This window comes from Dipodomys spectabilis, unplaced genomic scaffold, assembly GCF_019054845.1.
Source record: "Dipodomys spectabilis isolate Male_0828 unplaced genomic scaffold, ASM1905484v1 ptg000428l, whole genome shotgun sequence".
Lineage (NCBI taxonomy): Eukaryota > Metazoa > Chordata > Mammalia > Rodentia > Heteromyidae > Dipodomys > Dipodomys spectabilis.
This window is the reverse complement of record NW_024871105.1, coordinates 1,466,418-1,538,506: the sequence shown is the minus strand read 5'-3', so window position 1 is coordinate 1,538,506 and position 72,089 is coordinate 1,466,418. Positions and strand designations below refer to the sequence as shown.

Here is a 72,089-nt window from a genome sequence, read left to right as displayed (position 1 = left end):
GCAAAACAAAGGGAATTGTCACACGTTTCTTGTTGTTGAATGTAATATGAATTGTGAGAATCAGTTTGGCAAAATCATCTGTATTTGAACAAAATGGATAATAGCTATTAAATCCAATTAATCTATTTACCCATATTGTGCATCCTCACACATGAGTGTCAAAATCAAACCACAGTTTCTGCCTTTGTATTTAACTCACCTGTTATAAGTTAGAGGATAGATGAAGTAATCAAATAAAGATTAAAATAATAGTAAGTGAGGCTATGAGTTAGAGCTGAAAATGATTTTAAATATGATAATAGCTAATTAAATTGCATATTTCTTACCTTTACACTATTGTCATGTCCCTCATTCCCACATTAGAAAAGTACATAGAAGTTTCTCACTAAATAATATGTACAATTATGAAAAAAAGTATTGAAAAAATATGGGCACCGTGTGGTTTTAGCTTATTGTGACCTGTAGGGGGTAGTGTGTTTTTGAGGATTTGCAATTCGTTCTAATGGAGATGAAGAGAGGGATGTGCTTATTCTGGAAAACTGGCTAGAAGATTGTTCCCAGAAAGATAGTGATGAATTCTTCCAAAAGGTTACAGTAAAATCACTTTCACGACCATGTTCACTGCTGCACTATTCACCGTAGAAAACTTATGGAAACAGCCCAGATGCCCTTTGGCAGAAGGATGGTTAGAGAAAGTGTGGCACATATACACAATTGTATTGCACCCATCCATTATGAAGATTGTTACATTATTTGCAAAGAAATGGATAGATCTAAAAATATGTTAAGTAAACTAAGTCAGAGACACACACACAAAGGATCCATGCTCTGTCTCATATTTGGAAGATAGAACTTTATACAAGTTTTCACAGCAATATTAACCAAAGCATGCTATTTGCAGAGGAGAATTTAAAAGGTGTATTTTCTTATAAAATTGAATTTTTAATCCAACAAAATGAATACCAGGAAACTATCACTTAAGTTATGAGGAAAATTCAAAGGGAAGGATTAAAAAGAGTTATGGAGTAAGAGAGTGAAGGCACAATATTCAATACAGATAGTATGAAAGTAGAAAAAATTAAACTGGGGTGAGATTTGGAAGGGTGTGGGGAAGTTATGTAAAGATCCATTGTACATAAAAACTGATTTGTGGAATGGAAATTCCCTTGTACAATTATTTAAGATAATAAAAATATAATTAAAAACAATGGAGACACTTTTTCTTAAACTGTGTTCTCTTAAACCATGAGTCAATATAATAGTTTCCTCCTTAGAAATGTTCTTTGCAGGTATTTTCCTCACAGTAACGGAAAAGTGATCAATGCAATGTATATCAATACATAACTTTGCACATCATAAAGAGACACATTATAAATTCTATTTCCATCTCTTTTAAAAATAAAATTGTTTGCTCTATAAATTGATCAGAGGCATGGATATTGTGGCTAGTTAGTGCATTACACATGTCTCTCTCTTCCTCTCTCTCTTTCAAGGTTCTCATAGATAATATGATTGCTCCATAATTATCCTAATTTATTTTACTTTTATATTTTTGGTTGCATCATTTCACTTTCTGCTCTGCCATTTCTCAAATCATTTACATACAAGGTATTATTTCCTATTTTCTCATTCCTAGAATAAGCTGCACATGAAGACACCACTGGTCCTCATTTTCAGTCTGTACCTTTTAATACGGAGGAAAATCTTTCCTCTGCTTTCTATCAATTCTCTACTCTCCAGTTAGAATATTTAGAATAGTAAAAATGGAAAAAGAGAAAACAAATCATGGTGAAAAAAAAGATGCAGAAAATTCACCAGTTTTTTCTGACTAGTTCAACCAATGTGAACTATTGGGGAAATACATGGACACCTCATTCTAACTGGTACTCAAAGTCTCTGGTTAGGCAATTCTGATGAAGACAAGGAACAAGATGAAAAAGTGAGGAATGGTATCATTTGCAAAAAAAAAAAAAAAATGGAGAAGGATCCAAGCAAATTTCTTCTTTGGGCTGCCTAAATTAATCGGCTTGCTACAGTGTGGAGAAATCTTTCCAAAAAGGCCACTCGTGTGAATACTAGGGATGAAGATGAGTATACCGCTCTTCATCAGGAAGCCTACAGTTGACACTGAGACATTGTCCATGAGTTGGTGGCTCGAGGCAGATATTCATGCAATAACTGTGAATGGCTGCACAGTGCTTATACGTGGAATAATACCAGTGTGGCTTCTTTATTACTTCATCATGATGCAGATACCAGTGCCTAAACTAAAAGCCTCTTGACCCCCTTGCATCTTGCTGCTGGGAATAGAAACAGCAAAGATACGTTTGATCTCCTTCTGTTGAACCATTATATTAAACCAGGTCTGAAGAACAGCTTGGAAGAAACTGCATTTGATACTGCCAAAAGATAAGTATGTATGACTACCTCTTTGAAGTTGTGAAAGGCTGTACAAATTGTTCTCCTACGTCTTAATGATTTGGTTAAGTTACTTAAATTTCAAAAATGCCAGTCCATCTTTTGTCTCTGTACAAAATATTTTCACAATACAAAGCAACAGCAATATCTTACTTTAAAAATTCATGGATTCCATGGTATTCTTCCAAATGAATTGCCTGACTTTGATTTCAAAATATATTCAAGAGTTGTTTGTGTACATCTATAATGATTTCTGTAGAGCTTGTGATTTTTTAAATCAGAAATAATTTTAACGTATCTGTTGAAATGAGTAGTACAGAAACTAAAGATATTTCTGGTGCTTGTCTGAAGAAAGTATATTTTAACATATTCTGTATTTTGTTTGTAAGATGTCCATAATCTATTTCATTCTTTCCTAGATATAATACTTTGAATACTACATTGTTATATATTATATATATTCATTAATAAATGTGTCCTTACAGATTGCATTCCATATAAAAACAGTTTAAGATTCCTTTTTCTCCTAGGTCCTTATAGTATTTTATTTCTTTGGGATAAAATTAAAATGTTATCTAATTTCAAAGTTTTGTAAAGTTATGCTATGTAAAGACCTTTCTAAGGTGAAGATGTAATACACTGATGCCAAACTAACTTTTAATTATATGAATCACATGTGTTGTTACACTTGTATTTTTGTAATCAACTTTTTAATAACTGTTTTTCATTTCTTGCATCTGAAGAATGAAAAATATGGAATACTTCGCATATTTTCAGATCATCCCTGTCCAAGTGGCATGTTAATCTCTATATTGTTGTAATTTATGTATATGTGCTGCCGAAGCATGTAGTATCCTGTGAATTTAAGTAGTTATGATGCAATCTTAATACAGGCATATATCCTTGGTTGCCTATTTGTAACAAGGAAACCTTATTGTTACTAACAATGCTATTGATCTTATTTCTCTGAAATTCTGTGTATAGTGGAAAAAATATATTGTTCGGTAGATTGCTCACACTTGCAATTATTTTGCCAATGACTATTTTAAGTCTTTTTCATTTTAAATTTCATCATACTTTGAAGCCTTTATAGCTAGATTCAAAGATATGGCTTTTCAAGTACTTATTTATCAACTGAGTTAGCTTTGTGGAGCTAATGGATTCAAAGTAAGCCTTGCTGAAGAGCTACTTCTAAAATTTTGCAGCTTAAAATTTCCCAAATGAGGTCTTACTGGCACAAATGTCTACTGGCCCTTTACCCTTCTTCCATGTAGTAACAGACCAACCAGAATATCTTACTCTGACAGCAAAGATTATCTTACTGGAAAAAAAAACTAATCTTAGTTACAAGGGATCATGGAGAAATAAACAGTTCTGACTAGAAAGTATTTTATCAAAATATAATTGTTTATTATACCTACCATTTCAAAAGTAGCTAAAGCCAAAAAGGTGAAAAAATTGCTCTTATGCATGATTACCTAATGTCCTGACCTGTCTACCATCCAACCAGGCAGGAACTTACACTACTGAATTTCTATCACCAAATATTTCCATAGCTCCAGGAGAAGTCCATATTTTTTCCTTGATATTAGGCCTTAAATTGGTAATGTTTTAATCTCAGTGTTTCCTCTTGCCTCTAGGCTGTAAATCTACAAATGGTAAAACTTTAGGTCTAACTCTACCAAACTCTGAGGTAGAGATAATGGAATAATACTGTAAAACAGAGTTGCCTTTGATACCCTAACCACAACAGAACAATGAAAAACATTCCTTATATTACATATAGTTATATATTTTATATTTATATGTGCTAATTTTATGTTTCACACAATGAAACTTACTAGAATTAATCGATAATTTGACAAATAAATTGATATTTATTACAATAAATAGATAGGAATATAAATAATTAAGTTTAGAATATATATTAGAATATAAGAAGTATCAATGCAATGTCTTCGATATAAACTTGTGATACCTTCTAAGTGTTCTTAGACTCCTGAATTCACATGGCAAAAAAAAATGTTGTTTTCCTTTAATATGTTTTCCTTTAATACTCTGCTGCTCTGTATATTGTTTTAACTCGCTGGACCCAGAATGGTTTTCTCCATATTTCTGATCATACCCAAATTTTGCTGATATGATGTCCAAAAGGTATTATTCTTCTACAGGACCCACGTGTCCTAGGATCCCAGGTCCCAGTTATTTGTATCATCAGATAACAAGGGCAAGTCCTCATACCTAGGCCCATGCCACATGCCAACAGAAAGTAATTGAAGACTCATCTCAACTTCTCATTTCCTATAATAATGCAGGGCCCCAATTACATAGGATTTAGCAGTAAGCAATTGTGAAATGCAAGGCAACTTAAAATGAAAGATGAGATCACAAAATCTGAGAGAAACTTCTGTAATTCACACTTTCAATTTACAGATGACCAGCCCATATTAGTGAACAAGATCACAAATGTCATAAGAATATTTTTAATACCCCTCTCCTAATGATTAATGAAAGATTTCAGTCCAGTATAAGTAGGCCAAAAAATAGTTCCTGGAAGGATAGATCCATAATTTTTCTACCAAGGCTAGGAAAACTTGACTTAGAAGTCAAATATAATTCAGAAAAACATTAATTGAGAAGATCCTTAGTGCTTCAAAACACTGGTACTTCAGTAAAACTTGGTTATGTAGTATAAAAAGGTTGTCATTCTCAAACCAATGGTAACCTATATTTAATCTCCTGAAAATATATTCCTATTCAAATAATTTTTTAGGGGGTCCAGGCGTGGGGCCTGATCTCTGAGCCTGGGTGCTGTCCCTCAGCTCTTCAGCTTAAGACTAGCACTCTACCACTTGAGCCACAGCACACTTCCAGATTTTTTTCTTTTTGGTCATGTGATGCTGGGGAATTGAACACAGGACCTCATGCATGCAAGCAAGTGCTTTACCACAGAGCCACGTTCCCAGCGCCTCAAATAAACTTTTTAAAGGCACATTCGCCAAAATAACATTTGACGATTAGATGATACTTAGTAACATTACAAGTTTTTCAAGTGGAAGGAGCAAGTTAAAATAGAGTTGATTTATTATCCAGCACTAACACCAAACAGGTTCAACTATTCCTTAAATTATAGAAATAGTAGCCCCCACCATTTGTGTTGTTCAGTAGATGCCTTCCAGAAATGTGTTATATAGATCAGCCTTCCATATTTCAAGCCTAAACTTTAGCTAATAAAGTAAATTTCATCAAATAATAAGGTACATTTTAAAAGATCACGAATAGTTGCCTTATCATGTTGTTTGATGTTTTCCTTAAGAAATATGACTTTAAGTCTTGAATATGGGTACTCATCAGAGATGTGACAAACATAAAATCTGTCTTCTATTTCTATCATATTCCTCCACAGTAATAAATTTTAGTTTTCTTCTATTCCCAAAAGTTATACATAGTAGAGAATATTATCTCATGTAAAATAAAATAAACACAAACCATTGTACAAAGCCATTTATAAAAACTGGTAGTTAGGAAAACATTCTAAGCCATTTTTAAACTTTCTTGTTGACTAAATATTAATCTTCCAAATGGATGAGAATAAAATCATGTATAGGTGCTTCACGACTTCAGTCTTGCAAATTGTTATTGCAGATGAATTAATTATGGAAATATAAGCTGATATCAGTTCAAGTATATGCAGGATAGAAATGCCATAGAATGTATATAAACCTGTCAAAGTATGAACAGACAGTTAAACAGAATGACTATCAAAAAGTTGATACCAGAGAATATTAGTAAAAACATAGAATGAATGAAAACTGAAAAAGTGGCAAGTACAACTAGAATACTCAATGTACACATGTGATAAAGGAAGTGGTAAATCTGAAATAAATCTTGGAGAAGGGATTGGTTGAGAATGATAGAAGGAGTGACTCTGATCCAGGAGCATTGGACAATTACATGGACATATTTAATTGTAACACAATTGCACAACCTTTTGAAATTTAGTTAAAAACACAACAAAAACCAAACACACAAAAATCACAACCAAACAGCAACCTCTAGAGAGTATGAATATGACCTCTCAAAATTTTAAATAGTTAATCAAGGGCAGTATGGGAAAAGCAAACCAACTGTTCAAAGAGGGCAGTTTGGGGTAGGGGAGAATTTTGAACAGATTTAAATAGATTGTCTAAGGTTATAAATCACTTACATCTGCAGCAAATATTTTCTAATGGGAGATCTCTTTGTCTGAACTGGATATTCCAGTCCTGAGATACATTTGATAGCTGGTGAATATAGAATGGAAGAAACAAGATCAAAACTCATTACTCCGTTGGAGAGAAAACAGTCCTCTATGTTTTCTCTCTTCTCTCTTTACTACTCTTTTTCAAACTTTTCAGTCAAGTGATTTTGAATTATATCTTTCCTTCTTTGCTCTGGCAAAGTAATCGGTCAAAGTAATTCACTAAAGATTATTTGCCATTTTTTCTATTACGTTGTTTACTTGTCCAAGCGAATCCATTAAACTTCCCTCTTGCATTTGGTTGCCACGAAAACCCAACATCTATGATAATGAGGACAAACTCTCATGTAAAACGTTGTCTCCAAAGAACCAGTCCAAGAAGCTGTGATCACAAATATTTAGCTATACTTTTTTTTCTTTTATCTTGAAAGTCTTCTTATGTCTAAAGTGCCCACAAAAATAAGTACTCCACCACTTTTTGTTTCAATTACTTCTAACCTCAAAGATATAGTTTGCTAACAAGATGCTTAGAGGAAACCGAAGAATACTCCACTTTTATCTTCTCACTTAAGACTCTCGTTAGATACCATATCAGGAACAGTGAAGTTATTCTTTGCAAATTTACTTCAATAGATTATTTTTCTCTTGGTCTTGCATTTGCTTAACAAGATGTATGGAGAAGAATAGAGTTAAATCACCGATACCTTGGATGACAGTGTCTGTTACAAAGGACAATACTTCTATGTCCTATTTCTATGTCCTCCTCTTAGCTCTTACCTGATTTCCAATTAATCACAGATTCTTGGGTTAAAGTCTAGTGAAGTGGAAGGACTATAAGGCCTCCCCCACTGCTACGTCTTCATGGTTTCTCTTTTAAAACTATTTTATTTAGATGTGGAACTTATTTTTATGTCTTCATTCGATCTAGTGTGCATTGAAGTGAGCCACATAGGCTCTGTAAAACCACTTTATGTAGCAAAAATATTAGGACAATCTATTTTAAAAAGTTTTGGCCTCCCTCCACTGCTGAAGCTAATATGCTTAGCTAGGGCTTCTAAGAACACTGTTTTCTTACGTTTTCCATTTGCTCTTCTTTTCTGATCCCAAAACTTTTTGGCTTATGTAATAAGAGAAGTCTTCACAGTCTCTTGTTAATAATGATATTATATTTTTGAGCCACTTAGAAATGTGAAATCATTCGTTTGAAGTATCCAATCACATTTTTTCTGTGTTTCAGTGCTTTACGTGCAAAGACATTGTGGAAAGTATTATAAGCAGAAAAGTTTAAATCCAATATCTTCTTTCATTGTGGAGGGCACTTTCGCCCTAAATAGTTTGATCCCAATTATCTTTTTCAGAGAATTACTGTTTAGTAAGTAAAGGTCAAATCACAATTTTGATATGTTTTTTTTTTTAAAGAACTTTGAATTTAAATTCCACTACAACTTTGTTTCACACAGTAAGAGTATATTTTTTGGGTAAGGACAATTCTCAAGGTAACCTACAGGATTTATAGCAAGGTTTGTGAGGTTTGTTTTTTTTAGTGTGAAAAAGAGCCATCTTCACCCACATTGCTCCCTCTAAGCTAAGTCTCCATGGATTTCTTTGCATGAAAGCCTATTCTCCCAGGCAATTTAAAATTTTTTTAAATAGGCTAAGTTTTTAAAAAGATTGAACAATTAAAATTTACCTGTCATAACTTTAAAACTCTTTTGAAATTCCTTTAACAGAATCACGAATTCACCAATCCTAATTCCATCTTTACCATATTAAACAGTTAACATGTTGTTTTCATGATATCGTGTCCATGCAACTATTATTTTCCAGGGCCTTTGTTATGTTATATATATGACCATATATGCTGATGCTAAGCAAAATGAAATCCAAGATATGGAAACAGAGATTTTTATTTGCGGTTGTTGTTTTTAATGTACTATGTGATTTCTTTTTTCTTTTGACATTTTTCCCTATGGTTTATTCCCTGCTGTATTTGATTTTGATACCCTGTGTATTGGTATACATTTACCTTAATTAGGGAAGGGAATAGGAAGAACAAAATGGTGAGAAACAGGACAAAGGGCAAACCAATGCAATAGCAATGCTCACAAGACAATATGATGAAAATGTACATTACAACTTGCGAGGGGTATTGTGGTGAAGGAAAACTGTGAGAAAAATAAGAAAGGGGATAACAAGTTTGAAACATTATGTATTCACTACCTTTCAATTACTGTAACTCCACTGTACATAGCTTTGACAAGAAAATTAAATTAAATAAATAAGCTACATGAAATAAAATTTCACTGTATTGGCATAGTAAATACTATTATTTTTTAGTAACTTCTAAAAATCAATACTATTTGGCATTCAATTTGAATTAATTACCCCTTTTTAATCAGAGAGCCATCAACTTGAATGTTATCCAACTAGACAATATTTTCACAATATACTTGCCAATATTTTGAAAAAAGAATAAATTTAAACTTTCTCATACTAAAACAGTAAACAGTTTCATTCAATGGAAACCCATAACTTTTAAAAGTAAATAAGTTGTTAAGAGGACAGAATATATGTGTTCTTCAAAATTCCTATGACTAATAACTACTCATTTTCAAATTCTGAACATTCCTACCTGAGAGCTTCAAAAGAATACCTGTTTGCATATTATGTAATTCTGCAATAGATTCATATTCCAATGGGTTGCTACAGATTGAGAAGTAAACAGAAAAGTAGCCACATTCCGGTAAAGCATAAAACTATGAAGCATCTGTAATAATTAATTCTTCAAGAGTAAGCAATTATTTATCAGAGTAAGGTATTATTTCTGTGACCATCAATCCGAAGACTTATGCCGTAAAGTCATCCTAGCCCAACAGTTTCCAAGGTGTAAGGTGCACCTCAAAGTTCCCTTAATTAACAACACGAATAGCTTATCTTTATTGTGAAAAAAATACTACACCTCTGCTAATGTGATGCCCTCCATGTTCTGGAAAGAACACCACAATAAACTGGGTTGCATCATTTCCCCCCCCTAGTATTCTTGAGATCAGACCATTTGCAAATATTACTTATATTAATACTTTTTTAACTATCATAGATACTCAGGATGCTAAGAGCGAAATGTTACAGTTCAAAGCAAGCCCAGGCAGGAAGGTTCCTTAGATGTTTATCTCCAATAAACTTCTCAGCAAAAGCCAGACACAAGTGGCACTGAGATTGAAGTGGTAGGGAACAAGCCTTGAGCATAAACAAGCTCAGAGACAGTGTCCAGACACAGAGTTCAAGCACTAGGACAAACCAATAAAACAAAAACAAAAATGAAAACAAACCCCCAACCTAGCATTTTTCTCGTTGTATAGAGAGGCACATAATTAAGGGAATTGTTTCCTGTGTTACATAGGTAGAAGAAAGATGTCACACAATTATTCTCCTCATAATATGTTATACCAAAGCCTCAAAAAATTGTTTTTGATAAATTTATAAATTAATATCATGCATTTCTTGGCAACTCTGTCTACATTATTCACATTAACATTTTATACATGAATTGTGGGAATTATCTATTAACTAATTTCTAATTATATCTCTCTTGAAAGAAAATTCTAGGCAAGTAGACTGCAAGAATCATTTGTGAATTTGTCTATTAAACCGTCTACTTAAAAATAATTTTGGGGCTGGGAAGGTGGCTCAGTGCTTGCCTTACAGGCATGAGGCCCTGGGTTCGATTGCTCCGCACCACATAAGTGTAAAAACCCGGAAGTGGTGCTGTGGCTCAAGTGGTAGAGCACTAGCTTTGAGCTGAAGAGCTGAGGGACAGTGTGCAGCCCCAGAGTTCAGGCCACACGACTGACAAAAAAAGAAAGAATTTTGTAGTATCCAATAGAATATGAAATTACAAACAAAACCAAAATATTTATTTTAAATCTCAATTCTAATTTAGCAACATTTACAAAGTCCTACATTAGACAAACTTTGCTATTTCTCCAGTCTTAAGCGTTTGTAATCCTTCATCATTTCTTTGGAATCCAACAGAATGATGTTTACTTACTTTCTCAAATTTTGGAAGGTAATCATGTGTCATTTTGCATCTAGGAATGTTCTGTAATGGAGAGAGAATTTAAAACACAAGTGAGGATTATATATGGGTTGCATTTCAATAAGAAACTTGACTTCTCAAAAAATGACAAAATTAGCCCAGCCTTCCAACTGTGTATTCCTTTCTTGTTTGGTTTGTTTTATTATGACAAAATTATACTACCTGCTCCAGGGAAGGTATCACTATGTAATTCCACTCTCTAATCTTCTGTTTTAATCTGAGTGCTAGAATTCTAGGCTTATATCACATTGCCCTGCCATAGTTTCTTATTTTATTTAATCTAGATACAGATTAGCAATTCTGAATTTCTCCAGTGATATTACCCACTAAACTGCTCAGACTGTTCCTGTACTATTTTCAAACATTTTCTAACATTTGACACAGGATATGAACATTTTCAGATGCACCTGCGGGGTTTCTGATTCATTCCTCAATGGATATGATACCTTTAATAATGATTACTTGACTCTCTTACTATCTCTGGTCCCTACCTATGTAATATTCTCAAACACTTTTGACAAAAGTAACTTTAGGACTTTCTAATATTAAAAATTATCACATGATTCTAGTCTTACTCAGGACATATTTTCTATTGTTTTGAATTTTTCTACATATTATGAGAGTCGTTTCATTTGTGTATTTGTGTGTGCACATATAAGTGCCTCTGTGTGTATGTGTATGTTTGTATATATGTACGTAAAAGCCTCAAGCTCTTATTCATCAATCTTGCTCATGACTGGTATTCCATCACCTGAGCCATTCTTCCAACCCAGCTTTTGGCTCCTCAATTATAGGTACTGTTGCAAAGACTGTTCTACCCTAGCTGGTTGCAAACTGAACTTCCCAGACTCCTTTACATTCTTAGGTTTTATTTCTCCAGGAGTATCAACTTTTAAGCTATAAACATTTTTGTGAGTGTAAAGTCTATGCTGTAGCCCAGGTTTTTAACTTAAGAATTCAAATAAAGACAGATTAATATACCCATTACATATCCTGAATGTACACTGTTAGAAATGTGATCGTAAGCTGAGTGGTGGTGAGATCTGAGGATTGGGGTTCAAAGCCAGCCAGGGTAAGAAAGTTCCGGAGACACTTTTCTGCAATTAACTACAAGAAAACTGGAAGTGGCACTGTGGATCAAGTGGTAGAGCATTAGCCTTGAGCTGAATAGCAGAGGAACAGTGCCCAGGCCCAGAGTTCAAGTGCCAAGACCACCACCAACAACAATAAATATATAAGGAAAGAAAAAGAAATATCATCTTAGCCAGCAGTTCATTGTTAGTATAAGCCCTGTTCTCTCAAGATGGATTTTTTTCCAGTTAAGTCCATGCTCTTATATCTGACGTGCATTGGAACCAGAATTATACTTCCATTCTACTTTCTACAGAGTTGTGTCATTAGCAAGTGTGATTAGAAGAGGAGTGGCCTCATACTCGTGTTCCACCTAGGAGTAATGCTTTCTCTATATCACTCCCATAAATCTACACACTGGACTTGGCTTTATTGTTTCAATGCTGTCTTATTTGTAGAGTCTTCTATAGTGTACTGAACCCATATACTTTAACACAGAACGTCTCTTTCTCCTATTATTGCTATAGTTTCCCTTACTGTTAACTCATATACACTTGGGAAATAATGTGCTGTACATACACTCACAAAAAGAATGATCTGAGAACCTTCTTCCCATTTACAATTCATTTTAATTTACAGAGACCATAAAAAGTTTGAACTCAATATACTCATGGATAATATATTTATAAGCAATATAAATTTCATATTTTCTCTTTACTAAGTTTTTTCTGAAACACGTGTTACCTCATGTCCAAAGGTGTCCTTGTGTTATTTCAGTGAAGCCAGAAAACATTTATTATACCTCAAACAACACCATCGATTGTTACTGGAAGTAACGGTAACTGGATGTGAAAACTGATCCCAGGAGAGGAATGGAAAATAGAAGAATGACAAAGTTCAAGTTAACTTGTGCTTTCGTTTTTACTGTACAAGAAAAGAATCCCAAGGCTTGAAGAAAACTCTGTCTTGGACTTTTTCGAGTATGTTCTTTACTCATATAAAACTTTTCTGTAAAGTTCTAGTTGAGAGTATTACAAAAAGAAATAATGTGCCATTTGAAAGCCATCATAGAACAAAAGGAAATAACGTTGTTTTAAAAGTGTTCTACTGCAAAGAAACAAAGACACGGAGGTTTAAAGTGCCTTATGGATGGTTATTTCACCCCTGAGAGGAATCTCTATTTGCAGGAGTCAGTTATCAATTCCTTTAGTCTGGTCCTGAGTTCTCCAGAGCAATACAGATTCCAAAAAAGCAGGATCCAGTGAGTATGATCACCAAAAGGAACCTCTTGTCAAATGAGTACTCCTTTAAGGAGAGTCCCAAAGAAATATCTGGGTTATTTTGTTTGCTTGTTTGTTTAGTTTGTGCTGGTTCTGGGGCTTGAACCCAGATGCTGGACCCTGTCCCTGAACAATTTTCTTTCCTGCCCACCTGTCCCCAAAGCTAGTACTCAACTGCTTGAGCCAAAACTCTACTTGTGCTTTTTTGGTGTTTAATTAGAAATGAGTTTGACAGACTAACCTGCCTGGGTTAGCTTTGAACTAAGATAGTAAGAAAGCTAAGTGACATCAACTGAATAGACTTCTCTTTTGAAACAACTAATATTTGATGAAATTTTTTGTAAAGGTAATATTTGACTATTTTTAAAAGTAGAGAATATGTCCAGCAAAGAAGCCATAAAGTAAATAATTCAGCAAAAGTAGGTGCACTGAATCATTTTGGAATTTATTTTAATGCTTAGGAAGATTATTAATCTTGTCATTCCTTTGGGGGAAACAAAGTAATATTTCACTTTATTTGTTTATCATGGGGCTTGAACTCTGATCCTGGGTGCTGTCCCTCAGCTCTTCAGGTCAAGTTGAGTGCTCTACTACTTTTTCTGCAGCACCACTTCCGGGTTTCCTGTGCTTAATTGAAGATAAGGGTCTCATAGGCTTTCCTGACCAGGCTGGCTTTCAACCACAATCCTCTGGTCTCAACATCCTGAGTAGCTAGTATTACAGGCGTGAACCACCAGCACCTGGCTCATATTTGCATTTATGTGCTCTGAATGACACTATGTAGACAAGCAATGGAAATTTGAACCAAATGATGCCATTGCAGCTTTTCAGAAAATTTGAGGTAGCAATAATATGTCCTCATAATATGACTCATTAGCTATGGGATCCCTCCATTAGCATCCTCTACCGTCTGTATAGGTGTATTTAGTATCAGGAAATGTTCATAGGAAAATATAGAAAGACAGATTTTTAGAAAGCAAAGGATATCGAGTATGAAAGAACAGCATAGAGAGAGATACATTTATCACACAAAGATTAAGAACTAGCCTAAGAGATTTAGAATGCTAAAGGCAATGAGGAATAACCCTAGTTGAAAACTAGTTCTTCAATAACCAAAATAGTTTTCTAGAACAATTTCTGGTATACCCTAGTTACTATCATTTATTCCTTCCATCTGGAGTTATTTTTTCTCTTGTGTCACAACTGTTAATTAGCCTCTGCCTTTTTGTTGCAGTCATTGACCATAAAGGTTTCCAAATGTCACTTAGATTACCCTTCTCTTTGTGATTAGCAGTGACCACACAAAATCCTGGAATCTTTGAATTTCCAGAATTAATCTTCACCTGACATCTAAGCACATTACTGGCATTAATTGCTGTGACCTAATGACCAAAACTTTTTTTTCAGCACAGTATTATAAGTAAAATACATGAATTAGGGACTATTGTCAGGTTTCAGTTTGGAAGGAGCAATTATATATTCAAAGTAGGGATTCTTTATTTTACATTTACTAATTTTTTCTTTTTATATTGTGAAAATACTGTACAGAATGGTTACAATTACAGGGGCAAGATGAGTACATTTCTTATCAAGCATTGTATCCTCCTCCTTTGGTTCCCCTTCTGACCCCCTCCCATCCTCCACCTGCCCCCAGACCCAATCCTCCTTCCCAACCCCCCCACCAAAGTTGTAAAGTTCGTTTTTGACATAACGACTTGCATATCTCATTGATGCAATGGGTCCACTTCTATCCCTATTTAAATGACGTGTTTTTTCCCTTCCCCTCCACAAATTATAACATTATCAATTACAGTGAAAGCAAGGGTTATACTCTGGGTGAGGGGCATACAAAACAACAAAGAAATAATTTTATAAATGTTAGAAAGAATCACAGGAAAAAAAAAAACATTTAAATACATATCTTAGGGTTCATTTCCCTAACAGCAACTTATCTGATCTTTTCTGCTTGACTCAGACATACACTATTGCAAATAAGGGAAACCCAGGGCTTTCTTCCTTCCTTCCTTCCTTCCTTTCTTCCTTCCTTCCTTCCTTCCTTTCTTTCTTTCTTTCTCTCTTTTTCTTTCTTTCTTTCTCCCTTTTTCTTTCTTTCTTTCTTTCTTTCTTTCTTTCTTTCTTTCTTTCTTTCTTTCTTTCTTTCTTTCTTTCTTTCTTTCTTTCTTTCTTTCTTTCTTTCTTTCTGTCTTTCTGTGTTTCTTTCTGTCTTTCTTTTTTTGCTCAAGGCTAGCATTCTACAACTTGAGGCACAGCACCACTTCCAGTGTCTTTTTGTTTATGTGGTAATGGGGAATTGAACCAAGGGTTTCATGCATGCTAGGCAATCACCTAACCATGAAGCCACATTCACAAAGCCCTAAATGACTTTCTTAAGATGGCATTATATTTTCATTCCATAACTATATCATAATTTTGGACAGGTGCTAGAAATGATGTAAAAACAATACAATACAATAAGTTCAGGAAGGTTGGATGGAAAATGAATAACCGTCATGGTCTACCCAGGGCACAGAGGGGCTTACGTCATGGAACTGTTTCAATAGTCTGAGCTAGACAGCTCCTGACCCACAGTCCACCTCCTGAATGAGAAGGCTACCTTGGGTTCCAGGCACATAGGGACACTGGGCCACCTCATCCAGAAAACATTCAACCAGTTACTATGCGAGAGACGAAGAAAGAAAATCAGAATTATGCTTAAGTTGGGTGCCAGTGGCTCAGAACTCTAATTCTAGCTACACAGGAGGCTGAGATATGAGGATCACGGTTCATAGCCAGTCCGGGCAGAAACGTCTGTGAGACTCTTATCTTCAAACAACCACCAGAAAACCGGAAGTGCGCTCAAGTGGTAGAGCACTAGCCTTGAGCTGAAGAGCTCAGGAACGGCGCCCAGGCCTAGAGTTCAAGACCCACAACTGACAAGAAGTGGATTCTCACATGAAGTGGACTGAATAGCACCCATTGTCCCAAGGAGCATGGTAGAGAAGTTAGGCTGAGCTTCCTGTGACCTTGAGGTCATAAGTAGGTCACCCAGCTTCTCCATGCATCTGTTTCTCAGCTGCAAAAGTCAACAGAGTGAAGGATCCCCTTCCTCATGGGGATAGGGTAATGATGAGAGCCATGTTTTGTTTCATAATCCCACACCTGTTGCACAATTAATAACAGACCCCACCTGAGCCCTTTCCGGGTATCTTCCTGTCATATGCTCACAGAATTGCCGATAACCTTATCTGAGGTATGCTCCCTCTCTGCCTAGCCATGCTCCACAGAACCCTCTGTATAAATCCCTTGTTTCCTCACAACTGCCCTCTGAGGAGACTGAGGTCTGATGGTTTCGGCACTATCCAGAACTTCAACTGTGGTCAAGAATCTGCTGGCATGGACTAAAAGTTTGGGATAATCTATCTAAACCAATAACTGAGCATGGCACTACATGTCTACCATCCCAACTAGAGAGGACCATGCTTGGTGGAGCATACCTGTCCCAGATAGGAGGATCCCGATCCAGCACAGCCTGAGTATTGAGTCTCTTTCTCAGAAATGTCCAAGACAGAAAGGTGGTTCCTCAGAGCCAGGGAGAGGAAACAAGCAGGGGGTCATGGGGACCCCAGCAGAGTGTCTGACCAGCGGCAGGGGTAGTGTTGGGTCAGCCACTCACCTGTGCTGCTCATAGAAGCTGTTGGCAGCTGTTTCAGGTGGGAAGAGCAGTGATGGAGGTGGCATTGTGGACACATGGGCACAGAGCAGAAGACCAGGGGCAGAGACCTGGTTGGGGCCTTATGACTGCTGGCAGTGCTCCATTGCCTGAGGTTTGAATCCCAGCACCGCAAGAAGCGGGGAGGGAGCTGGGGCGCTGGTGGGAGCATCAATTTCCTACTATACTCCAAACTCTCCTCGAGTCTCTTGCTGATCACTCAACCACCTCTACCTTCCTCAACTTCTGGTAGTGTTGTAAACAAACAGAGGGAATCTTGGTGCTCCCCAGCATCATGGAATGTGGGCGTGGTCACCATTCTTGTATCCCATTGGTCAGAAAGGAACATGAAAGAATGGGGGTGTGGCTGGAATCCAGTGATGCAAGCAGTATGGGCAGAGCAAGATGACAGCGGCTCCCCTAGCCTTTTCCCCAGGGAACTCTGTCCAATGCAGTTGGGGACAAAAGGGTAACATGCTTTAGCTGGATGGCTGCACAGATTGTTGTGTATGCCTGTTTGTTGCCAGTCCTGGACCATGAACTCAAGATCTGGACACAGTCTGTGAGCTGCTTTTGCTCAAGGCTGGCCTCCACACTTGATATGTTGGCACTGAAGTTGGAAAGGGGTCTCAAGGACTTTCTTGGCTTGGGTGACTTTGACCATGATCCTCCTTTCACAGTCTTGTAAGTATCAAGGAGGACTGCTGAGAGCCACTGGTGCCTGCCTAATCATTGGTCTTGCTGATGTTCTTGGACAGACTGGTGAGTACCCTATTCTCGTGGTGAAGTGGTGGGAGCTGGGGCCCACAGTTTGAATCCTGATCCTGCCACCTCCAAATGGCAGGAGATCCTAAGAAACTTGTTCCTATCTATATGATACCCAATGGAATATTATGTATGTCATGATTGAATGGGCAGTTCTTGAATGCTTCTATGATAAAATTATACACAATTATATTATAGGACACTAATCAATTTTAGTTAATACTTTATTAAGCATTTAAACAATCAAATTCATAAAATGGTGACATAATGAAATACCTAAGAATTGGGCCACACATACTATAAAGGTTCCATTATTTTTCTGCCAGGACTGGGATTTGAACTCATGGTCTGGTAACTATATTGCACTGTGTGGGAAGTGGAAGTTTGCCTCCTTGAAATTCAAGTCAAGAAATTCAAGTCTGTTCCTTAGACCTGATATCGATCCTCAGCACTAGAAAACATTCTATTCATGTACAATTTACATATATGATTTATATTTACATACATATGTTGACTATATTGCACTCAGTGGAGTTATTTTATTTTTTTGTTTTGTTCATGTATTGACCATTTATTTTATTGACTATTATGGCACATAGAACATTGATTACATAAGGATATAGGTCTGCATATATATTCCACTTCATACCTGACACCCAGGACATTCACAGAAAAAGAAAACATGTGTTACCATCAGCTTCTTACTGGCATCTGAACTCATGGCCTACAAGGCCAAATTCATGAATGGGTGAGTGTCAGCATGCCCTCCTGGGGCAAATTGAGCTGACAGACTGTTCACAGGACTTGAGATTGAGCCCAGGAGTTAACAAAATAGGAACAGATTGACATGCAGATGGCAGTAAGCTAATAAATATATATCTTTATAGAGTGCCAGAGATGTCTATATATTATTTAGTTATATAGACTACATTGCTACCAATTCTTCGGTATTTATTATGTGTCCATGTAAGTAATGTAATTGTTTTCTTTCTTAAAAGAAATCAGTGTCCTGAAATTATTGTGTTCCTGTAAGTAATAATAATCTTTTAATGCTTCATATATATTAAATAAAATCAATCAGCCTTCTGAAATCATGCTGTCTAATTTTATAGGAGCACTATTCACGAACAACTCATTCTGTGACACTGACAACATTCCATTGTTATTCCTATGGTTGGAAACCTATTTCTTAGTATCTCCTGACATTGGATGGTCAGGGCCTATATTGCCACGTGGGCCTAAAGCTTCCCCAATAGTCTGCCAGCCTTCAGCAATGCAAGGTGAAGTACTCTTTGCAACAGTGTAATCCAGACTCAGGAGGGTCACGTGCAAAGGAAGAAAACCTAAAAAGGCCACAGTTTTTCTGTACATTGTTTTCCCTGCAAGGCCTGGGGGTCGAGGATCCCAGGAACAGCTGTGAGTCCAGTGGGTGCACCCCAGCCTAGGGTGATCGAAGCTGAGGCAGAGTTACCACGACCTGAGTTCAAACCCCGTGCTGAGAAAAAGTTTTAAAAAAATTAGCTCCCTGGCTTGCAATTCCAGCTATTTATTCTGCCAGGTGTTGGATTTGAACTAAGGATCAGGGTAAATCTGCAGCAATGTGGATGAAGGGGAAGATCACCGTACTTGAAGAAAAGAAAGTCAAGCCTGTTCACTAGTCCTGAATTCAAGCCCCATCCCTGGAAAACATACTATTTATATACATTGTAAAGATAGGATTTATACTTACCTATAGATGTTCAGTCCATACATGTTTGGTGTGGTTGTTCCTTGTATTTTTTGTTTTATTCATTTATTTACCATTGATTTTACTATATGAAACCCATTTTGTTTATTACATTGATGACATCCTATCACAGAGCACTAGGTTTGTAGAAATGTACTCCATCATGCTTGACACCTAGAATTCTCAGAGAAAAGGAAAACAAGTTTCACACTCAGCTTCTTACTCGACGATCCACTTGTTAATATTGCTGGGATCTGCACTCAGGTCCTAGAAGGAACAATTGGCCAATAAATCAAGGTGAACACACCAACCTGTGAGCAACCAAGGAGCTAGGTCATTCCCAGGATCTGACATTGATCCCCAGGGTGGTCCAGTATAAGTTCATAATTTCATATGTTCATAATTTAAGCATAGGATCAACATTGACATACATGTGTGGACAGCATCTTGTGTTTGGTCCACTTCTCCTTATTTTGTCTCTAATTCATGGAGGTATTGTTTATTTTACTAAGAATGGTGACAGGTATAACTGTGCTGACATGGACGACAACCTGTTCCCATGGTTATAGGGTTGCCTATGCATTCTCCATCCTCTTCTTTCACAGGAGAGGAAAACGTGTGCAACAACTGGCTTCTGACATCAGAATGAATCTTTTGTCAGTGCTGGGATTTGAACTCAGGTCTGGGTAGCTCCTTTGCACTGTGGGAGAATTGATGCTCGCCATCCTTGAAGACTAGAATGTCAGGCATGGTCCAGGGCCTGATTTGAAGGCTCAGCACTGGACAAAATAATAAGCCCACCTTTTTTAAACATAAGATCTCTCTTTACCTACAGGAGAGGTATGCATCTTGAGTTCATTGTAGTTATTCTTTTTAATTTGTGTCTTATTCATGGATGTATTGTGTATTTTATTGAGTATGGTGACAGATATTACTGTGCTGGCATGGATGACAACCTATTTCCATGGCTATAGAGTTGCCTCTATAGCATTCTCCATCTGTGCTGAGACCCAAGACTTTCGCAGGACAGGAAAAAAGGTGGATCAATTGGATTCTCACATCAGGTTGAATATTTTGTCAGTGCTAGGATTTGAACTCAAGGGCCAGCAGGCCCAATCAGTGAAAGGGACATGTTGAGAACACCAGCCTGTGAGCCACTAAGGAGCTAGGCCATTCCCAGGATCTGAGATCCAGCCCTGGTGGGGGCCAATATAGCCATAAATTCATAATTAAACAGAGGATCTATATTTCTAAACATTGGTGGGCGGCATCTTGTGTTCGGTGTAGTCATTCTCTTTATTTTGTGTCTTATTCATTGATGTATTGTGTATTTTCTTGAGTATAGGATGACAGATATAACTTTGGTGAACTGGATGACAACCTATTCCCATGAGTATTGACTTGCCTATACATTCTCCATCCTAGCTGCGACACAGAACTTGCACAGCCTAGGAAAACAGATGCAACAACTGGCCTCTCACATCAGGGTGAACTTTTGGCAGTGCTGGGATTCGAACTCAGAGCCTACGAGGCCCAACTTCCCAATGGGTTCACATGATCACAACAGACTGTGAGCCACTAAGGAGCTGTGTCATTCCCTGGAACTGAGTTCAAGCCCCAGGGAGGCCTCAATAGTCCTCAATGCATCATTGAAACAAGGGACGTATATTCACATCTGTGTGTGGACTTCATCGTGCATTGAGTGTAGTTATTCTCTTTATTTTGCATGCTATTCGTGGATATATTGTGTATTTTCTTGAGTATATAATGTCAAGTATACCTTCACTGACATGGATAACAACTTATTCCCATAGCCACAAGGTGGCCCATTTATTCTCCATCCTAGCTGAGACCCATGACTTGCACAGGAAAGAAAAACAGGTGCAACGATTGGCTTTTGACATCAAGATGAATCTTTCGGCAGGCCTGGGATCTGAACTCGGGACCTAGCAGGCCCAACTGGTGAATGGTTCCACATGAGCACACCAGCCTGTGAGCCACGAAGGACCTAGGCCATTCCCAAGACCTGAGATTGAGGCCCCCGGCAGGGGGAAACTGGGGAGGATAATAGTCACCCACTCATAAGCTGAAGGTAGTATGCAAATAAGTACATATTTGTGTAGAGTAGGAGAGATGGTGACTTGTAATGGAATCCATTCTGTGTGACTACCGTTTCTTGGATCTTTCTGGATGCCTCCATTTCATGACTGTGATGATAATTATCATGCTTCATCAGCTCTTCTCTACAAATAATCAATACTCCATGAGTCTTGCCTATCATTTCCTACTCGCATCATGCAGGAACTACTCATTCAGGGATGAGATCGATTGCTTTCCATGACTACTCATAGGTTCACAAAATAGTATCTCAGGGTCTCCCACAAATCCCTCCTTGTAGGGGGGGGCTGACTTCAAGCCTCAGACCTGGAAAAGTTCATCTTACATACATTTTAAAGTTAGGATTTGTAATTCCGTACAGATGTTCAGTCCATATTGTGTTTGCTGTGGTTATTCATTTTATTTCTTGTTTTACTCATTTATTTACCATTTATTTTATTGACTCTGATGATACATGTACCATTTATTACATTGTTTACATCCCATCACAAAGCATCTAGATTTTAGATGTGTTCTCCATCAAGCCTGGCAGTGCTAGGATCTGAACTCAGTGCCTAGCAGGCTCAATTCAAGAATGAGTGAGTTTGAGCATGGCAGCCTCTAGCCAATAAGGCTGTCAGGTGGTTCCCAGATCAACCCCCAGGTTTGGCCAAAACAGTGATACATGGATAGGCAGATGGTGGTATACAAATAATTATATATTGGTAAAGAGTGTCAGGGCTGTCTATCTATGATTAAATGGCACCTACAACTTTCCTACCAAATCTTAGATATTTATTATACCGCCATTGAAGGAATATTATTCTTTTCATGCTTAATAAACTATTAATTAAGATCAATCAGTATTCTACGATTATTGCATCCAATTTTAGACTAGACCGGTGCATGAACTACACTTTCAGTCAGTATTCCTATGAATAGGAATGACTCTCTTGTAATCTCCTGCCATTGGTGTCAGGACTGGGATTTGAATCCAGGGCCATGTTGACAGGTTGGCCTATGGCTTCCCTGATATCCCACCAGCCATCAGCAATGACAGGTCAAGTATACTTTGCAGCCATATCATTCAGACCTATGATGGCCAACATGCAAAGAAAAAAACAAGTAAAACGCCAGCACTCTGCACCTCGCCACTTTTTGTGCTTTCCAGCTTTTTTTTCTTCCTAAAATCCCTCTGGGCCTAGGATCTCAGGATCGGCTATGGGTCTGGAGACTGCACCCCAGCCTAGGGAGATCCAAGCTGAGGCAGAGTTTCCACGACCTGACTTCAAGCCCCATGTTTGGCCAAAAATTAATTAATTAATTAATCATTTAACTAAATTTTAAAAAATAAAGCTCCCTGGTTTGTAATTTCTGCCAGTTTTCTTTCCTAGCCTGGGATTTAGAATCAGGGTCTTGGTAAATCTTTAGCAATGTGAGGGAAGAGTTGCCACTACATGAGTTCAAAGCCTGTGCCAACCAAAAATGGAAAACTAAGTCACTGACCTTGGCAGGGGGAGGTAGTTATGGAGATGGGAAGAAAAGGATAGTATGGGGAAAACAAAGCAGGAGTCAACAATGCTCAATAGAAAATGTACTCATTACCTTGCTCCTGTAACTGTAACCTATCTGTACAACATTTTTACAATAAAAAACGTATTTAAAAAAGGGAAACAATGTAATTCTCAAAGAAGCACTCAGGGAAGGATGTCTGAATAGCTGAACAAAATTCTACACTGCTTTTTTTTTAAATGTTCAGTATGGAACTGAAAAAACATAACTGCTTCCATTAATAAAAATTAAGTCACTATCTTGGAACTGGGGCCAGTATTTCTGCCATTGCTAGGATTTGAGCTCACCATCTAGGTAACTCTTTTGCAGCATGGGTGAAGGCAGAGCTCACTGTCCTTGAGGAAAAGAAATTCAGGCTAGAATTGCCATGTCCTGAATGAAGGTCCTGCAAGAGAAAAAATATTTCTATACATATGTAATATATGATATATATTTACATATGTATGTTAATTTCATATTATGATTTTTATTATTGATTTTGTATTTTATTTTTCTTTGATTCATTTATTGATTATTGTATTTAGTATTATTATATACATATTGTTTTTTACATTTTGCACATATATTATAATATTAAACAATAATTTAGGATATTGACTCATTTTTCATTAATATTTTATTAAGTGTTGAAACACAGTACATAATTAAATGGAAGCATTTGTCACAGTCTTCACATGTTTAGAGTCTGCCCCAAGTATGAGCTTTGTCTTATCTTTGGACATCTTCCCATTGGGATTTCTTTAGAACGTTTATAGTCAGAAACCTTTTCTTGAGGATAGGCAGGTGAGGGATAAAATTGGAAGGGTGGCTTAGAAATGTGGCTTAGTGATAAAGAGCTTGCTCAACATGTATGAGTGACTGGGTTTGAATCCTCAGTGCCACATACTCAGAAAAAGCCAGAAGCTGTGGAGTGGCTCAAATGGCTAGACTTGAGAAAAAGAAGCTCAGGGACAGTACCCAGGCCCTAAGATAAAGCCCCAGAAGTGTCTAAAACAATAGGCTAGATGACAGTGGCTCACACCTGGAACCCTAGTTTCTCAGTAGACTGAGAGCTGAAGACCAAAGTTCAAAGACAACCTAGGCATGGAAAAGCCTGTTAGACTCTTATCTCCAGTGAACCACCAAAAGACCCCATGTGGTGCTGTGGCTAAGGTGATAGAGTGTTAGCCTTGAGCTGAAGGGATCAGGGATAGTGCCCAGGCTTGAGTTCGAGAAATACACCTGGAAAAAAAAAATGAGGGTTTATCAAAGTACTTTTCCTAATTACTAATTAGGAGAACATTCTCTGGAAAATGAACACTGATGTACACCAGAATTGGAGTTAGAGCTCCAGGTTCAAGTGTAGCAGATCCATATACCCAGCCTCTCAGACTCCAGCATTATAACCTTGTGTCCTACAGGGTTCTGAATGGTCCATTGTTGAAAGGCATAATATGCTCGCCAAACACTTTGCGATAAGCATTTGACTTCCATTGTCAATGTCATTACAGTTCTGAACCTACCAGAGCACCAGTAGCTCATGCCCATCACCCTAGCTCCAGAGGTTGAGGTCTCAGGAACACAGGGTGAAGCCAATCAGGGCAGGGAAGTCTATGACACTCTGACTTCCACTTCTGAAAGGTCAGATGTTCAAGAGCTTCTTGTGTTTCCCTTGGTGATGAGAATTTACTTGCACTCTAAATGTTCTTAGAGTTCCTGAGCTTTAGAAGAAGGAAAGAAATATCAATGACCCATCTGGGGTTCAAATGAAGTTCTCAGGATCCAAGCTCTAGCCCTGTTAGCAGGATGAACTCCAGTGTAACACTGTATCTGAAGGACAGAAAACAGTTGCAAAAGCCAGGCTAGGTGCAGAGACCTAGGCCTGCAGGATTAGGAGGCAGAATGTACACACTAAACAGGGAAGTGAGCTGCAAAACCACTTCATTCATTCCAGGAACAACCAGCAATGAAAGGAAACTTGAAATATTTGTTAGAGTTACACCAGGGTCAGGCTTTTCTCAGCCTCTTCAAACAATGACTAATTAACCTTCCTTCCTCAGATGAAGGGAGCCTTAGGCTATCTTTAGGTTACCAATAGAGAGCCAGTTTAGTGGGAGAGAGGGGAGGAACAGAGTAGAAAAACCCTGCTCTCTCGTCTAAGGGAGTTGGTTTTTGACTCTCCATCTGTCAGATTTGAAGCCCTTCTTCTACCTCTGCCAGTCTATTCTCCTTACTTCATTCTCCACTTAATGCAAATCCCCAGACCAACTAGAGGCAGGGCTGTTTCTCTTCTGTCTCCAAGCCCCTGAATTAGAACCTAGCTCTGCCCTCGTGGCTCTGGGACCTTTGGCTACCTTAGAAGTGGGAAAGAGACAGTGTTCCTGCTCTGTAATTGTGTGAAGGAGATGCTGGTGGCCTAGTACACTGCAGAAGGCCTCATGAATGGGAAGTGTTCCCTTCTTTCCTCCTGATATCCAAGACCAGATTTATCTATCAACTTTCTATCTATCTATCTATCTATCTATCTATCTATCTATCTATCTATCTATCTATCTATCTATCTATCTATCTATCTATCTATCATCTATCTATATATGATCTACCTACCTACCTATTTAGGTATCTCTTTGCCAGTTTTTGGGTTGAACTCAAGGTCTGGGCACTGTCTGTAGCACTCTACTGCTTAAGCCAGAGCACTAATTCTGGCTTTTTCTCTGTATGTGATACCGAGGAATCGTACCCAGGACTTCTTGCATGCTAGGCAAGCACTCTCTCACTAATCCACATTCCCAGCCCCTTCATATTTTCCTTAATGGTAGTTTTTAAACATAAGTATGCTACCATTTTAAGTCCCCTAGGTTAATTTTCTGAATACTGGTTACTTCTACAAAACCTGATATTCTTTTCCCCTGCCTGATTTGTGACTGGTCCTGCATTGGCCTCATAATTAATGTAAATAAAGGCTGCTAAGAGCTGCTGTGTGCATCATATAATGACACAGGACTGGAAACCTGGAAGAGAAAAGCCATGGGTCTGAAATGAAGAAAATGGTGCAGTATGCACTAGGAGCATATTTGAAAAAATGAATGAGTAAATAAAAGAAAAAGCATTGCATACAGTCTGTTTGTACTCATGGAGGTAATATACACACATTAGTAGGTAGGGCATTGATAAATAAACTTGGCCTTCTCTTTTGAAAATTTTTTGTGGTCATCCCAGGGCTGAAACTCAGGGCCCGATGCGTTCCTTGGCAGTTTTTCCCAAGGCTGAGGTGTTACCACCACCACAGCTCCACTTCCAGCCATCTGGTCATTAATTGGACATAAGCACCTCCCAGGCCTTCCTGCCAGTTCTAGCCTGTGTTTCCTGCTTGGCTTTCTCTCTCAAAGCTGGAACTCTTCCCTCTGGACCACTGCTCCACTTCTAGTTTTCTGGTGGTTTATTTGAGATAAGAGTCTCACAGACTTCCTGCTCAGGCTGACTTTGAATGGCGATTTCCTGAAGAGGCTTCAAGCAGCTTTTCTCAAGGATACACAGAGGAGCTGCTCCACACAAAACCTTATTGTAAATCTCAAGAGGCACTAGAGGAAAAGAGATACATGAAGATGCTTCTAGGGTGTTCTAGATACTTAAGGTTGGAGACACAAAACACTCATAATTATTAGATCATTTTATTGGCAAAAGGAACAATGCAGACATTATGAGAATCATTGCAGCTTTCAGTCCTCTCATCCTGAGACAGTAAATTCACTGCAACTCAATGCTAAGTGACACAACTGGCATTTCCTGCGGATATTTTCTCCCAATTCCTGTGACACTCATTTCTCACTTTTGGATTCAAACCTGTGACCAGAGGAGAAGATGAGGCGAGAAAATCCTTCTCAGTGAAAACAGCCATAAAGATCATTGGGTAGTTAACTTATAAATTCAAGACATTGGAATGACCCTGTTAAGAAGTCAGATTGTCCAGATTAAAAAATGAAGAAGAAAGAAGGTACCAATGGCTGCTGACTGTAATCCCAGCTCCTTAGGAGGCTGAGATGTAGAGAATCTTAGTTTGAATCCAGCCAGCATAGGAAAGTCCATGACACTGTTATTTCTAAGAGATCACAGAAAAAACCAAAGTGGGGCTGTGATTCAAGGTTAATGCACTATCCTTGAGCAAAAGGAGCTCAGGGACAATGCCTAGACTCATAGTTCAACCCCAGGAACTGCCCCATCAAGGAGCCTGTACCTGCATATCTTTGTGTATGTATGGACGTATTCCTATAGGTGAAGCTCCAGAGTAGCTATGATGAACGGCACCAAGCTAGGAAATTTGTATTCAATAAAATGATTTCATAACAGAGACTGCTTTCATGACACTGCATGTTCCAGGGCTCCCTTCTCTGGTCCCAGTAAACCTTTGAGTTTCTCTGCATCCCAGGCCTTGTGGACGAAATCTCATTTCCTGGACAGGCAGAAAAAAGGCCTCATTCCTGTACTGTTGTGTAACAAACAACTGCATCCGGGTCAGATAGTGAGAAGGCGTGCAGGCGGGCTCCGAAGGTCAGGAGAGAAAGGTCACTATGTACTCGCAACTATCTCTCTCTACAGTGCTCTGTTTTGACAGGAAGCTTTCATTTGTGCCACCTCCCATGGCAGGCCAAATACTGTGAACTTATCCTGCCTTTGTGAGACTATATACCAGTGTTCAGATACAGTTCTCAATGTAACTTAAAAGTCCTTCTGGCAGACAACTAGGGCACTGAAGCTCATGAAATGTTTCATTGACGGCAATGTTGGGCCTACGATGCATTTCCTAGGTTTTTGCAAGCTTGGGAAATCCAAGCACATATCTGACATCACAAAGCTTCCTGTCTTCTAGGGCTGGTGAATCTCATCAGGTTTTGAAACTTTTGACCTCTCCTAGTTGGGCCCTGGGTGGCTAGCTCTTGGGGACACTGGGCTAAGGTGTTGACCATGATCTCAGTGAAGAAGCCTGGTACCTTACCATTTTGTGTAACAGCATCACTCATAATCTGTGTGTGTGTGTGTGTGTGTGTGTGTGTGTGTGTGTGTGTGTGTGTATACACGCGTGCGCATGCATATGGACCCATTCACCATTCTTGGAAGTTGAACTCAGGACCTGAGCACTGTACCTAGATTCTCTTGTACAAAGATAGTCCTCTCTTACTTGAGCTACAGAACCACTTCAGGCTTTTTTTTTTTTTATTGATGTGGTCCTGAGAAATCAAACCCAGAGTTTCATATATGCAAAGCACTCTACCCCTAAGGCACATTCCCAGCCCTCTATTTCAGGTTTGTTAGTTTCTTTCTATCATTTTTTATTGTTGTAGTAGTTGATATCTAGGCATGGGTGCTGTCCTTGAGCTATTCAGCTCAAGTCTTGTGCTCTACTACTTGAGCCAAAGCGCCATTTCAGCTTTTCTGGTGGTCCATTGGAGCAAAGTGTCTCAAGGACTTTCCTGCCCAGGCTAGCTTTGAACCATGAACCTCAGATCTCATCCTCCTGAGTAGCTAGGATGACAAACATGAGCGTCAAGTACTCAGCTTCCACTTCAGGTTTCTTAGTGGCGAATTGGAGATAGTCTCATGGTACCTTTTTGCCTGGGATAGTTTGGAACCCAGATCCTCAGATCTCAGCATCCTGAGAAGGAAGGATGACAGACTTCAGCTATAGACCCCTAGGCCATGGCTTCTTGTGCAAGGGGCTCCTTGGCTCCACATGGTGGAGTGCTAGCCATGAGCCGAAGAGGTAAGGGTCAGTGCCTAGGCCCCTAGTTCAAGGTTCATGACTGAGAAAATACAAAACAAAACAATTGTCCGCAGGAGACAACTCACTAGTCTTCAGTAATAGATAATTTTGTTCCTGCCATGGGGACCTATCTGAGCCTCAATATTCTTGTCTGCATAATCATCTCAGTTATGGAGCTCTTACAAGGACAAATTGAAAGAATGTACCCTGTGAAAGACACTGCACATGGCACTCTTTGCATGACTCAGCACACAGCATGCTGTGAGAGTCTCAGCACCCAGCACCCAATGCAGGACTCAGCACACTCCACCTTGTGAAGGACTCAGCATATAGCACCATGGCATGTGCAGGACTCAGCACAGATCACCCTATGGAGGACTCAGCACAAAGCTCTGTTCCACAAGCTATAATTAGAATTAAGGTGGTTTCACATTCTTCGAGGATCATTTCATATCTATTGGTTTAGTGGGGTGTTTTTATTTTGGGGGAGGTTAGTTATGCCGCTTGAGCTCAAAACACGGGGATACTATTCTAATAACATTTGCTCAAGGCTAGTGCTCTACCATTTCAAGCCATATTTCAAAGATTCTAGCAGACTTCCTGCCAGGATTTAAAGCCCCCAAGCAGCCAAGATGTCTGGGGTAAGCCAGGGTAAGCCAAAATGATGGGGGTAACCCATGGAGCTGGGTTACAGCAGTTTACATCTGGCTAAGTCAGGTTAGGTGACAGCTGTCAGCACCAGACTCATAGCTTTCTCTGTGATGAGGTATTTGATGTCCAATCCTTCTATAGTTGCAGTGAGTATATTCTACCTTTTTTTTTTTTTATCTTTTGGCAGTCCTGGGACTTGAGTAAGGGCTTTGACACTGTCCCTAAGTGTTTGTGCTCAAGGCTAGCACTCAGTTGATTGAAAGACAGCAGAACTTCTAGATTTACTTTTTATGTGACACTGAGGGTTCGAACCCAGGGTTTCGTGCTTACTAGTCAAGCACTTAACCAACAAGCCCCAGGAGTGAAAGAGTTATAAATAGATAGAGGTTGCTGTGTATAATTTTCTATACACAAAAGATGTCTGTACATTATTAATTTGTAGATAATATTACTACCAATTTTTAGGTATTAAGTTATGTCTCCATTTAATCATTTGTCTCAGTTAACAATTAATAAAGCATTAATTAAAATTATAAGTACATACATCTGTACATAAATTACATATTTTATAGAATGCGACAGATGTCTATATAATTAAATTATGCATCATGTGTTACTACCAATTATTAGGTATTTATGTTTCCAAGCAATTTTCTTTCTATTAATGCTTAACAAAATATTAAACTTAATCCATGTCCTATAATTAGTGTGTCTAATTTTATCCTAGAATGATTCACTAATAATTCAATCTGTTTTTCATTTATTGTAGTGACAATTCTTCCACCAATGACATTTTTTACATTTATGGCATCCTATTACTAGCATATATATTTGCATCTGAATTATACATCCTGTCACTGAGCACTTTAAAAGAAAAGAAAACATGTGTCACACTCGGCTTCTTCCTCCTCGATTACATTTTTGGCAGTACTGGGATCTAAATTCAGGGCCTAGAAGGCTCAATTCATGAATGGGTGACTGTCAGCACAGAAGCCTCTAGCCAATTCATCGGCCAGGCAGTTCCCAGGCCCTGAGATCGAGCCCCATATGTTGACCACATATTGCACTTAGTGTAGTTATTCGTTTTATTTTTTTATTAATTTATTTACTATTTATTTTATTAGCTGTTATTACACATGAAATATTTACTCCATATATTACATAAGATATAGATTTGCCTATGTATGAAACTTCATACCTTACACCCAGGACTTTCAAAGAATCAGAAAACATGTGTCACCATGGGATTCTTACTCCACGATTCAATTTTTGTGAGTGCTGGCATTAGAACTCAAAGCCTATAAGTCCCAATTCATGAATGGGTGAGTGTCAGCACGCCAGCCTGGGGCATATTGAGCTAACAAGCATTTCTAGCACCTGAGATTGAGCCCCAGGGGTTGACAAAATAAGAACAGATTGACATGCAGATGGTAGTACACAAGTAAATACAGATCTTTATAGAGTGCCAGTGATGTCTATACATTATTCCTGTATATAGACTGCATTCCTACCAATTCTTGGGTATTTATTATGCCTCCATGTAATTAGTATTCTTGTTTTCATCCTTAATGAATTATTAATAAAGCAACAACTGTCCCAAAACTATTGCATCCATGTAATTAATACTATTCTTTGAATGTGTCAAAAATATTCATTAAAATCCATTGGTCACCTAGAATCACTCCATGTAATTGCATAGTAGTATTCAGAAACAACTAATTCAACTTTGCCATTCATAATCTTCCATCGGTAATCCTATGAATAGGAACGAGACTCTTAGTATCTCCCTCCATTGGTAGGGGTCAGGACTGTGCTTCAAACACATGGCCTATGTTGCTGTGTTGGCCTAAGGCTTCCCTGGTGGCCCACCAGCCTTCAGCAATGCCAGGTTACCAACATTTTGCAGCCGTGTCATTCAGTCCCAGAATGGTCACTTTGCAAAGAAAACAAATGTAAATCTGGTAAGTTGCCAGTTTTTATTTTTCTGTGTTGCATTATTTATTATTGTTTTCCTGTCAGCATTTGAGGCCCAGGAACCCAGGTTTGGCTTTGGGTCCAGTGGTTGCACCCCAGCCTAGAGTGACCAATGCTGAGGCAAAATTGCCACTACCTGAGATCAAGCCCTGTGCTTGAGAAAATAAAAATACATGCATACATACATATTTAAAATATTTTAATATTTAAAATATTATGAGGCTCCTTAGCCTGGAATTCAGGCCATTGTTTTTGCCAGGTCTGGGATTTGAACTCAGGATGTTGGTAAATCTGTAGCACTGTGGGGGATGGAAAGATCACCGGGCTGGAAGACAAGAAAGTCAGGCCTGTTCCCAGGGCCTGAATTCAAATCCTAGCACTTGAAAAAATAATATTCGTATATATTTGAAATACATGATTCATACTTACATACACATGTTTATTGCATATTGCAGTTAGTGTATTCATTTTATTTTGTGTTTTATTTCTTATGTATTTGAGAGTGAGCATGATTACACATATAACATTTTGCATCCTATTACATAAGACATAGCTTTGCCTATGTATTCTACATCATTCCTGAGACCCAGGACTTTCATCGATACAGAAAACAAGTGGAACAATTGGCTTTTCGAACAGGATTAAGTTTTTGGCAATTCTCTGACTTGAACTCAGGGCCTAGCAGGCCCACTTCATGAATGGTTAAATGTTAGCACACCAGTCTGATGCAAGTGAAGTTGGCAGGCCAATTTGAGAACCTGAGATCAAGCCCTAGGAATGGCCAATATATAAACAGGTAGATGTTTAGATTGCAGTGTGTGTGTGTGTTTGTTTGTGTGTGTGCGTGCATGTGTGTGTGTATTTACATATGTATATGCATCTATATATATATACAGAGAGAGGCAGATAGACATTTATGTAGAATCTAGTGTATAACCCAATATAAAGAGTGTTGTCTGTACCTTATTTTTATATATTCTATTACTACCAATTATTTGGTATAAAATTATGCTTCCAATTATCATGGTAGAAGAATTAACAAAGTATTAATTAATCAATGACCTATATTTATTGCATACAATCTTATACTGGAATGACTAGCTAGTTAGTAATTCAATTAATAAATTTCAAATATTCTATTAATGTTCCTATAGATAGGAATGAGTTTCCTAGGATCTTCAGCTGTGTGTAGGTGGCAGTCCTAGGATCGATCTCAGGGCCTAGGTGTCTGGTTTGGCTCAGGCTTCACTGACAGCCCCTCAGCCATCATCCATGCAAGGTCACATACAATTTTCAAGCCAAGTCATTGAGACTCAGTAGGGTCACAGTGCTAAGGAAACAAAAGTAAAAACTGTTGTGTAACATTTCCTGGTTTTTCCTCCTCCATTTTTGTTGGTTTAATGTATTTTTGCCAGTGCTGGGAGTTGAACTCTGGTCCTAGGATCCCTGGATCATCTGTGGGTGTAAAAGTTGCACCACAGCCTAGGGTAATCATGGTTTAAGACACAATAAAATGTTTCCTTGAGCAAAAGGAGCTCAGGGAAAATGTCTAGGCTCACAATTCAAGCCCAGGACCTGCCACAAAGAAAAGAGCCAGTAACTCCATGTGTCTGTGTATGTATGCATGCATTTTTGTCAGTGAAGTTCCATAGTTGCTATGAAGAACGGCACCCAGCTAGGAAATTTGCTTTGAATAGAATGATTTCATAGCACAGAGTGCTTTCAAGACAATCCATGTTTCGGGGCTCCCTCAGTGTTCCCAGTGTAGCCTGAGGGGTCTCCATACCCCAGGCTGCCGGAGGAAGTCGGCTTCATTGTTGGAACAGGCAGACAAAAAGTTTCACTTCTGTAAAGCTGCATAACAAACAATTCATCCGGGCAAATTAATGAGGATGAATGTGCGCAGGTTCTGAAGGTCAGGAGAAAAAGGCCTGTTTGTACTCCAAGCTCTCTCTCTCCCCAGTGGTCTGTTTTGATAGGAAACCTTCATTTATGCCACCTTCTGTGGCAGGCCAAGTTCCCTGCACTCATCCTGTCTTTGTAAGACTATATTTCCGTGTTGAAACAAACTGCTACAATTAATTCAAGAGTCCTTCTGGCAGACAATTAGGGAGCTGAACATAATGGAATGATATATTATTGGCAAAGGTGCCTCCATGTGGGGTGTGTGTGTGTGTGTGTGTGTGTGTGTGTGTGTGTGTGTGTGTGTGTGCATACACCATTCCTGGTGTTTGAACTCAGGACCTAACTGAAGAGCTAAAGTAATTCCATTTTAAGTTCAAGCCCCCTGAGCTGTGCTGCGCTCAAAGTAACCCCCAAAGAGAGCTGTGCTGCCAAAGAGAAAAATAGTTCTCAGAAAAACCGCAGGTTGCCACCAACCCTGCCCACCTTTAAAGAACAGAACAGTTGCCCAGGTGTTCCAGCTGAAAAAGGGAAGTGTGATCAGGGTGGACATAAACCCCCTGAACTTGTGAACTTGCTTGTGTGGAAACCCCCTAAACTTGTTTGTTTGATACTATAAAAGCTGTGTCAATTTTATGCTTGGGGCCTCTTAGCATCACCAGTTACCAAGTACACATAGGACCAAGCTCCAGCTTGCAATAAATGACTCTTTGCTGTTTGCATTGATCATGGTCTCTGGTGGTCTGAGAGGGGGCGTCCGAAATCTGAGCACTTTATGTGGGAGCTTGTCCGGGATAGCCCCCCCATAAGCCACACAGATACCTGATCAGCGAGTCGTCCAGCTAGCCGGTAAGAGGGGGTGCAGCTGCTTTATGTTGCGTGTTATGTGTTTGATTTGCAAGTAGGGTTTTAGAGCTGGCAAGAAACGTTGGTAGATGTGCTACAAGGTAGCCAGCAGGCGAGTTGAAGAAATTCCCTGGGCCCTTGGGGAAGCCTTCCCCAGTGGAGTCTCGCTTCACTCTGTCGTCTTTTGGACCATGACTTGTCCGGCCTCTGCTACTCTGGGTTAAGGGTAGATTATCCACCTCCCGGGTAGGGACTCATTGGCCTCCGCCATCCTATGGGACAGGAACTCATCTGGCCTCCACAACCGTGGCTTAGAGGTGGATTCGAGCTCGAGATCAACATGCATGCTCTCTTTGTCTCATTTGTAGTTGCCATTTTAATTCCTTTCCTTGTTCATTTAACTTTCATTTTCGGATCAGCGGGCATCCTGGAGCCCCCCGAATGGGGTGGCCAGATGCTCCTTTCACCTCAGCCGCTCTCCCGTTTTAATACTTTTGGAATTTTAGGATGACATCAAAGGTTGACTTATTCTCTAGAAGAGGAGGCAGTGGGGGAAGGGAGAACCTGCAGGATCTAGCAATAACTTTGAAAGGGGCCTGCAGGGAAAACTCTAAGCCAGATGAATCTGCCACTGACCACCAAGTGCCACCAGCAAGATCTTAGCCTCGGGCCTTGGCCCAGAGGGTCTGAGTATGGGGGGGAGACTGTCAGTCTGAGGGGATGGCTTCCAGGGTCTTTTTTCCCTTGCCCCAAGATGACTGAGAATTCTCCTCCACCTTGGAAGGCCTCTGGATCAACATTTGCAGGAATCTAAAAAAAAAAAAAAGAAAAAAAGAAATCCTCTGGTGGTAAGATGTTGCCCAATTCATGGAGATCTGATTTTGTCTTTGTGGCCACTTGTCTGTCTTGTTTACTTTGGTGTCGTTTCTGTTCTATTTTTGAGGTGGGGAAATTCTGGGTGAGGGTGGCCAGCTCACGCAACAGATTCTGAATTCAGCTTGCTGATTGAGAATGGCGCAGTTCTAGTAGGAATGAACTGAGGGCCCATTAGTCCCCAACTCAGCTTTTGGCTATTGTCTAGTTCTGTTTTAGAATTGGTACCTGTTTTAAGTGTGGATTCTTGGTTTTTGTGTTTATTTATATTTTTTGTTATTTATTTGAACATCTCTGAGGAAATAAAAGTTCTAGCCTCTGGCTGGGCTCAGCCACAGACCTGCTAGGCTCGCGTCACTGTGAGATATGTAAGGTTGCTGGACTAGTCTGGTTCCTTTCAGGTCTTGGGCTGAATTTTCTCCTTGTGGAGGCTGCCTGAGCAGAGAGTGTGGAAGACTATGTACCTGGTTTGGATTTTTCAGCGAGTCCTGACAATGTAACAATTTGTAAAGTGCTCTTGTCTAAAATTGGATAAAATTCAGGCCAGTTTAGTTTTAGGTGACCCCTTCAACCCGCCCTTTTCCAACAGGTGGGATTCAAAAGATCCGTTGATGAATTGCCTTGCTAAACAAGCGAGCCCTGGGAAAATGAAGCTTAACAAAGGTACTTAGTTTAAAAAAATACTGTCTTAAATTTTTGTTAAAAAAACTTTGAAAAAATCTATGTAAAACTGATTTTGATTTATGCACGCTTTAAGATCTGTGTGTTTTCTATGTGTTTGTAAACATGTTCAAGATAAAAATTGTCAACATGCTGTAAAAATTGGGTGAATTTAAGTTTAAAATGTAAAAGGTTAAGAGGTTTAGACATTACTAAAAATTTAAAAAACTTTCACATTGTTTTAAATGGCTTTTTAAGGATTCTTTAACGTAAAAATTAGAAAATCTGTTATTTTAAATTTTAATATTTTTAAATGCTTTGGCAGTTTGGGATTTAGTTCCCTTGGCTAAAATTTCAGGATAAATATTAAAAATTTAAATGGAAAGGTCAATTTAGCACTGTTACAAAACATGACATGTTCTGTCTGTCTAAAACTGTATTTTATTCAAACCTCCCTACCCCCCAAAAAAGGGAAAATTTAGAAGACTACCTAAGATCTATATTTAGGGGTGAGGCTGAATAGGCAGAAGTGTAGTTAAGCTGGTCATGCGTGGTGGGACCGACCTGGGGGGGGTGCTTCATAGATGGTGGGACTGGCCCTGGGAGGAGTCCACACATGGTAAAAGAGGGCAAGCTGGCACAAACGCAGTTCATCTAACCTTAAAGAGTCAGATTGGGTGCAGGCACATTTCATAGGAGGGGCTGAGTTGCCCATCTTTGTTCTGTCCCTTTTCCCTGCAGATAGACCCTGAAAACATGGTTAAAATGAGTGATGTGATGATCTGATTAGTATTGCTAAAACTGCCCCTTGTATGTGTTAAAATTAAAATGGCCTTCAAAAGAGGGTTAAAAAGTTTATTTGTATAATGTAACTTGCTTTCAATGATGTTCTACAATTAGGATGTTTTTAAAAGTTATAAAGGTGTTAAGCCTAGCTTCTTGGCAGAGTAATGGTGATTGTAATTATTTTTTTTCTAGATTATTATTTGTTTTTATTGTGAAAATACTGTACAAAGGAGTTACAATTACATGGGCAAGATAATGAGTACATTTCTTATCAAGCATTGTAACATCCTCCTTTGTTTCCCCTTCCCATCCCATCCTTCCCCTATCCCCCCATTCAAGCCTCCAATCACCCCCCACAAACTTTACAACCAAAGTTGTAAAGTTCGTTTTCGACATAACGACTTGTACATCTCATTGTTGCAATATTTCCACCTGTATCCCTATTTAAACGATTCGTTTTTTCTCTTACCCTCCACAAATTATACTAACATCAAATACAGTGAAAGCAGGGGTTATACAATGGGGGAGGGACATACAAAGCAACAAAGATATCATCTTATAAATGTGTTAGAAACAATCGCATGAAAGAAAACAGCATTTGAGTACATATTTAGGGTTCATTTCCCTAACATAAATTTATCTGAGCTTTTCTGCTTGATTCAGGCATATACTATTTATTGGAAATAAGGAAAACCATGGGACCTATATTTCTTTGGGCCTGGCTTACTTCACTTAATATAATTTTTTCCAAGTCTTTCCATGTACTAACAAATGGGGCAATGTCATTCTTTATGATGGACGCATAGAATTCCATTGTGTGTGTGTGTGTGTGTGTGTGTGTGTGTGTGTGTGTGTCTCATTTTCTTGATCCATTCATCTACTGAGGGGCATCAGGGTTGATTCCATATCTTAGCTATGGTAAATAATGCTGCAATAAACGTATCGTGCTAGTACCTTTAGTATGGTCTTGTTTGTGAACATTTGTGTAAATGCCCAAAAGTTGGATTGCTGGGTCATAGGTGAGCTCTATGTGGAGTCTTTTGAGGAACTTCTATACTCCTTTGCAAAGAGGTTGAACAAGTTTACACTCCCACCAACAGTGCAGTAGGGTTTACTTCTGTCCACATCTCCTCCAGCATCTGTTGTTATTAGAGTTCTTGATTATAGCCATTCTACCTGGGAGGAGGTGGTATCTCAATGTTGTTTTGATTTGCATTTCTTTTATGGCTAAGGAGGTTGAGCATTTCTTAAAGTATGTATTGGCCCTTTTTCATTCCTCTTCAGAGAAGTTTCTCTTTAAGTATTTAGCCCACTTATTTATTGGGCAATTGTTTCTTTGAAGATTTGTTGTTGGGGGATTTAATTTTTTGAGTTCCAGGTATGTTTTAAATATGAGACCCTTGTCCGTTGTTGTATGGCTAGTGAAGATCTTCCCCCAATCCGTGGGCTTTCTATTGATCTTGCAAGCTATGTCCTTTGCCATGCAGAAGCTCTACAATTTCATGCAATCCCATTTTGTCCAACCTTTCTCTAATTTGTTGTCTTTCTGGGTCTCTATTAAGAAAATTTCAGCCTGTGCCAAGGAGACAAAGGGTTTCTCCTATTCCATCCTGTAATGTTTTCAGTGTCTGCTTTGACTCTGATGTCTTTGATCCATTTGGACTTGATTCTCATGCAGCGTGATATATAAGCATCTAGCTTTAGTTTTCTACAAGTAGTTAACCAAGCCAGCACCATTTACTGAAGAGGCTGTCTTTCTTCCATTCTATTTTTTTAGCCCCTTTATTGAAGATTAAATGGCTATAGGTCTGTAGGTTCATTTCTGGGTTTTCAATTCTATTTCATTGCTTCTGAGGTCTGTTCTTGTGCCAGTAGCAAGCTGTTTTGATTACTATGGCTTTATAGTCGAGCTTGAAATTTGGTATTGATATTCCTCCAGAACTGTTCTTTCTGTTGAGGATAGTTTTAGCTATTCGGGTTCTTTTATTGTTCCATATGACTTTTTGGATTGCCTCTTCTATTTCTTTGAAGAATGAGATGGGAATTTCGATAGGTGTTGCATTGAATTTGTAGATAGCCTTGGGAAGTATTGCCATTTTCGCGATGTTGATCTTTCCAATCCAGGAGCATGGGAGTTTTTGCCACTTCTAAGTTCTGTTTTGATTTCCTTTTTCGTTTTTAAAGTTTTCATCATTGAGGTCCTTCACTTCTTTGGTTAAGTTAATTCCTAGGTATTTTATTTTTTTGTGGGGCTATTACAAATGGAGTTGCTTTCCTAATTTCAGCAACACTTTACTCATTGTTGGCATACAGAAAAACCATTGATTTTTGGGGGTTAATTTTATACCCTGCTACTTTGCCAAAGTTTTAAATCAACTTGAGTAAATTGGGAGTGGAGTCTATGGGATTCGTTAAATACAAGATCATGTCATCTGCAAAGAGGAAGAGTTTTATTTCTTTTTTCCCTATTTGGATCACCTTTATGTTTGCATCTTGTCTTATTGCTGTAGATAAGAATTCTAATACTAGATTGAAGAGAAGTGGTGATAGTGGACATCCTTGTCTTGTTCCTGAGTTAAGAGGAAATGACTTTAGTTTTTCACCATTAAGTATAATGCTGGCTGTAGGTTTGTCATATATAGCCATTATTGTATTGAGGAATGTTCCATGGATTCCTAATTTTTCCAGAACCTTCATCATAAAGGGGTGCTGGATCTTGTCAAATGCTTTTTTTGCATATATTGAGATAATAATGTGGTTCTTATCCTTGCTCTTGCTTATGTGATGAATTATATTAATTGATTTGCGAATATTGACCCAGCTTTGCATCCCTGAAATGAATCCTGTTTGATCGTGGTGTATGATTTTCTGGATGCATTGTTTAAGACGACCCGGCCAAAATTTTGTTGAGAAGTTTCGCATCAATGTTCATCAAAGTAATGGGTCTACAGTCCTCTCTCTTTAATGAATCCCTGCCTGGTTTTTGGATGAGGGTTATCATAGCTTCATAGAATGAGTTCAGTAATGAACTTTCTCTTTCAATTTTATTTAAGAGTTGGAGAAATATTGGTGTCGGCTCTGTTTTGAAGGCCTTGTAGAATTCCACTAAAAAACCATCTGGTCCTGGGCTTTTCTTAGATGGGAAGTCTCTTATTGCTGTTTCTATGTCAATCCTTGATATGGGCCTGTTAAAATGGTTTAACTTATCTTGGTTCATTTTTGGCATGTCAGTATTTGCTAGGAAAAGTCCCATTTCTGCCAAGTTTTCAAACTTATTAGCATAAAATTTTGAGAATTATTCCCTTATAATGTTCTGTATCTTGGTTGTTTCTGTGGTGATGTTTCCATTCTTATCACTGCGTTTATCTATTTGGGTGCGTTCTCTTCTTTTTCTGATAAGATTTGCTAAGGGTCTGTCAATTTTATTAATTTTTTTTGAAGAATCAACTCTTTGGTTTGTTGATTCTTTCTATATTTTTTGGATTCTAATTCATTTAATTCTGATTTAATTTTAATTATTTCTTTCCATCTACTGGATTGGGGTTTATCTTGCTCCTCTTTTTCAAGAAAGCTCAGATGTCTCATGAAATTGTTGGTTTCAGATCTCTCCAATTTGTTGATGTAGGAACTCAGAGCTATAAACTTGCCCCTGAGTATTGCCTTTGCTGTGACCCAGAGAAGCTGGTAATTTGCATGTTCATTGTTGTTGAATATCATGAACATTTGAATTTCCTTTCTCATCTCTTCCATGACCCACTCGTGAATCAGCAGTGTGTTGTTCAGCCTCCATGTGTTACAGGATTTTCTTTGGTGGCTTTTGGTGTTGAGTTCTAATTTTATTCCCTTGTGGTGTGAGAGAATGCAAGGTATAACTTCAATGTTTCTGAATTTGGACAAGTTTGCTTTGTGGCCTAAAGTGTGGTCTATTTTGGAAAATATTCCTTGTGCTGCTGAGAAAAACGTATATTCTGATGCTGCTGGGTGGAATATTCCATAGATGTCTGTTAAATCTAGTTGATCTATGCAGTTTTTTAGATCTCCATTTTCTCTGTTGAGTTTTTCTGAGTTTATCTATCTAGTGGGGAAAGTGGTGTGTTAACGTCCCCAACAATTCAAGTCTTTGGAGATATTGGGATTTGGGGGAAAATAGTGTTTTTTGCATAATTTTGGGTGCTCTGTTGTGTGGTGAATTGTGATTGTAATTCTTGCATTAAGAATAAATTCCATATGATTTTAAAAGTTTTAATGTGTATTTGTTTTAAAACAAGCAGCCATGAGACTTCCAGATTTTTCTGTGCATGTGATAGTGTAGAATTGAACCCAAGGCTTCATATATATGGGGCAAACCCTCTACCACTGAGCCCAGGAATGACAAATGTAGAAATACATATGTAGATTGTTACATATATACATATATGTATGTAAGCACATATATATATGTATAAAACAAGACACAGATGTCTGTATATTATCTAATTTTATATACTATATTACTACCAATTATTGATAAGTTATTCCTTCATTTATTTAAATATTACTGTTAAATACATAACAAAGTATTAATTGAAAATTAGTCAATGTACTATAATTATTGTGTATAATTTTATAATATAATCATAAACTAACTACTAATGTAATTATTACTTTACAACATTCCATTCGTATGGATGTATATCGGAATGTGTTTCTTAGGATCTCCTTCCATTCATAGGTGGCAGTCCTGGGATTCGCACCCCAGGCCTAGGTTGTTGGTTTGGGCTATGGCTTCCCTGATAGCCCACCAAACTTCAGCAGTGCAAGGTCATGTACACTATCTGGGCCGTGTCATTTAGACCCAGGATGGTTGCAATGCAAAGGATAAAACAATGTAATACCACCTTCTGGAACTTCCCAGTTTTGTACTTTTTTTTTTCCCCCTCTGCATTTTTTTTCTTTTTTTTCGGTTTAGGCGCCAGAACTCTGGCTCTGGTGTTGTACCTCAACTCTTCAGCTCAAGGCTATCACTCTACCACTTAAGCCATAGCGCTACTTCTGGCTTTTTTCTGCGTATGTGGTGTTGAGGAATCGAACCCTGGGCTTTATGCATGCAAGGCAATCACTCTATTACTGAGTTTCTTTCCCAGCACTTCTCCTTTTTTGCCAGTCTAAAGATTTGAACTCTGGTCATAGGATCTCAGGATGGGCTGTGTGTCCAGAGGCTGCACCCCAGCCTAGGATGATCGAAGCTGACGCAGAGTTGTCACAAGCTGAGTTCAAGCCCCAGTCCTGGCCAAAAAAATCAAGGCTCTGGCTTGGAATTTGCACCATTTTTCTTGCAGGCCTGGGATTTGAACTCAAGGTCTGGGTAACTCTGTGTCACTGTTGGGGAGAGTAAGCTTACCGTCGTTGAAGACAAGAATTTCAGCCCAGTTTCCAGGGCCCGAATTCAAGCCCCAGCACTGAAAAAAAAAATATTGGTATATGAGATCTATTTACGTACATGGGTTTATTCCATATGATATTTATTACCCTTGTTTTTTATTTTATTTAGTATTATTACATATATAATATTTATTTCATTTATTACATTTTATCACATGGATGTATTTGCATAAGGATTATAAATCATACTGAGACCCAGGACTTTCACAGAGAAGGAAAAACATGTGTCAAAATTGTCTTCTGACTCCACATATAAACTTCTGGCAATGCTGAGATTTTAATTCACAGCTCACAATGCCCAATTCATGAAAGGGTCAGTTGTACTACAAAAGCCTTTGGCAAACTGAGCTGCCAGCCAGTTCTGTGGAACAAGCCATAGTAATGGCTGATAGATATAGATAAAGATGTGGATATAGATATATAGACAGACAGAGAGAGAGAGTGAGAGATAGATAGATAGATAGATAGATAGATAGATAGATAGATAGATAGATAGATAGATAGATGTGTAGTTTGCAATATATATGAGAGAGAAAATGTGAGGATAAGAAATTATACATTTTATGAATTATTATTAAATTATGCCTCCATTTAATGAAGTAGCATTAATGTAAAAGTAGTCAGTATTTTTTAATTGGGAGAATCATACAAAGTAGCTAGAATGGAAGACATAATAAAATATTTTTCATGTGGCATTCTATAAGAGAATCATGAACTAATTGCAAATTTATTTGTTACTTTTATAACAATCCATTAAGCATTCACATGACTAGGAAAGATTTTCTCAAGATCTCCCTCCATTTGTAGGTGGCAGTCCTGGCAATCAAATTCCAGGCCTGGGTAGTTTACTTCGAAATGCAAACCATTAGCATGACACTGTGAAGATTTCAGTTTGTCACAATGAAAAAAAGAACAAGAATAAACGAAAGCCAGGTGTTATTTACTCCTGCCTTTAATCCTAGCTCTTCAGGAATCTGTGAGGTAGAGAATGCCAGTTTGAATTCAGCCTGGACAGGAAGTCCACAGCACTCTTATTCGAAGTTATCAAAGGAATAAAAAATCTCCATGAATGGAGCTGTGGCTCAAGGGCAGAGCTCTATCCTTGAGCAAAAGGAGCTCAGGCACAGTGCCTAGGCTCCTAATACAACCCCCGGACATGCCTAAAAAGAAACAAACAAAAAAATCAAGTGACTCCATGTCTCCCCATATATGTATGGATGTATTTTTATCGGTGAAGGTCCAGAGTCCCTAAGATGAAAGGCACCCAGCTAGGAAATTTGCTTTGAATAGAATGATTTCATAGCAGAGACAGTGCTTTCAAGACAGTGCATGTTCCGGGGCTCCCCTCACTGTTCCCATTGTAGCCTGAGGTTTTCTCGGCACCAGGGACTGCTGAAGGAAGTCTGCCTCATTGTTGGAACAGGCAGACAAAAGGCCTCACTCTTGTACAGTTGTGTAACAAGCAACTCCATCAAGGCCGATTAGTGAGGAGGAGTGTGGTCGGGCTCTGAAGGCCAGGAGAAAAAGGCCTCTTTGTACCCCAAGCCATCTCTTCTCCCCAGTGCTGTTTTCACAGGAAGCCTTCATTTGTGCCACCTCCCATGGCAGGCCAAGTTCCCTGCACTCATCCTGTCTTTTTGTTAGACTATATTCCAGTGCTGAAATAACCTGCTACAATTAATTCAAGCGTCCTTCTGGTAGACAACAAGGGAGCTTAACCTAATAAAATGCTTCATTATTTGCAATGGTGTATTCCTAGGTTTCTGGAAGCTTGCTAAATCTAAGCACATGTTTAATATCACAATGCTTCCTGTCATTTAGGGCTGGTGAAGCTCATCAGGTTTTGAAACCTTTGACCTCTCCTAGTTAGGCTCTGGATGGCTAGGTTTCAGGGTTGAACACAGGGCCTGGGTGCTGAGCATGACCTCAGAACTGGAGCTCAGTGCTTTAACAGTTGGTTTCAGAGCTTCACTTCTGGTATCTGTGTGTGTGTGTGTGTGTGTGTGTGTGTGTGTGTGTGTGTGTGTGTGTGTGTGCATACACTTGTCCTGGAGCTTGAAATCAAGACCTGAACACTGTACCTGAGTTTCTCCAGTACAAGGATAGCACTCTACCACTTAAGCCACACAGGCACTTCAGACTTTTTTCTAGTGATGTGGAACTAAGGAATCAAACCCAGGGATTCATACATGCAAAGCACTCTACCCCTAAGACACATTCCCAGCCCTCAAATTCAGGTTTATTTCTTTCTTCTCTTGGAAGTTGGAGGAATTGATGTCTAGGCCTGGGTGCTGTCCTTGAGCTCTTCAGCTAAAGCCAAGTGATCTATCATTTGAGCTACAGCACCCCTGCAGGTTTTTGGTAGTTCAGTGGAGAGAAACCTTTCAAGGAATTTCCTGCCCAGCCTGGTTTTGGGCTGTGATCATCAGCTCTCAGGCTCCTGAGTAGCTAGGATGACAGGTGCAAATCACTGGCGCCCAGCTTCCATTTCGTGTTTCTAAGTGGTGAATAGGAGATAGTAGTCTCTTAGGACCTTTTGTGTCTGGGATAGTTTGGAACCCAGATCGTCAGGTCTCAGCTTCCTCAGTAGGCAGGATGACAGACCTAAGCTGCAGATCCTAGACTGTAACACTCTGTTGCAAGGGGGTTCTTGGCTCCACGTGATAGGGAGCTAGCGATGAGCTCAACAGGGAAGGGTCAGTGGCTAGGCCCTGAGTTCAAAGTTCATGACTGAGAAAAATAAACCCAAACAATTGTCTGTAGGAGACAACTCACTAGAGTTAGGAAATACATAATTTTGGCCTTGATATGGGGATATATCTGAGCCTCAAATTTCTCGTCTGCACAATCATCTTACTTGTGGAACTCTTATAAGAACCAGATGAAAAAAATGCACAGTGTAAAGGACTCAGCACACAACACATCATAAAGGACTCATCAAATAGCTGTATCCCACACACTGTCATTAGAATTAGAGTGCTTTCATCAGTATCACCATTCTTTCAGAATCACATCACAAACCATATGAAGTTCACATCTAATGATTTTGAGGGGTGGGGTTTTTTTGGAGGAGGTGGAGTCAGCCACAGGGATTGTATTGAAAGTTTGGGGGTACTGTCCTACGATCTTTTGCTCAAGGCTAGAGCTCTACCACTTTGAGCCACAGCTCAGAGTTTTGCTGACTTCTTGCCAGGGCTGGATTTTAAACCCATCAGGGTCAGATCTCAGTTCCCACGTACCTTGGATGACAGGGGTTAATGAGCCAGTGGCATCTGGTTCTGTGGAGCCATTTACCTCTGGCTAAGTCAGGTTAGATGGTAGCTGTCAGCAACAGACTCCTGGCTTACTCTATGATGAGGTATTTGCAGTGCTATCATTATATAGTTGCAGTAAAAATATTCTATCTTTATTTGGTGCCATTCCTGGGTCTTGGGTAAGAGTCTAGACACAGTCCCTAAGCTTTTATGCTCAAAGCTAGTGTTTTGAGTGGATGATTGTTGTAATTTTTCCTGTGGTATCTCTGATATTATTGATTTGGTTCTCCTCTCTTTTGTTCATTACTCTTGCCAGTGGTCTGTCAGCTTTATTGATATTTTTTTAAACAGATTTTGTTTTATTAATTTTATTAATAATTTTCTTTGTATCTCATTAATTTCAGCTCTTATTTCAGTTATCTTTTTCTGTCTAGCAACTTTAGGTTCAATTTTTCTTGCTCCTCTAGCAGTTTTAGTTGCATCATAACATTGTTTACTTGGTCTATGTTTTCTTTTTTTTAATTTTTTAATTTATTTTTATTGTGAAAATACTGTACTGAGGGGTTACAATTACATGGGCAAGATGATGAGTACATTTCTTATCAAGCATTGTAGCCTCCTCCTTTGTTTCCCCTTCACATCCCTTACCATCCTCCCCTTGACCCCCCACCTAATCCCCCCTGCTCCCCCTCTTCCCCCACCAAAGTTGTAAAGTTAGTTTTCGACATAACAACTTGTATATCTCATTGTTGCAATGGGTCCACCTGTATCCTTACTTAAATAATTTGTTTTTCCCCTTCCCCTCCACAAATTATACCGACATCAAATACAGTAAAAGCAGGGGTTATACTGTGGGGAAGGGACATACAAAGCAACAAAGAAATATTCTTATAAATGTGTTAGAAACAATCGCATGAAAGAAAAAAAAATTTGAATACATATCTTAGGGTTCATTTCCCTAACATCACCTTATTTGACCTTTTCTGCTTGACTCAGACATATACTAGATATTGCAAATAAGGGAAACCATGGGACCTATGTTTCTTTGGGCCTGGCTTAATTCACGTAACATAATTTTTTCCAAGTGTTTCCATTTCCTAACAAATGGAGCAATGTCATTCTTTCTGATGGAGCATAGACTTCCATTGTGTATATATACCATATTTTCTTGATCCATTCATCTACTGAAGGGCATCTGGGTTGGTTCCATATCTTAGCTATGGTAAATAATGCTGCAATAATCATACTCGTGCTGGTAGCTTTAGTGTGGTCTTGTTTGTGATCATTTGGGTAAACACCCAGAATTGGGATTGCTGGGGCATAGGGGAGCTCTATGTGGAGTCTTTTGAGGAACCTCCATACTACCTTCTAAACTGGTTGAACAAGTTTACACTCCCACCAACAATGAAGTAAGGTTTCCTTCTGTCCACATCCCCTCCAGCATCTGTTATTATTATAGTTCTTGATTTTAGCCATTCTAACTGGGGTGAGGTGGTATCTCAATGTTGTTTTGATTTGCATTTCTTTTATGGCTAGGGAGGTTGAGCATTTCTTCATGTGTCTATTGGCCATCCATCTTTCTTCTTCAGAGAAGTTTCTGTTTAAGTCTTTAGCTCACTTATTTATTGGGCAGTTGATTCTTTGAGGATTTGTTATTGGGGGATTTAATTTTTTGAGTTCCAAGTATATTTTAAATGTGAGACCCTTGTCCGTTGTATGGCTAGTGAAGTTCTTCTCCCAATCCGTAGGCTTTCTATTGATCTTGATATGCATGCTGAGAGCAATAAATTTGCCCCTCAGGACTCCTTTCACTGGGTCCCTTTCTGATGTATTTTCATTTTCATTGAATTGTAGGAACTTTTTAATTTTTTCTTTAATTTCTTCTGTAACCCATGTATTGTTCCAAGAACGTTGTTTAATTTCCATATGTTTAAGTTTTATCTACTTTATGCCTTGTTATTGAGAACCAGTTTGATTCCAGTATGGTCAGATAGAATACAGGGTACTATGTCGATCCTCTTGTATTTGCTTAAATTCCTTGTATGAACTAACAAATGATCTATTTGAGAAAAAGTTAGGGAGTTTGCAAGAATAAGACCCTGCTGGTGGGAATGCCTGTAATTCTAGCTACTCAGGAGGCTCACATCTGAGTATTCAGTTTTAAAGCCATCCCAGGCAAGAATGTTCATGAGGATTTTCTTGGGTAGTTCAGCACCACACCCTGCCTCAATTCTGTGGCTGTTCACCACCTTTGCCAGCATGGGCTGGGCTGAGCAGCTTATGCAAGCCAGTATGGAGAGATGCTGCACCCCACTGCACGTCTGTAGTTGTTCACAGCCGCTGTCGATGCCACTGCTGCTGCCACAACTGATGCACTTCTTGAGCTGCTGCCACTGCCCCAGGATCAGCTGGGCCACATATGCAAACCAGACACTCCACCACGAGTCAGGTGTTAGACACTGCTCTGCCTCTGGCTTGGCTGGGCTGCTTATGTGGGTCAGTATGGAGAGGCACAAACCACCAGGGGTCTGGAGTTGTTCACTGCAGCTGTAGTCACCTTAGCCACCGCTGCCCCCCTGGGCTCGTCTGGGCTGTTCCTGTGGGCTAGTGCCAAGAGGCATCGTGCCCGGAGTCTTGGTGGTTTGCTGCCACTGCCAGTTGCTGCTGCTGCTGCTCCAGATTAGGCTAGGCTGTTTACACCAGCAGGACAGAAGTACCACAGTGTGAGTCTAGGGTCATTCACCACTGCTGACAGCTGCTGCTGTTCCAGACTGGATTGGGCTGCTTGCACCAACCAGGCAGAGGCGCCGTGCCAGGGCCACTGAGGGAAGTCTTCATGCCGGCTCTGCATTTGAGATTTCTGTTTGTATTCTCTGGGTTGGCACTGTACCTTGGGAGTCTTCTGGGAGCCTTGGGATGCTTGCTTGTGTGTGGTCTTTGGAGGGTCCAGAGCCAGGATACTTAAGCAGCCTGGCACGAATCTCCACAACTTAAGCTGCTCAGCACAGAGCCCCATCACCAACAAGGGGTGGGGGAAGGGTCTTCCCACTTTACTGTCTGTGTAGGTTTTTCCCTTTTCTTTTATCACTTCCTATATCTCTCTGAGCAATTGCATTTTTTTTTGGGGGTGGGGAGGGTGTCACTTGGTGAAACAGAGCATTGAAAGCCAAACACTGTTTTTGGTTGGAGAGAGCTGTGGTGTTTCCCTGCTGTTCCATTGCCATCTTGGCCCCTCCTTGTCAGGTGGAATTTTTCTTAGGCGGCAAGTGGACCTTGGTTACCAAAGGATAGGTACATAAAAGAATATGTTGTAAAGCCAGCAATTTGTAGTTAGACATTTCTGTTAATATAGCCTTCACAAGATTAGGGAAAGGTGGTCTATCCTAAAGTATTTCAAAGGGATTAAATTCTTTAACATAATGGCTACATCTTGCTTGAAGAAGAGCAAAGTGAAGGAGACTTATGTAGCCATGGCCAGTCTCTGTATTTAATTTAGTTAAAGTTTCTTTAAGGTCATACTCATTCTTTCTAGTGCCTTGAACTCTGAGGTCTATATATGGATTGTAACTTCCAATTTATTCCTAGGGCATTAGTTAATAATTGAGAACTTAGGCCATGAATGCAGTGCCAACTTCAGACCCCACACCTAAGGGTAAGTCAAATCAAGGAATTATTACATGCCTCAGCTCAGCCTGAAAAAGTGTCCACTATTATAATAGATACCAATACCCATACTTTCCAGGCTTTACCTCTATGAAGTCCACTTGCCCAATTCACCATCTGAGGTTCCTCACATATGAATTCTTTCCATATGTTCCAGCTTTTCAGCTTTTACCTGTTGGAAATTACCTACACACATTACAAAGGATTGGCAGGCTGAGGCCCTACTGGTTTTCAGAACAGTCTTAGGCAGTAGCCTCGGGCAATTTACCTTGGTGCAAATATATACATATAAACTGACAGCTTAAGCCTGTATGCATTTTTCCCAAGTTTAGTTTCAAAATTTGCACACTTATTACCACTGTTTTTGCTTCTTCCTTTAATGTTAACAACTAGTAGCTCTAGAGACCCCGTTGGTTTTAGAGTGGTCTCCCAAGCTACCTAACCAGCTCAGATGTTTCTCTGTATCTTAGGGTCTCTAGTTTCTTTAACTCCTGTATAGTACTTTGAACCTTGGATACTTCTTCCATTTTATTCTCCTCCTTTTCTCTCAAACTTGCTTTCATGATCCCACTCTCCTTCTCAATGTGCTCCTTAACCTGCAAATGTTTTGGCAGGGTCACATGAGAGTTCCTTTGACTGGCCAACTGCTGTTCCTTCTCACAACCCCTTTGCTTGCTCTTCAGCTCCTTCCTTAAGTTCACAAAGGTGCTATTGAGAGGTAAATTTTCCCACCTCCACCTGTTCCATTGGGACATGATATTTCTGCATTACATTTATGGTGAAGATCTCAGCAGTCTTTTTGGCTTTTTACTCTAGTAGTTTCTCTTTCTAGTTTTCCACTTCACCGTATTTTTGTGACAGATCTTTCAACTGTTTGTTTAGCGCTTCTGTTTTTCTTCCCAATGCTCTTTTCCTTTCCCCGGCATTCTTTATCAGACCATGTGGTCCTTTAACTCTTACTGAAGAGTAACAATCTCTTTCTTGAGCCTGATATTTCCTGTTCACTTTTCTTGGCCTCATCTTCTATGACATAGCACTTCCTCGTCTTTCTCTATATCTATTCTTATCTTCTTTCTCTGTTGTTTTGAATATCTGGTGACACTCTTCAAAGCTTATAATCAACATGTACTTCAGCCTAATACATTCTTATATCAGGTCCAGCTCTTTTATTATGTCCACTATTTCTTAATGAAGCATCAGGATCACTTCTTGGCCTCACTTGTGGTTAGCAAGGATGGTAGCATTGCTGTCTTGTGCTTCTGTTGGCCTCTGACCTGTGGTCCCCTAACTTGCCTCATGCTCACCCAGGCTAATGTACTTGAATTTCATTTAATTCTGACTGTTTTCTAGGTTCCTTTTGAGGATTTTCTTCTCATTTTTGACTTTCACAAGTTCGTAATTTATATCTTCAAAGCTTTTCTTCACGTCAATAATTCTCTGGTTTCTCCAGTGTACTCTTCTATTTGCTTTTAACCTCTTAGTGGGTTTTGTTTAGCACATATTGGAGATTCAGTATTTTATAAACTGTGTTTTGAGATAGAAGTGTGTGAATTTTTTCTTTGCCACATTTCTTCTTAATTTTATAGGGTTGTTTTTAAATTGAACACAGTTGGAATTCAGAGCCTCAAGCTCCTTTGCATGTTTCTCCAGAGATACAATCACATTTTCCAGGTGTTAATGGGATTACATAACCTGTCATTTTCAATCTTTCTCCCCCTTGGACATTCCTTTTTCCAATGTCCATTTTTCTTGCAATAAGCACACTGATCTAGTCCTAGAGGTTCCCTACTGCCATTTGCAAATGAATTGTACTGTCTTTGCCAAGGGTTTCTTGATCCCTATTCTGGTGCTCCTACCAAAACTCAAACTCCCTTCTTACTCTTTTTTTTTCCAGGGTACCTCTGTTGTCAAACACCCACTGGGCAACCACTTCCAACTCAAAATACACCTTTCCCTCAAAACTTTATAACTTTTGAAGCTTTCTTCTAAGATATGGGGCTGACTAACAAAAGCCATATTTAGGGCTATTTGATTCTCCAAGGCTTCAAGATCTATAGGCCTATAGGTCCTATAGGCTTCTGGGAGAAGTTTCAGAAAAGCATTAGGGTACTCACTGGGGAACTCTCCCATCTCACTCACCTTTCTGGCTTTCCAGCCTCTGCGGTATCACTGCTAACCAAACCTGGCAATAATTGGTAAGCACCTCCATACCTCAATTGCTGTTAGTCTCAGCTTGGATAAATCTGGGGAAAGACTTGATTAAAATGGTCTGGTTCAATAGTGGAGCTACTGTCTGGTCCAGGGACCACATTCAAGTTACTGAGCAGTATTCACTCCCTTTTCTACCAGGTGAAAATCATCTGTAAATTTGCTGGCACTCATCCCAGTTGTGCGTGTGTGTGAAAATTACTGTCTCTAATGAGGTAATGAGCCCTGGTTGTTGTTTTTTTCTGAAAAGGATGGATTTTGCTGTTTCCAGTAATACAGGTCACTAGTTGTAAAGGGACCATATATTAAAAAGGGGACCTGCCCACCATCTCCTCCATGTTCCCGTCTCAAGGGTAATAAGGGTAACATACCATACTGTACCACCTCAGGATGGTACAAGTAACCAATTTTCGCATGGGAGGACTTAACATTAGAGGTGCTGATGGCAAAGAATAGGAGAAAGAGTACATCAGTGCATCTTCCTCTGAGGGATTCTGTAACCCTGGGGGAGAATATTTTTTGGATATGACAAATTTAGGCCTTGTTCTCCCATCCTGAGAAAAGGAGTAAACAGAGGGTCATACAGGACACAGAACTATCAGCATGCACACACAGAACAATAGCCACAGACACTTAACCCACATGCCCCAAACCTCTCAATGTTGACCTCTATAGGATGTCCCAGATGACAGAGAGGACATTCCAGATTGCCTCTTGAGGAGGTCGCGGATGACCTCTGGAGGATGTCACATATGTCCTCCTTAGGAAGCCCTAGATGACCTCTCATGGATGTTCCAAATGGCTTCCCAAGGAAGTGTCAGATGACTTCCAAAGGAGGTCCCAGATGTCCTCTCAATGAGGCTGAGATTACCTCACCAGTAGCTCCCAGATGGCCACTCAAGGAGGCCACATATGAACTCCAGAGAAGGTTCAAGATAACCCTCTTGAGAAAGCCACAGATGACATCCTATATGGCTTCTCAAGGAAGTTCCAGATGATGTCCGAAGACAGCCATATATTCCTTATCAAGGTAACCTGAGATGACCTCCAAAAGAAGCTCCAGATGACCTCAGGGGTTGGTCCTAGATTGCCTCTTAAGGAAGCCCCAACCCAGATGCCCCTCAGTAGATGAATGGATCAAGAAAATGTAGTATATATACACAATGGAATTCTATGCCTCCACCAAAAAGAATGACTTTGCCCCATTTGTTAGGAAATGGAAAGACTTGGAAAAAATTATATTAAGTGAAATAAGCCAGGCCCAAAGAAACTTAGGTCCATGGTTTCCCTTATTTCCCAATCACTACTTTTATAGAGGTCTCAGCTGACCTCCTGAGGAAGCCCCAAATGACCTCTGGAGAAAGTATAAGATGGCCCCAGGAGAAGGCTCCAGATGACCTCCAGGGTAGGTCTCAGATGGCTTCTCAAGGAAGTTGCAGATGTACTCTTGATGAGGTTCCAGATGTCTTCCCAAGGAAGGGCTACATGACCTCTCAAGGAGGTTCCAGATGGCTTCCCAAAGAAGCCCTGCATGACCTCTCAAGGAGTTCCCAGATGGCTTCCCAAGGAAGCAACAGATGACCTCCAGAGGGGAGCCCCAATCAGGCTGGCAAGCTTGCCCACACACCCCTAGAGGACCTTAAATGACTTTTTGTCCATGATTCTCCTCCGGAGACAAACACTTGAGGTAGACTCTCAACCCTGAGTGCTGACACTCTCACCTATGGGGATTTTTCCCTGAGGCCAACGCCTGATGCCATCCAAATGGATTATCTCGATGGGGGTCTCCAAAAATTAAGACCTCTATAGTTCAAGAGAATCCATAGAGACACATTTAATATCATAAATGTTCTCCTAACCACCAACCCCCAAAATTATGAAATCCAAAACTCCAAACATCAAAGGGCCAGCCTTTTTTACCCTTTCTTTTGTCTTTCCACTACAGAACTATACTTCCTTCGAGGTCTTTCCCTTTCTCCCTTCTACCAGTTCCTTCTTCTCTTCAGGCCTCTTCACTCTCCACAGGCATGAACTGCTTTGAATGGGTGGTCAGTTGCCATCCTTTACCTCCTGCCCTCCCTCAACTTCTTCTCCTCCCAGGTCTTTCTCTTTCTGCTATCAAACCACTTCCTTCCTTACAGGACTTTTCCCTTTCTCTCTCTCCTTCTATTGCTCTGAACCAGAAGCCTATATAACGTCTGTACCCCTTCTTCACTCCAACTGCCTAACAGTTTTCAACTGTCAAATCCCAAACTGCCCACAGTCAAATTACTTCTCCACAGCTCAGCACGTGATGATTAATGCCCCAGCCCCTCCCACAGAATGCCCCACCATCTTTGGTGGCATACTTCATCCTCTCCAGCTGGCCAGGAGATGGGGCCACACTGGTTATCTAAGCCTGTAGATTATCGGGGATCTGCTGATTATTACCGTATCCTCCTTGTGAACTAGTAGCAATTGAAATTGGAAATTTGATTGTGATATTACAAATTCGTTGTGACATCACAAACACATGTTGACATCATCACCACCACGACATCACAAACCCATGGTGACAACATTGTCATTGTGACAACATGATTCCCTTGTGACATCTCAAACCTATTATGATCTCTTAGCTTCTTTGAAAAATCACATGCCCTTTTCAACATCAGTCCCTTTGTGTACCCATATCCTTGTTGTTAACTAATGACAATGGAAAGCAGACATGCCATTATAACATCAAAAAGTGTTTGTGACATCCTCAACAGTATGACATCACATTTTCATTATAAGCGCATCACCTCATTGTGACATAATCAAACTCAATGTCATAATCATATTATGACAACAATTCTCATTTTGACATCATAGACACATTGTGAATTCCTATTCTGTGATTTCATTGTATTTCATATGTGGCATGAGAGTTGCTATCAGAAACGCATTTTTGTGCCTAAATAACCATTTTGACATCATAATCACTTTGTGCCATCACAGTGCCATTGTGATGTCACTAGCACAATGTGACAGCACAAACTTCTCCTCTCCTCCTAACATTTGTGACATGCTGACATTGTGATATCAGACTTTTTGCCCTCATAATTTGTTTTCAACCTCATATTTCATGTATGACATTAGATACCAGAAATCCACTGTGACATCATGACCATTGTGATATCACACTGACAGATGTAATGATCATAGTGTCATATTGTGGCATCACAAAATGTATTGATGTCATAATTAATTGATGATAACCTACAGGTAAGGGGTCAGAGTAGGTCTATGATGTCACAGTTGGTTGGTGATATCCAAATGGCATAAAGGATCTCATTTATCATGAAATCACAGAGAATATGAGTTCCAAAACAGACTGTGCTATCTCCAAAGGCATGTGTTGTCACAAATGTGATGAAGTCCTAGGAGGATTGTGATGTCACAGTGTGACACAATATTTATGATATCTGTCAGTATGATGTCACAATGATCATGATGTCACAGTGGATTTCTGATATCACATATCGTAACTGAAATATTATAAGGTTGAAAATAGATTACGAACTCATAAAGGGCCTAAGACATCACAATTGCAGAACATCACAAGACTTATGAGGACAGGTCAAGTTTGTGATGTCAGTGTGTTAGTGATACCACCATGGCACTGTGATAACACAAAGTGATTGTGATGCCATACATTTATGAGATCACAATGGTTTTCTGATATCAACCCACAGGCCACATCATTTGAAAGAGAATGAAATAGAATAGACATTTACAAGGTAACTATGACATCACAATGATAATATAATGTCATAATGCTATGAGGTCATTGTAAATTGGTGATGTTGCAAGGAGATAATGGTGTCACTCTGATGATGGGGTAACAAAGGTTTGTGATGTTACAATGGCATATATGAATACAATTGTCATGTGTTCACAATGAGGATATGGGTATACAAAGGGACTGAAATGTCACAAATGTCATGTGTGTTTTCAAAAGTACTTAGGGGCCATGATAGCTTCATGATACACAGTTGTGATGAGTTCACAATAGGTTTTTGATGTCATGATGATTTTGTAATATCTTAAACACATGTCCAATTTCAATTGCTTTTTCACAATGTGCATACAAGTTCACAGAAGGAGCTTGAAGTCCTAATGGACATGAATTTTTAAAAATGTTATGAGGCCATATTAGGTTTGTGAATACACAATGGGACATTAATATCACCATGGCAATGTCAACTCACTGCATCATGTCAAAATATTATTTTGGTGTCACAATTAGTTGATGATGCCACATTGGTGATGAGGTCACAAAAGATTGGTGATGTCACAATGTGTGGGGCATGTCAAAATGACATAATGTTTCTCAATTGTCTTTAACTTACAATGAGTATCTGAGTTCACAGAAGGACTGTAGTTTTTCCAAAAGTATGTGTTGTCACAAATATATTGAAATCCAAAAAGGTTTGTGATGTCAGAATTTGACGCAATGGTTATGACATCTGGCAGTGTGATGTTACCATGGTCATGATGTCACTGGGAATTTGTGATATCAAACGTCATATGTGAAATCTAATGAGGTCCACAACAGATCATGAGGACAAAAAGGCTTAAAAAAAATTGCAGCATGTCACAACATTTATGATGACAGGATAGGTTTGTAATGTCATGGTAGGTTAGTGATATCACAATGACAATGTGATGTACAAAGGGGTTGTGATGTCACAAAGGTTATGATTTCAAGATTTGTTTATGATATCAACCTACAGGCCACATTTGAAATGCAATGAAATCACAGAAAAGGCATTCATAATGTGTCTATGATGTCACAATGACAATGTGAAGTTATAATTCTATCATATTATTTTACTTTTGTGATTTCAGAATGAGCAGATGGTGTCAAAACTACAATGTGATGTCACAATTGTGATGATCTCACAAACTTTTTGATGTTAAAATGTCATGTTTGATTCTCAATTGTAAATATTTCATGGTGGGGATTTGGGTACACAAAGGGACTGTGATGTCACAAAACTATGTATTTTTTTCAAAGGTTATAAGAGGTCATAATAGGTTTGGGATGTCACAATGTGATCCTGGTGTCAAAAACAGCAATGTGATGTTACAATGTGTTTGTGATGTTACAGTGTTGGTGAGGTCACAATGGGTTAGTTATATCATGAGTTTGTAATATCACAAATTTGTCCAATTTCAATTTCTGCTAGATCACCATGATACACTTAATAACCAGCAGTGACCCTATCATCCATGGGAACAGATAGTCATCATGGCCTCCTGGTCTGGACCACAGGAGAAGCGGGTGCATGCAGCTGAAGGGAGCAGCACATGCTGCTGAAGGAGATAGGTTGTCAAGCCCCACATTGTGAGCTGCCATGAAGTGATTGGGCATGGACTTTTGGGAAGTGATGATTGAAAACTGTTATGCAGGAAACATACTGCAGTGGGGGAAGGGTACAGCCTATACATAGGCTGCATGTTCAGAGCAACAGAAGGGGAGAGAAAAGAGGGAAAGGCCTGGAAGGAAAGAAGTAAAGAGACTGCAGGAGGGTAAAAACCTGGGAGAGGAAATTGAGGGAGGCCAAGAGGTGAAGGATGGCAACTGGCCACCTGGACAGGGCAGGGCAGGCCTGTCAAGAGTAGAGAAGCCTGAAGAAAAGAAGGGAATGGTGAAAGGAAAAAAATGAAAAGACCTGAAAGGTAGGACAGGTCTGTAGAGAAGGAGGATGAATAGAAAGAAAAAAACCTTGTCCTTTGAAGTTTGGAGCTTTGGAGATAATTATTTTTGGGGTTGCTTATTTGCAGGCCAGATAACAAATGGTTGGGCTGCTCTTTGGAGGTCTGAGGGTTCATGGTTGAAGCTGCATTTAGGTGTGGGCATCTAGCCCAGGTCAAGGTAGACACTTGTTACAAAATTTATGAGGACGAGAAGTTTGTGATGTTACATTGCATTAATAATATCACAATGCCAATATGAGGTCACAAAGGGATTGTAATATCACAATGGTGATGTGGTCACAATGGGTTTCTGAAATCAACCTATATGTCACATTAGAGATATAATGAAACCACAGAATAGGCAATCACATTGTCTCTATGACCTAACAATGAAAATGTGATGTCATAATGCTATGACGTCATTGTCATTTTGGGATGTCACAATGATTTGATGGTATCATAACAACAATGTGATCTCACTCTGGAGATGATGTGACAAAGTGTTTGTAATGTTACAATGGCATGTCTGATGTCAGTTGTCCTTTGTTCACAATGAGGATATGGTTACCCAAAGGGACTGTGATGTCACAAGTACCATGTGCTTTTTCAAAAGTGCTAAGAGGTCACAACAGATTTGGGATGTCACAAGGTGACCGAGATATCACTGTGGCAATGTGATGTCACAATGGGTTTGTGATGTCACAGTGGTGATAAGGTCACACTTGGATAATGGTGTCACAATGAATTTGTAATATCACCATTACATGTCCAATTTCATTCTACTAGATCACGATGAAGATACTAGTTCACATAAGGAGCTACAAGTCAGAAAGGCCATAAATTTTGTAAAATATTATGAGGAAATAATTGGTTGGTGAAAAAGCAATGGTGAAAATCCCATTGGTAATGTGATGTTACCATTACATGGGATAGTATTGTTTTGAAGTCACAAATTGTTGGTGATGCCATACAGGTGATGAGGTCACATAGGTTTGTGATTTCCCAATGAGATGGTGATGTCAAAATCTCATGCCAGATCTCTAATTGACAATGAATATATAAGTTCAGGAGGGTTAATGATGGATCCAAAGGCATATGTTGGCACAAGTGTCATGAGTCTTAACAGGTTTGTGATGTCACAATGTGACTCAATGGTCATGATATCTGGCAGTGTGTCACAGTGGTCATGATGTCACAGTGGATTTCTGATATCACATGTCATACTTGAAGTATCATGAGTTAAACAATTTATGAACTCAGAGAGGCCAAAGGGATCACACTGGAAGCATGTCAAAAATTTATGAGAATAAGAAAGTTTGTGATGTCACAGTGGGTTAGTGATATCATAATTGCAATATGGTGTCATCAAGGTATTGTGATGTCATAAACATTATGTGGTCACAATGTATTTCTGATATCAACAAACCTGGCACTTTTGAAATAGAATGAAATCACAGAATAGGCATTCCAATGTGTCTGTGGCATCACAATGACCATGTGATATCATAATGCTATGATGTCATTGTTTTATGATGTCATGATGGGCTGATGTTATCATAATGACAATGTGATATTACACTGGTGATGATGTCATAAAGGTTTTGCGATGTTAAAATGACATGTCTCATCTCAATTGTCATTAGCTCAAAATAAGGGTATGGATACCAAAAGGCCTGTGATTTCGCAAAGGCCATGCTTTCTTTCAAAGCTTCTGAGGTCATAATAGGTTTGGGATGTCACAATGTGATCATGGTGGCACAATGTCAGTGTGATATCCCAATGAGTTTGTGATGTCACCATGGTGATTAGGTCACAATGGTTTAGTGATGTCTCATCAAGTTTGTAATATAACAATGACGTATACAATTTCAATTTCTTCTAATTCACTATGAGGATAATGTAATAACCAGTGGGGCCAGAATTATCTGTCTGAGCTGATAATCATTGTAAATTCTTGGTCTGGCCCACCGGAGAGTGTGGGGAATGCCGCCAAAGGTGAAGTGTCAAGCCTCACATGGTGAGCTGTCAAGGAGTGATTGAGCATTGGGCAGTTTGGGAAGTGATTGTTGAAAACTGTTAGGCAGAAGACCCGTTAGAGTAAAGAGAGGTAAACCTATATATAGTTTGCATTTTCAGAGCATTGGAAGGGGAAATAAAAATTGGTGCTACCAGGATGGAATAAAGAGAAAAATCTGAGAAGAGAGGAAGTTGATGGAGAGCAGAAGGTTGGCAAGTGGTCACGGGGGCAGAGGAGGGCAGGCCTGTGGAGAGTGGAGGAGAGTGGAAGAGAAGAAGGAAGTGGTGGAAGGGATAAAGGGAAAGACCAGGAAGGAAGGACAGCTCTGTAGTGAAGGAGGGAGGAATGGAAAAGTAAAAAGCCTTGCCCATTGAGGTTTGGAGCTTTGGAGGTCATAATTTTTTGGATGGTGGTTTGCAGACCAATTAAAAAGGGTGGTGATGCCCATTGAAGTTCTGAGGTTTGTTGGTCAAGGATGATCTTGGACCTGGGTATCCAGTCCAGGATAAGGTAATCACAGTCCCCTTTCTATTGTAAATTGTTTTATTATATTAAATTTGACTCAATGGCTTGTGTCCTTGCTTTAGGGGTCATAAGTACATGAGTTCACAGAAAAAAGCTTGAAATCTCAAAGACCATGAATTTTCTAAGATGTGATGTCGCCATAGTAGGTTTGTAAAAACACAATGGAACAATGATGTCACGAAGGCAATACCACAATATAATGTCAAAATAATGATTTCATACCACAATTAGTTGTTGATGCCATTCTCGTGATGAGCACAATAAATTTGTGATGTCACAATGAGTTCATGATGTCAGAGTGGCATGGCAGATCTCAATTGTCATTAATTGGGAATGAATATATGAGTTCAAAAAGTGACTGTAATGTCTCCAAAAGCATGTGTTGTCACAAACGTAATGCTGTTCTAACAGTTTTGTGATGTCACAATGTGACACAATATTCATGAAATCTGGCAATATGATGTCACAGGGGATTTCTGATATCACATGTCATACCAGAAATATGAGATTGAAAACAGATTATGAGCTCACAAGGACCTAATATATAACGAGGGCAGCATGGCACAAAACTTGTAAGGACAGGACTGGTTTGTGATGGCACAGCAGGTTAATGATATCACAATGGCAATGTGATGTCACAATGTATTGTGATATCAGAATGGTTATATATTGTCAAAATGGGTTTCTGAAATAGAATGAATTCATACAATAAGCCTTTACAATGTTACGTCTATGATGTAACAATGTCACTGTGATTTATACTGCTATGATGCCATTGTTGTTTGGTGATGTCACAATGAGTTGATGGTGTCATAATGACAATTTGATGTCACTGCTGATTTATGATGTTACAATGGTTATGATGTCACATTATGTTTCTGATATCAACACATATGTCAAATTTGCAATAGAATGAAATAGCTTTGCACTGGTGGCTCACACCTGTAATCCTAGCTACTCAGGAGGCTGAGATCTGAGGATCGCAGTTCAAAGCCAGCTCAGGCAGGAAAGTTCATAAGACTCATCTCCAATAAAAAACAACTAGAAAACCAGAAGTGGTGCTGTGGCTCAAGCGATAGAGTGCTCACCTAGAGCAGAAGAGCAGGAACAGCAACCAAGCCCAGAGTTCAAGCCCCACAACCGGAAAAAAAAACAATTAAAAATAAACATTCACAATCTATCTGTAACTTCACAATGACAATGTGATCTCATAATGCTATCTTGTCATTGTACTTTTGTGATATCAAAAGTAGTTGACGCTGTCATAATGAAAATGTTATGTCACACGGGTGATGCCACAAAGGGTTCGTGATATTACAATGGCATGTCTGATACCAATTGGAAGTTCATAATGAGGGTATAGTTACACAAAGCGACTGTGATGTCACAAAGGTCCTATGTTTTTATCAAATGTGCTAAGAGGTCTTAATCGGTTTGGGATGTCAAAATGTGATAGTGATGTCAAATGGTAATGAAAGTTCTCAATGGGTTTGGATGTCAAATTGGTAATGAAATCAAATAGTTTTGTGAAGTCATACCTCAAAATCACATGTCCAATTTCAGTTGCTACTATTTCACAATGAGGATATGAGTTCACAGAAGAAGAATGAAGTATAAAAGACCATGAATTTTCTAAAATGCTATGAAGACATACTAGGTTTTAGAAAACACAATGGAACAGTGATATAATAATGGCAATGTGATGTTGCAATATGATAACTTAATAAGGTTTTCATATCACAATTGGTGATGCCACACTAGTGATGTTTACAAGAGGTGTGTGATGTCAAAATGGGTTGGTGATATCAAAATGACACATGTGATCTCAATTGTCATTAACTCACAATGAGTATATGAGCTCATAAAGGGACTGTGGTATCTCCAAAGGCATGCGTTGTCACAAAAGTGATGAAGTCCTAACAGGTGTGTGTTGTCAGAATGTGACAAAATGCTCTTAACATCTATCAATGTGATGTCACTATGATCTAAATGTCACACTGGATTCGGGTATCACATTTCATACCTGGATTGGGTGTGAGAGGATTGGAATTTCACAGTGGGTTAGTGATATCACTATGGAAATGTGGGATCACAAAGGTATTGTGCTACCACAATGGCTATTAGATAACAATGTGTTTCTACTATAATAGGTTTGTGCTGTCACAATTTTTTTGGGAGGGGGTTTGTAATGTCTTGTGTTTTTTTTTATTGTGAGAATACCGTACAGAAAAGTTACAATTACATGGGCAAGATAACGAGTACATTTCTTATCAAGCATTAATGCCTCCTCGTTTCCCCTTCCAAACTCTTCCCATACTCCTCCTCTCTCCCCAATCAATCCTCCTCCCACCCCCCACCAAAGTTTTTAAGTTCGTTTTTCGACAAAACGACTTGTACATCTCATTGTTGCAATGGGTCCTCCTGTATCCCTAGTTAAATGATTTGTTATTTTTTTCCCTTCCCCTCCACAAACTATACCAACATCAAATACAGTGAAAGTATGGGTTATACTGTGGGGGAGGGACATACAAAGCAACATAGAAATAATCTTATAAATATGATAGAAAAAATTGCATGAAAGGAAAAAAAACAAAAAAAATTGGAATACTTATCTTAGGGTTCATTCCAGTAACATCAACTTATCTGACCTTTTCTGCTTGACTCAGACATATACTAGTGATTGCAAATAAGGGAAACCTGGAACCTATGTTTCTTTGGGGCTGGATTACTTCACTGAATATAATTTTTTCTAAGTCTTTCTAATTCCTAACAAATGGGGCAATATCATTCTTTCTGATGGAGGCATAGAATTCCATTGTATGTATGTGTATATATATATATATATATATATATATATATATATATATATATATATATATATATATATATATGCCACATTTTCTTGATCCATTCATCTACTGAGGGGCATCTGGGTTGGTTCCATATCTTAGATATGGTAAATAATCCTGAAATAAATATAGTCGTGCTGGTAGCTTTAGTGTGGTCTTGTTTGTGTCACAACTGGTTGGAAATGTCACAATGGCATGCTGGATCTCAAATGTCATTAATTCACAATGAAGATATGAGTTGACAACGGGACCGTGTTATCTTCAATGTCATGTGTTGGCACAGATGTGTTGAAGTCCTAACAGATTTGTGAGTTCACAATGTGACACCATGGTCTTAATATCTATCCATATGATGTCACAATGGTCATGATGTCAGTCAATTTCTGATAGATATCATATGTCCTACCTGAATTATTATGAGTTTGAAAACAGATTCTAAGCCTACTGAAGGACTAAAATATCTTAATGGCTGCATATTACACAAGTTATGACTAAAAACACATGGTCTTTGGAGCTTAAGATTCTTTCTTTGAAATTGTATCCTCATTGTGAACTAGTAGAAATTAAAATTGGACATGTCATGGTGATATTACAAACTCATATTGACAACACAAACTCATTGTGACCTCATCACCACTGTGACATCACAACCCCATTGTGACATCACATTGCTGTTTTGCCTTCACAATCACATTGTGACATCACAAAGCTATTGTGAGCTCTTAGCACCTTTAAAGAAACACATAACCTCTGTGGCTTCACAGACCTTTGTGTAGCCATATCCTCATAGTGAACTAATGAAAATTGTGATCACACATAGTATTGTATCATCACAAATACTTTCTGCAATAATTATGACTGTGAAATCACATTGTCATCATAACACCATCATCTCATTGTGACATCACCAAACCCCAATAACACCATACCATTTTTCTCTTTTTTTCTTCTGTGTCTTTTTTATTATAAGTACAGTGTACAGAGGGATTACATTTACATGAGCAAGGTAATGAGTTCCTATCCTATCAAACATTGCTATCTTAACATCACTTTGTCATTTTGATGTCATCGACCCATTGTGAATGCCTATTCTTTGATTTCATTCTATTTCAAATGTGCCATGTGGGTTGATATCAGGAAACCACTGTGAACTCATAACTTTTGTGACATCAAAATCTCTTTGTCACAGCACATTGCCTTTGTTATATCACTAACTCACTGTGACATCAAATACCTCTCCTTTCCTCATAACTTTTGTGGCATGCTATTGTGATGTCTTAGGCCCTTTGTGAGTTGAAAGTCTGTGTTCGACCTCATATTTCAGATACGACATGAGATATCTAAAATCCAGTGTAACATAATGATATCACACTGCTGGACATCATAACCATTGTGTCACTTTGTGACATCTCAGATCTTTTAGTTCTTCAGCTTTTTGACTACATATACATTAGTGACATCAGAATCCCTTCCCAAACTCATATACTCATGGAGAGTTAATGACAATTGAGATCCCATATGCCATTGTGACATCATGAACCCCTTGGGACATCTCCAATCTATTACGACCACCTCATCAGTATGGTGTCACCAATTGTGACATCAAAACATTATTATAACAAGATATTGAGACATTACATTGTGTTTGTGAAATCACTGTCCCATTGGGTTTTCTCATAATATGACCTCATACTATGAAGCTTCTTCTATCTCCTGGTATCCTCATATTGAATTCTAAGTAATTGAAATTGGATATATCATTCTGATATTACAAACAAATTGTGATATCACAAAACCGTTGTGATCTCATCCCACCACGGTGACATCAAAAACACAATGGGACATCTCATTTCCATTGTGACATGATGAATCACATTGTGCCATTCAGATTAGGACCTTTTACCACCTTTGAAAACACACATGGCCTCTGTGACATCAGAGAACCTTTTTTGTATCCATATTCTTATGGGGAACTAATGACAACTGACAGACATACCATTGATACATAACAAATCCTTTCTGACTTCATCATAATTGTGACATCATGTTGGCATTATGACACCATCAGCTCATTTTGACGTGTAAAACTACAATGACATCATAGCATTGTAACATCACATTGTCATTCTGATGTCATACACACATTGTGGTTGCCTATTATGTTTTTCATTCTATTTTTAATGTGGCATGTCAGGTGATATCAGAAGCCCATTGTGAGTTCATGACCATTGTGATATCATGATGCCTTAGTAGCTTTACATTGACATTGTGATGTCACATTGCCAAATTGATGTTACAATGGGATTTTGATGTGACAATGGTTATGATATCACAATGAATTTCTGATATCAACCCACATTTCAAATACAATGATTAGGCATTCATAATGTGACTATGATGTCATAATGTCATAATGGCAAATGCTATAATGTCATAAGCTAAAGATGTTATAACAACATTTTGATGTCACACTGGTTATGACCTCACACAGAGTTTGTAATGTTACAATGGTTATGAGGTCACAATGTGTTTCTGATATCAACTGATATGCCACATTTGAAAAAGAATGAAATCACAGGATATACATTCACAATGTGTCTATGACAGCAAAATGGCAATGTGATGTCATAATGCTATGATGTCACTGTAGCTTGGTGATGTCACAATGAGCTGATGGTGTCATAACAACAGTCGGATTTCACATTGGTAATGACGTCACAAAGGGTTTGTGATGTCACAATGGCATGTCAGATCTTAATTGCCACTAATTTATGGTGAGGATATGAGATTGAAGTCACAACATACACAAATGAAGTATGATGATGCAAAGGCCATGTTTTTTGTCACAAGTGCTAAAGTTGCTAACAGGTTTCGTTTGTTCAAGTGTTAATGATATAAAAATGATATAATTATTGATATAAAAATGAGTTAATGATGTCCAAACTAGTTTGTAATAAATGAGTTAATGATGTCCAAACTAGTTTGTAATGTGACATCTTATTTCACATTTGAATTGCTAGAAGTTCACAATGATACAATTCACAGAAGGAGCTTGATATCCCAAAGGCCATGAATTTTCTTATATGTGATGAGATCATAATAGGTTTGTGAAAGTATGTAATATCACAATTGCAATATGATGTCAAATTATAATGTCATAATAGTGTTGTTATATCACAATTATTTGATGATGCCATAATAGAGATGAGTTCAAACTAGTTTTGTGATGTCGCAGTCGATTGGTGATGTGACAATGGCATTCCAGACCTCAATTGTCATTAACTCACAATGAGTGTATAAATTTAGAACGGGCTTGTGACGATTCCAAAGCATTTGTTGGCACAAATGTGATGAAGTCAGAACAGATTCGTGATGTGACAATGTGACACAATGGTCATTAAATCTAGTAGTGTGATGTTACAATGTTCATGATGTCACAGTATATTGCTAATATTTCATGTCATACCTGAAATAATATGTCAAAAATAGATTGAGCTCTCAATGAGCCTAACACAGTGGCAACATGTCACAAAACATGAGGACAGGACATGTTTGAGTTGGCACAGATGTTTAGAGATATCACAGTGGCAATGTTATGTCACAAAGGGATTGTGATGTCACAATGATTATGAAGTCAAAATGTGTTTTTTATATGAACCCACATGCCACATTTGAAATATAATGAAATCAAATAATTGGCATTCATAATGTATATATGATGTCACAATGACAATGTGATATCATAGTGGTGTGATATCATTACATATTTGTGATGTCACAATGAGCTGATGTCATAATGACAATGTGACATCACACTGATGATTATATTGTAAATCCTTTGTGACATCCATACATCATCCAGCCATACTCAGAAACATGGAGTTATTGCCTTCTTTTTTTTTCTATGGCAGGTCCGAGGTTGAAATATGAGCCCAGGCCCTATGTCTGATCTCCTCTTGCACAAGAGTAGTCCTCTGCCCTTGAGCCACAGCCCCAACCCATGGGGATATTTTCCTGTGATCTCTTAGAAATAAGAATGTCGTGGACTTTCCTGCCTTTGCTGAATTCAAATTGGCATTCTATACATCTCAGCCTCCTGAGGAGCTAGTATTACAGGCAGGAACCACTGACAGCTGGCTTTCTTTTCTTCTTGTTGTTCTTTTTTTCATTGTGACCATCTGAAACCTTCACAGTATTATTCCAATGGTTTTCATTGGAAGTAAACTACCTAACCCTGGAGTTTGAATGCCAAGACTGCCACCCACAAATGGAGAGAGATCCTAAAAGACTAGTTCCTATTTATGTGAATGTTAATGGAATGTGTAATAACAATTAATTTTGCAGTTAATTCGTGATTCTATTTTATAATGCCACACAAAAATTATTGGATTTATATCTTCCATTCTAGCACCATGGTATGATTCCCCTAATGGAAGGATATTGACTAATTTTTATTAAAATTTTTATAAGTATTCAACCATGATACTTCATTAAATGGAGACATAATTTAATAACTAATAATGGGTGACTATATTTATATAATTTAATGATATCCTCACATTCTCTCTCTGTGTATATATATATGTGTGTGTGTGTATGTGTGTGTATATGTATATATATATATATATAGCCTTCTACACATCTATCAATATATATATATAGGGCACTACTGTGGCTTGATCACAGGTCCTTAGAACTTCCTGGCAGCTCAGATTGCCAGAGGCTGGTGTGCTAAGACTGTGACCCCATTTATGGATTAGCCATTATAGGCCGTGAGTTGAAATCCCAGCATCGCCAAAAATTTATTCATGTAGGAAGAAACCACTTTTGACACATTTTTTTCCTGAAAAAAAAATCCTGGGTCTCAGTATGATGTATAATCCATATGCAAATATATACTCGTGATAGGATGTAATAAATGAAATGTTATATGTGTAATAATAATAAATAAATAAGGGCAATAAATGTCATACTTACTAAACCCATGTATGTAAATAGTGATCATATATGAATATTATTTTTTCCAGTGCTGTGGCGTCAATTCAGAGCCTGGGAACTGGTCTGAATTTCTTGTCTTCAAGGACCGAGAGCTTCCCCTTCACCCACAATGCCACAGAGTTACCCAGACCCTGAGTTCAAATCCCATGCCAGACAGAAAAATTCCAAAAAATTCCAAAAAAATTCCATCCAGGGCTTTATTTTATTATGTTTTTTGGCCAAACATGGGGCTTGAACTCAGGTCTTGGCATCTCTGCCACAGCTGAGCTTGGGATCCTAGGACCCAAGTTCAAATCTCGGCATTAGCAAAAAATAAAAAGGAGAAGGATAAAACAGAGAAGTTCAAGAAGGTGGTTTTACATTTTTTTGCTTTGCATTGTGACCATCCTGGGTCTAAATGACAAGGCCCAGAATGTGTACATGATCTTACATGCTGATGTTTGGCTGGCTATTATGATAGCCATAGCCGAAACCTCAACTTAAGCCTGGAGGTCAAATCCTGGGACTGCCACTAATGATTGGCGGGAGATTCTAAGAAACGCATTCCAAAATACATCCATACAAATGTTATAAAAGTAACAATTAAATTAGTAGTTAGTGTATGAGTATACTATAAAATTATACACAACAACTACACTACATTGACTAATTTTCAATTAATACTTTATTATGTATTCAACCATGATCCTTAAAAATGGAAGGAATAATTTTTCAATAATTGGCAATAATATAATTTATGTAATTTAATAATATACACTCATCTTTCTCTTGTTTTATACATCTATATATTTATACATCTACATATATATGTAGACATATATATATGCCGATCTACACATTTATCTGTTTATACACATCACTCCTGTGGCTCAGTGCTATAGTGATGGCTAGCACATACAAAGCCCTGGATTTGATTCCTCACTACCACATGCACATAAAAATCCGGAAGTTGTGCTGTCGCTCAAGCAGTCGAGCACTAGCTTTGAGCATAAAATCTTAGGGACTGTGTCTAGAGCCTTACTCAAGACCCAGGACGGGCACCAAAAAAGATTGAATGTTGTGACTGCAACTCTATAAGAATAGGACTTCAAATACCTCATCACAGAGCAAGCTGGGTGTCTGATGCTGACAACTGCAATCTAATCTGAATAGCCAGATGTATACCACTGCAACCAAGCACCATGGAACCAGATTCTGCTGGCTTGTTGACCCCTGTCATCCAAGATACATGGGGGCTGAGACCTGACACAGGTGGGTTTAAAACCCAGCCCTGGCAGGATGTCTGTGAAAATCTGAGCTGTGGCTCAAAATAGTAGAGCTCTAGCCTTGAGCAAAATATCTTAGGATATTACCCCCAACATTTTAGTGCAATCCCTGTGGGTGACTCCCCCTCAAAAAAAATACCCCTCTAAATGATTAGATGTGAGCTTTGTGCAGTTTGTGATGTGTTTCTGAAAGAATGGTGATACTGATGAAAGCACTCTAATACTAATGACAGCTTGTGGGATACAGCTATGTGATGAGTCCTTCCTGGGGTTCTGAGTCCCTCACAGGGTGCTGTGTGCCGAATCCTGCACAGGATATGTGCTGAGTCCTTCACCGAGTTCAGTGTGTTGAGTCCTGCATTGGGTGCTGGATGATGAGTCTTTCACAAGATGCTCTTTGCTGCACCCTGTAAAGAGGGTTATGTGGAGGCAGGCACCGGTGGCTCATGCATGTCCTCCTAGCTACTCAGGAGGCTGAGATCTGAGGATCGCAGTTCAAAGCCAGCCCGGGCAGGAAAGTCGGTGAAAACCTTATCTCCAATAAACCACAAGAAAACCGGAAGTGGTGCTGTCACTCAAATGGTAGAACACTAGCCTTGAGCTGAAGAGCTGAGGGACAGAGCTCAGGCCAAAAATTCAAGCCTCACGACAGAATAAAAAAGAGTGTTATATGTTTTGTCCATCAAAGGGTGTATTCTTTTATCTTGTCCTTGTAAGAACTCCACAACTGAGATGATTATGCAGACAAGAATATTGACACTCAGATATGTCCCCATGGGAGGGGCAAAATTATGTATTACTGAAGACTAGTGAGTTGTTTCCTGCAGACAATTGTTTTGTTTTGTTTTGTTTTTCTCAGTCATGAACCTTGAACTCAGGGCCTAAGCACTGACACTTACCTCTTGGGCTCATGGATAGCACTTCACCAAGTGGAGCCAAGGAAACTCTTGCAACAGAGTGTCACGGCCTAGGGTTCTATAGCACAGGTCTGTCATCCTGCCTTCTCAGGAAGCTGAGATCTGAGGATCTGGGTTCCAAACTATCTCAGACACAAAAGGTTCCATGAGACTATTATATCCAATTCGCCACTAAGAAACATGAAGTGATAGCTGGGTGCTTATGGCTCATGCTGATCATCCTACCTACTCAGGAGGATGAGATCTGAGGATCATGGCTCAACGCTAGCCTGGGTAGGAAAGCCCTTGAGACACTTAGCTCCAATGAACCACAAGAAAACCAGGAGTGGCTCTGTGGCTCAAGTGGTAGAGCAACAAGATTTGAGCTGAAGAGCTCAGAGACAGCCCTCAGGCCCAGCTTTCCACTCCTCCAACCGACAATAATAAAAAAATATAGATACACACTAACAAACTGAAGTAGAGGGCTGGGAATGTGCCTTAGGGGTAGAGTGCTTTGCATATATGATTTCTCAGGACCACATCACTAGGAAAAAGCCTAAAGTGCCTCTGTGGTTCAAGTAGGAGAGGGCAATCCTTGTAGACGAGAAACTAGGTACAGTGCTCATGTCCTGAGTTCAAGCGCCAGGACTAGAATATGCACACACACACACACACACACACACACACACACACACACACACACACACACACAGAGAAAGCAGAAGTGAAGCTGTGACACAAAATGGTAAAGCACTAGACTTCTGTTCTGAGCTCATTGCCAGCACCCAGGCCCTGTGTTCAACCCCAAAACCTAGTCATCCAGAGCCCAACTAGGAGAGGTCAAAGGTTTCAAAATCAGATGAGTTTCACCAGCCATAGATGACTGGAAGCCTTGTGATATACAACATGTGCTTGGATTTCCAAAGCTTCCAGAAAACTAGAAAAGGCATCATAAACCCATCATTGCCCTCCGTGGAACATTTCATTAGGTTCAGTGCCCTAGTTGTCTGCCAGAAAGACTCCTGAATTATATTGAGCACTGTATATGAGCCCTGGAATATAGTCTCACAAAGACAAGATGAGTGCACAGAACCTGGCCTGCCATGGGAGTTGGCACAAATGAAGGCTTCCTGTCAAAAAACAGCACTGGGTAGAGAGATAGCTTGTTGTACAAAGAGGACTTTTTCTCCTGACCTTCAGAGCCCGCCCACACTCCTCCTCACTAATTGGCCCAGATGGAGTTGTTTGATACACAGCTCTACAGGAGTGAGGCCTTTTGTGTGCCTTTCCAGGCAATGAAAGAGACTTCTCCCAGCTGGCCTGGGATGCAGAGAAACCCTCAGGCTACACTGGGAGCAATGAGGGGAGACCTGGAACATGTAATGTCATAAAAGCAATCTCTGTGTTATGAACTCATTGTATTGAATACAAATTTCCTAACTTGGGTGCCATTTATCATAGCTACTCAGGAGCTTCACTTATAGGAATGTATCTATACATACACAAAGACATGGAGGTGTGCAGGTTCTTTTTGAGGGGACAGGTCCAAGGGTTGAACTATGAGACTAGGCCTTGTCTCTGAGCTCCTTTTGCTCAAGGGTAGTGCATTACGGTGGAGTCACAATCCCACTTCTGGATTTTTCTGTGATCTCTTTGAAATAACAGTGCCATGGACTTTCTTATGCTGGCTGGATTCGAACTCAGAATCTCTACATCTTAGCCTCCTGAGGAGCACGGATTACAGTCAGCAGACACTGGCACCTTCTTTCTTTTCTTCTTTGTTTTATAATCTGGACAATCTGACTTCTTAATAGGGTCATTCCAATGGTTTGGACTTATAAGTCAACTACCCAATGTTCTTTATAGCTACGTTCTCTGAAAAGGATTTTCTCTACTCATCATCCCCTCTGGTCACAGGTTTGAAACCAAAAGTGAGAATTGAGTGTCACAAATTCATGAGAAAATGTCCACAAGACATACCAGTTCTGTCACTTAGCATTGAGATGCACTTAATTTACTGTCTCAGGGTATGAGGACCGAAAGCTGGAACAATCCTCATACTGTCTGCATTGCTCCTTTTGCCTAGAAAGTGATCTAATAATTATGAGTGTTTTGTGTCTCCAAACTTAAGTATCTAGAACACACTAGAAGCATCTTCCTGTTTCCCTTTTTTTCTAGTACCTCTCGAGATTTAGATGAAAGATTTGTGTGGAGTGGCTCCTAGGTGAATCCCTGAGGAAAACCACTTGAAGCCTCCTCAGGAGATCATGATTGAAAGCCAGCCCTACCAGGAAAGTCTGTGAGACTCTTGTCTCCAATAAACCACCAGAAAACCAGAAGTGGAGCAGTGGCCTAGAGGGTAGAGCTCCAGCTTTGAAAGAGAAGGCCAAATAAGAGATACAGGCCAGATCAGTCAGGAAAGCCTGGGAGGCGCTTTTGTTCAGTGAACGACCTGATGGCTGGCAGTGGAGCTGTGGCAGTGGTAGAGCCTCAGCCTTGAGCAAAATAGCTGAGGAAAGTATCACACCCTGAGTTTAAGCCATGGGATGGCCACCAAAAAAATTTCAAAAAGCAAAGGCCAAGTTTATGTATTAATTTCCTACTTACATGTGTATACTACCTCCCTGAGTGCAAACAGGCTGTATGCAATGCTTCTGCTTTTATTTACTGATTTATTTTTCAGATATACTCATTGCACGTACTGCATCATTCTGTTCATTTCAACCTCATCATTTTTCTCTTCCCAGATTCCAGGCCTGTGTCCTTATATGATGCATACTAAAGCTCTCAGCAGCCTTTATTTACATTTTATTGAGGCCAATGCAGGAACCGTCACAAATCAGGCAGGGCAAGAGAAGATCAGGGT

At 39.1% G+C, this 72,089-nt stretch overlaps 1 long non-coding RNA gene and 1 pseudogene across 1 annotated transcript; one reads left to right on the top strand and one right to left on the bottom strand.

The window, feature by feature from the left end:
- Positions 1–3,165: 3,165 nt before the first annotated feature.
- On the bottom strand, positions 3,166–3,265 carry LOC122097725 (annotated as a pseudogene).
- A 30,620-nt stretch (positions 3,266–33,885) lies between these two features.
- Positions 33,886–56,191, top strand: LOC122097718. Its single transcript, XR_006145569.1, has 3 exons — positions 33,886–34,087; positions 35,547–35,620; positions 56,163–56,191. It is a non-coding gene; the product is annotated as an uncharacterized LOC122097718 (long non-coding RNA).
- Positions 56,192–72,089: the final 15,898 nt, after the last annotated feature.